The sequence below is a fragment of the Ovis aries genome, chromosome 7 (assembly GCF_016772045.2).
Source record: "Ovis aries strain OAR_USU_Benz2616 breed Rambouillet chromosome 7, ARS-UI_Ramb_v3.0, whole genome shotgun sequence".
NCBI lineage: Eukaryota > Metazoa > Chordata > Mammalia > Artiodactyla > Bovidae > Ovis > Ovis aries.
This window is the reverse complement of record NC_056060.1, coordinates 3,961,000-4,031,761: the sequence shown is the minus strand read 5'-3', so window position 1 is coordinate 4,031,761 and position 70,762 is coordinate 3,961,000. Positions and strand designations below refer to the sequence as shown.

The following is a 70,762-nucleotide window of genomic DNA, read 5'->3' as shown; positions in this document are numbered from 1 at the left end:
ACATCCACAACTGGGTATTGTTTTTGCTTTGGCTCTGTCTCTTCATTCTTTCTGGAGTTATTTCTCCACTGATCTCCAGTAGCATATTGGGCACCTACCGACCTGGGGCGTTCATCTTTCAGTGTCCTATCTTTTGCCTTTTCATACTGTTCATGGGGTTCTCAAGGCAGGAATACTGAAGTGGTTTGCCATTCCCTTCTCCAGTGGACCACATTCTGTCAGACCTCTCCACCATGACCTGTCCATCTTGGGTAGCCCCACACGGCATGGCTTAGTTTCGTTGAGTTAGACAAGGCTGTGGTCCGTGTGATCAGATTGGCTAGTTTTCTATGATTGTGGTTTCAGTCTGTCTGCCCTCTGATGCCATCTCTCAGCGCCTACTGCCTTACTGGGGTTTCTCTTACCTTGGACATGGGATATCTCTTCACGGCTGCTCCAGCAAAGTGCAGCTGCTGCACCTTACCTTGGACGAGGGGTAGCTCCTCAGCCACTTGCAGCTCCAGCGCTGCGCAGCCACCGCTATGACCTTGGATGTAGGTCCAGACAGTAGAGCCTCCTGATTGATGCCCTGTGAGGTACTCTGTACTAGTAATAAAGCATCCTTGCCAAAGACGAGGCTGGATCTACTCAATCTGCTAGATCTGTACTAGTAATAAAGCATCCTTGCCAAAGATGAGGCTGGATCTACTCAGTCTGCTAGATCTGACACCTAGATCTCACCAGTGAAATGGGGAAAGTAAAATGGCACCATGAGGAAGCAGGCAGCCGTGTCAGAGGTACCACATCCTAAAGACGAACCTGGGTTCTTCAGGAAGCCAGTGGCATGAAGAAATGGAGGGGAAGTGCTAAGGTGGACCATTGAAAGACATGAGAGACATAACACATGGGCCTAATTTGAGTTTGGGTCCTGATTTGAAGAAACTAACTTTCAAAAGACATTTTTGAGAGGACTAGGAAAATTTGATATGAACTAGGTATTTAGTGATACTAAAGTTATTAATTTTGTTCATTGTGATATGGTTATGTTATACAATTTTTTTCTCATATTTTAGAGATTCACTGAGAATTTGGATTGATAAATTCAGAGCTGCACTTTTAAAGAACCAGAGTGAGGCTCACCTCCAAAGCTTTTTCATTCAGAAGGTTATGGTAGACAGGAATGTTTAAATACCACAGGTAATTCTGATGAGAAACCAGGTTTAGGAGTTTATATTAAGTGATTCAAAGGTCATTTTAACCTGGATTGTAGATGATGTTAAGGTGACTTCAGACTGATAAATGTATCTTAAAAGCTCCAAGCAGGGGTCTTTAAGAGGCAGTCAGAATGCGTGTGTGTACCTCTCCTGCGCCATCCCACACACCCATCCCCGAAAGTTCATCAGTATTGAGAAGCCAGAAGATTTGGAAGAGGGGGAAATACAGGTAAAGGATACTCGTAGCTCTTGATTTTCTATGTCAGACCTAGCTGTAGGAGGCTAATGTCTAACACTGGAGATGGAAGATGTTTTTATCGAAAAGACTGAGGAAGTGAGGTTTGGCTCAATGTTAGCTATTATATTAAAATACTTGAGCTCAGTCACTCACAGATGAAACCAAAAAATGCAGGAAGAATTTCTAAGTGGAGGACCTATTAATATGTAAGTAGACAAATGAGTTTTAGGAAGTACTGCCCGGCTAACATTTTTTAAAACATTGTGCTACCTCCTATAAGGAGAGGAAACACAGATTATAGAGCTTAGTGCTCCAGACTGAATTATCCCAGCTTTTATTTCTACAGCAGGCATGTACCAACTTTACTTTAGTGTCTAAATGGCTTCAGAGAGCTCACTCCAGTTCACTAAAAGGAGATTGCATTTAAGTCAGAGATTGCAAGCTGGGTTATTATAACTATTGCATGTTTAATACTCATAGTGTCTATGAATGTTTAATACTCATAGTGTCTATGGAAGTAGCTTCTTCTCTGCTTATAAATATATAATACCATACTGGAAATTATCCATTAAATTTTAACAGTGTAGCATCTACCTGGAATGTGCTTTGCCCCAGAGTTTTGTGATAGTATATGTGGGGGAGACAGGTGGTAGGAAGTGCATCAGTGATGAAGTTAGCCTGTGTTTTAAAAAGAAAACATGGCTTTCCCTCCAGCTCATTTTTATTTTGCAACCTTACGTCTCATTTTGATTTTGTTTCACTGTTGTCTGAAGAGAAGGCAGAAACTGTCAACCAAGGACACAGTTGGAAAAAATTCAGACTTAACAGAATTTATTTCAAAGATTTATTTCCTTAATAAATTACTCAGGCCCGGGTAACTTAGCTTCAGGAGACCTGACGACTTTCATTTTTTGCCCATGAAACACATAGAACAAGAAGAGCTTTAAGACAAGATGATTGTTACTGCCCAAACCAGCAGACTAAAGGGTGTGGCAAATGTCATCATGCTTTTCAACCATGGTGGCCTCTGTCTTCTCTACTCTTTGTTTAAAGGTAAGCGATCATATCAAAAAAATTTTAAGCAAGACCACAGTGACGCACTGACCCCCATCCTGCAGCAGCCGTCTGCAGAGGCAACACGTGTCCAACTGCTAGAAACGGACCTGCAGATACAGCCACATCCATGTGAATGTTTATACCCACACGCTTATATACGATGGTGACCTCAAGACCAATCTACTCAGCAGAAACCCAAGTTTTCTTTTATTTGATGTTTACTATATTGAAATATTGATATTTTGTAAGAAAAAATGGTCAGTTTTATCATCTATGTTATATTTTTAGAAAGGACTAAGGGATGACTTAAAATCACTTGTGAAAATAATTAACCAATAGTAACTGGGAGGTCGTAGAACAAGATCTTGAGTTTTTCATTTCCTCGGCTCCTGTGCCGCCTCTGCGTAGCGGCAACTTTGAGCTCAGTAAAGTGGGGCTGTTGCAGACACCACCACAGGCTGGATGACCTGTCTGCTGCAGAGGTGAACTGGAAGCAAAATGTCAATCTCCTGACACTTAATGCTTGAGGAGAGAAGGCCCTGGGGCCATGCCAACAACCAGTATCAGCCGCTGAGGGTAACGGGTTATTTGTTGCAACACTGTGGTTTCTCAGTAGAAAACCAGATTGCGGTTCTTACAGTGAGACCTGCTTGTTTGTGCCGGCTGCGTTTCTCCACCTTCCTCACAGCATAGAACACGTGAGATTTTGTTTGTAAGGCACTCAGTCAGCCCAGGAGGCAGCTTTTGGGTGGCATCCAACATCCTAGAGGCTCTATTGCCCCGTGCTGGTTGCTCAGTCGTGTGCGACTCTCTTCAACCCTGTGGACTGTAACCCACCAGGCTGTTGGCCCACGTCCTACCCTAGACCCTTGTTCTCAAAGGATTAACGGTAGCATATCTTAGCACACAGGGGATCCATTCCAGCTACTGGAATTGGTGATTATTTGCTACCCAAGTGAGGCCTGAAAAATACTGCAGCGGCAGCATCACCTGGTGCTTGTTGGAAAAGCTGACACTCAGACCCATCCAATCAGCCTGTGTTTCAGCGAGCTCCCCAGTAAGTCTTGTGAGCATTAAAGTCTGAGGGGTGGAGTCCCTGGGGTAACCATGTACCTCCTTAGCAAGCGGGATAAGGCCCTGGTGAGCTAAGCCCTGCCTCGCTTTGCAGCACTGCCTTTGGTCCTTCCCTTCTCTCCCCTCATACCAGAGGGCACTCTGCTCTCTCTGTTCTTTCCTTTGCATAGACCGCCTCTCAGCCTAGGACGCCCTTTATCTGCCCTTCTGAACTCTTCCTCTCCCTTCAACCGTCAACTTAAAAGTCAGGTTTCACCCGCCCAGCTAAATTGGGCAGAGCAAGATGCTGGCCTGTTTCAGACTTTTGCTTCCGCCCTGTTGCTCCCTAGTTCTGGTTATGTGCCTCTGCTAAAGAACTTCCCAGGTCGGACAGTAATTACCTGTTTACTCAAGCAGACTGCGAATGCTCAGTGTCAGCAGCTTTGTTTACTCATCCTTGGATAGTGGTAGGTGTGACAGTCATGCTCACTGGATAAATCAATCAGTGAATATTGTTGGCCATTTTTACAAGAAAGCTATTTCCCTAAAACAGTAATGTATATAATATTTATAAGTCATTTCAAAATAATTCTGTTTGTATTCCTCTGATTTGTGGCTGGTTTTCATGAAATGCAGGCTAGCACGTACCCCATTTCTTATCCTTCAGGCCAGATGTACAGTTATGCTCTTTTTATGATTTAATATATTTTAACTGTAACAAAGTTGTTACAAGAGAAATTAAATCATATCAAATAAGTTATGGATGAACACATCTTCTGATATGACTACTGTCTAGTAAACCACCATTCAGTGCTTATTTTTCAACAGTGTAACTCTAAATACTGATTACTATCTTTTCTTTAAAGATGCTAAAAAAAAATCCTGATTCCTAGCTGGTCTTCATTCACTTTAAAAATCACATTCTCAGATTGTAGCCTTTTTTTTCCCCTGGGTATTGTAAACTTATGTATATATCCCCACAGACATCCGTAGCCAGCCTTTTAAATGCACCATTTTTAAAATCCAGCTCTGGGTGTGAAAGAAATTTTACTGTTAGGAAGACTCACAAAAGGAAGATGTTATAAAAGACCAATTTCCCCCAAAGGCTGAACAATTATTGGGGTAATTTACCGAAGAAGTACAGCCCGTGAGACCACACCGGCGCCAGCGCCAGCAAATAGAGTCTCTTCCCTCTTCTGCGTTTAGGGAAATGAGCATGAAGGGAAGGGTATTAGCTCTCTCGGGGTAAGATGCGGCATTGTCTTTGAGAGCAGGAAATTCTAGGACACGCAAGAGGGGCTGGTGGTGGCAGAAGGCTCCAAGGAGGGATGGAAGAGGGGCCCACTTGCTGGCTGCTTGCCACGTTCAGAGAACGAGGAAAGGAGCAAATAATTTCAAAAATACATAGAATAAAACTAGCAGAGACAACTGATTTGAGACCTCCCATTTAGGGAACTGCTTCTTTAAATCAGAGACTCACAAAGAAAAAAAATCTCTCGCATTTGCAAAATGGGCTTTGTACAGTACCTCAGACCACGGCCAAGAGGAGCACAGAGTTACCATGACTTTGCATCTCCCACAGGGAGGAAATGGCCCAAGGAGAGGTTCACAGCCTATGAAGACCTGCCTGTGTCCTACTGGCAAAGGGTGTAAGAAAACGCATTAGTCTGTGTGGTCCTGACTAGCTAATCACTAAAGGCACAAACAGAAAATTCAGGCTGTCGACACTCTCCTAGGAGTGCCAACATGCCTCACAGTCCAGAAAATCCTGCACGATTCCCCTTTTCCGTTTATACTTCAGAGACACAGGAGGAAGCCAAGCAAATTGGACAGTAGCTTCTTTTGCTGTTTTGCTATTCGTGTCTGTCGGAGCCCTTCCATGCTCTCACGGGGTCTGGTTCACTGACTAAGATCACTGCCTTTCCAGAAAGCGGGCTTCAGTGCAGTCCCACCCCTGCCTCCACGTGACCCTAAGAGGAGCCCTGAAGAGGGCTGAGAGGCCAGACGCAGCAGGACCCCTAACGAACCGAGAAACACACTTCCCCCAGGCAGCCCTCACCTGCACTTCAGGCTGAGATTTTGTTTTCTAGGACTAAATAGCCACCTCCTTCCTGGGGGAGCCTTCCTCTCAACTCCCTCCATGCTCTTCGCTTCTCTGCCTTGGCACTTAGCTCTTGTGTTGAAAATAACTGTTGATATATTTCTCTTTCCCCACCTGCACCATGCAGCCTTTGAGCAGGGAGCACCTCATTCAGCTTAAGGCCAGTACTGGTGGGTGCTAGTTGACGTCAATCTCCCCGCCTAGCCTGCAGGGGTACCAGGAGAGGTTAGCAGTCAGGGCTCCACACCCAGCTCGGCTCCCATCCCGGTGACCTTTAGCAAGCCATGCCTGTGCAAGATCTCATGATTGCATAACACGGGGATCATAAAATGTGCCTCATGGATAGCTCCAAATAATGAAAACGAAGGTGCCTCTCTTTATAAATTACCCACAGCTCTTCAGACCACAGGGGTGTTGAGTTCTGTAAATGAAAGAACAGTATGTCAGCCAGCCCAGCAGATTCTCACATGTGTGCTAGGACTTGACGATATTGCCCATGTTTGCTCCAAGTTAACAAGCTTTCCATTTTTAGACGTTTTAGATTTACAGAAAAATGCAAAGATGGTCCAGAGAGTCCCCAGACACTCCTCACGCAGTTTTCCATATTATTAACCCCTTACATTAGCAGGGTATATTGGCTACAATTACTTAACCAATATTAATGCATTCTTCTTCTTATTAACTCTATTCAGATTTTCCTTGGGTTTTGCTTGGTGTTCCTTTTTTGTCTCAGGATCCCATTCAAGACACCACATTACATTTAGTTATCACGTCTTCTCTTGACTGTAACAGTTTTTCAGACTTTTCTTCATAACCCGGACAGTTCCGAGTACTGGTCAGGTATTTTGTAGAATGTATTCAGTTGGGATTTGTCTGATGTTTTTCTCATTGTTAGATGGGGTTATGGGGTTTGGGGGGCTTCTCTGGTGGCTCACTGGTTAAGAATCTTCCTGCCAGTGCAGGAGACACGAGTTTAATCCTCAGGTTGGGAGGATCCTTTGGAGAAGGAAACGGCAACCCACTCCAGTATTCTTGCCTGGAGAATCCCCATGGACAGAGGAGCCTGGTGGGCTACAGTCTGTGGGGTCGCAAAAGAGTCGGACATGACTCAGCAACTAAACAACAACAACAATGAGTTTGGGGAGGAAGATCACAGAAGTGAAATGCATTTTTATAGCTTTCTGCTTTTTAAAAGCTTTTACTTCCTGTCTCCCCCTGCCTCTGCCAGAACGCTGTAAATACATTGATAATGGCAGTCAGTATCAAGGAAATAGGCCATATTCTTGCACGTGTTACAAGACACCATTCTCCTCAGTCGGCTATCACTAGCAGGAATGGACTCTCAGAAAAAGTGTCCCCAGAGAAGTGGCCTTGGAGCCACAGACCAGAAGTTCCTGTGGGCTTTTGATAGTGAACTCAGATAAAGGGGGCTTTTGATAGTGAACTCAGATAAAGGAGGCTTTTGATAGTGAACTCAGATAAAGGACCAACCGAAGACAACAAGCCCCCAGCACAAAAAAACAGTACGGTCCTGGTATTTGATCTTGCCTGAAAGATTTTATCATCCTTTGTGAGTAAAGGAAGAGTGGAATAACAAGTCATAAAAACACGACTACAATTAAAGGCACTAGGTCAAAGAATCACACCTCCACCCACCTGAGGCTTGAAGAGTCGAGGCAGCAGTAGAGAGTTCATGACTAAGACAGATGCCGTGTGCAGGCTGAGAGCGTGGGCTCTCTCCTTGCTCTGCCGCTGCTCCTCCCAGGGATGCTGGGCAAGTCACCCCACTGTTTGTGGCTTAGGGCAGCCTTCTCTGGATATAGTGGATATGGTAATAACTGCCTTGCAGAGTTCTGTGGGGATCAAATGGGATGATATGAGTTAGCACTTAAATGGTGCTGACTCAGAGTGAGTGCCTCAGTACATATCGACTGTCATCATTTTTATATTAAAATTGGAGTGAAGCTAATCTGAGAGGCACTCTAAAGTTAAAACCCGAAGGCTCAGAAGCCTTCTAAATAAGCCAGATGGGAAAAAAGTCAGATTTCTGAAAAAGATTCCGGAAATCACTTAAAAAAAAAAACAAAGCCTGTTACAACCCACGTGCACCTGCTTGCAGGTGGAGAAGGCAGACAGCTTCTCCAGCATGGCTGAGTTACACGCCCACGTGTCTTCTCCCACACGACTGAAGCTTGGAATCCTGTTCAGAGGGCAATTAACCAGGGTTAAGTACACTGCACACTCTAAGGCCATGGAATGGAACCAGCCAGCTGGCTCTCACTGGAACGGCGAACTGGGGCTCCAGCTACTGGGCCTGTCAGCTCGTGATCTGCCAACACAAACGAGCCTCAGCATTCACCTTCATCTCAGCACTCTGGTAAGGCCTAGAGGAATGTGGTTATCTGAAGGTGTTTGCAAATCTCTAAAGTGATTTTAATGGAGAAGCATGCATTATTGTATTATCAGGGTTCTGTTAGGCCCTTTGCCCAGGTCTCTGACTCTGAAGGATGCAGCAAGAAACAAATTCCTTGTGTGTGTGAGTTTGCCTCTTCACACACACTCTCCTTTCACATTTAAACTCCAAGTATGCTATTACGGATGGTACAAGTGCAGAATAGTGACAGACAGGATTCATTGAGCATTCAGCCTGCTCTGGTCACAGTTCTAATCACTGTACATGTATTAGTTCATTTAATCCTTATAACAATTCTCTGAACCAGTACTGTTATTGTGCCCATTTTTACAGATGAGTAAACTGAGATACAGAAAAGTTAAATGAACAACTAAAGGCCAAATAGCTATGATGTGGTTCTATCAGTTGGGACTGTATTTCGTTGCATGTGACAGAAAACTCAAAAAGAAAAGAAAGAAAGTGAAGTTGCTCAGTCCTGTCTGACTCTTTGCAACCCCATGGACTGTAACCCACCAGGCTCCTCTGTCCATGGAATTTTCCAGGCAAGAGTACTGAGGTGGGTTGCCATTTCCTTCTCCAAAAAACATAGTTTAAACAAGTTAGAGTTTAATTTTCTCTTCAGTAAAAGAAGGCGGGGGTGGGGGTGGTGGGGTAGGTTGTCTAAGGCTAGAACGGAAGCTCCAGGGTTCCTAGAGAACGGGACTCATCTCTTTTTCTTCTCTAGTCGTCCTAATACATGACTTCTATCCTCAGGGTGTCCTCGGGAGTCCGAGGTGGAGGTTGGAGTGCCAGGCATCAGAACTGTGTTTCAGTTAGGAGAGAAGAAAGGAGAGGGCAGAGGGCTTCCCTGGAAGCCGAACCTAACAACTTCCGGTGACATCTCGTTGACTACCTCTAGCTGTAAAGACCACTGGGGTTTTGTTTTTATTTCTCTATGCTGGGCGTATTGATCAAGGTTCTATAACAAAGAAGGAGGAAAAAATAAATTTGAGACTTAAGTGCCCAAAAATGCGGGCTTCGCAGGTGGCACAGTGGTAAGTCTGCCAAGCAGGAGACGCAGGTTCCATTCCTGGGTTTGGAAGATCCCCTGGAGAATAGCAGCCCACTCCAGTATTCTTGCCTGGAAAATCCCATGGAAGAGGAGCCTGGCAGGCAACAGTCCATGGGATCTCAGAAGAGTCAGACATGACTTAGCAACTAAACAGCAAAACAGCCATAAAATACAGCTTTTCAGATTAGAACTGTGGGGCTGATAGCAGGTAAATATATGGCTATATTTCTGGTTTTATTTCCCACTTGCAATAGTCATTTGGAAAATACGAACAAGATGGTGTATACAAGTTTTTAAAAAGTTATAACTTTACTAAGGTTTCCAGCTTTTTCTTATCCACAATTTCAAGTTATAATTGATGAGACTCTGTAAATTCATAGTATTTAAACTATTTTTTCAGACTTTTATAATTAAAAGAAACACAGAAGTGGTATTTTAGATCAAATAATTTTCTTATTTTTATTCTGAGATTTTAATCTGAGGCTTTTTATCTGCAAAACATTACTCCCAGGTTTCCCTTTCAAAGAGGAAATGTCCATTATTAGAACTTTCTTTATCTTTTAAGGAAATATAGGAAAAGAATATTTGAATCATATTTTCAGAGAATTTCCTGAGTTATACATAATTATAGCTAAAAACCTTTCTTTTGACCTCAGTTTCTCCAGAGATAAAGTAGATATAGTCATTCATTCATTGAATATATACTTGTGGGCTTATTAGGTGTTGGATACTTTATATATGATAGTCATTTTTATCTCAGTGTTAACAAAATAATGGGGTAATTATTAATTATGGAGTTTGTTACTCAATCAGTACTTTTACAGTTAAATTTCTTTTCATACAAGTCAACCAAATTTGATATATTGAAAAAAGAAACAAAACTCCTTCTGGAATGAGATGCAAATATTTCAACTAGGTACACATTCAGTTCAGTTCAGTTGCTCAGTCGTGTCCGACTCTTTGTGACCCCATGAATTGCAGCACGCCAGGCCTCCCTGTCCATCACCAACTCCCGGAGTTCACTCAGACTCATGTCCATCGAGTCGGTGATGCCATCCAGACATCTCATCCTCTGTCATCCCCTTCTCCTCCTGCCCCCAGTCCCTCCCAGCATCAGAGTCTTTTCCAATGAGTCAACTCTTCGCATGAGGTGGCCAAATTATTGGAGTTTTAGCTTTAGCATCAGTCCTTCCAAAGAACACTCAGGACTGATCTCCTTTAGAATGGACTGGTTGGATCTCCTTGCAGTCCAAGGGACTCTCAAGAGTCTTCTCCAACACCACAGTTCAAAAGCAACAATTCTTCGGCCCTCAGCTTTCTTCACAGTCCCAACTCTCATATCCATACATGACCACTGGAAAAACCATAGCCTGACTAGAGGGACCTTTGTTGGCAAAGTAATGTCTCTGCTTTTGAATACGCTATCTAGGTTGGTCATAACTTTCCTTCTAAGGAGTAAGTGTCTTTTAATTTCATGGCTGCAGTCACCATCTGCAGTGATTTTGGAGCCCCAAAAAATAAAGTCTGACACTGTTTCGACTGTTTTCCCATCTATTTCCCATGAAGTGATGGGACCAGATGCCATGATCTTCGTTTTCTGAATGTTGAGCTTTAAGCCAACTTTTTCACTCTCCTCTTTTACTTTCATCAAGAGGCTTTTTAGTTCTTCTTCACTTTCTGCCATAAGGGTGGTGTCATCTGCGTATCTGAGGTTATTGATATTTCTCCCGGCAATCTTGATGCCAGCTTTTGCTTCCTCCAGCCCAGTGTTTCTCATGATGTACTCTGCATAGAAGTTAAATAAGCAGGGTGACAGTATACAGCCTTGACGTACTCCTTTTCCTGTTTGGAACCAGTCTGTTGTTCCATGTCCAATTCTAACTGATGTGCTGCAAATGTTATCTATTTTTTCAGAGTTCCCTCAGCTTGCTAGGGGGAAGTGTTATATTTCACAAAGCCGTTTCATATTATATTGTTTACTCTTAAATAGGAAAATTGTTAATATTTATCTTCTAGTACCCTTATATGTAATGATTCACAATGCATGTTTTGCTATATGGCAAAGAAGATGAATATTGTGCTAGATAAGTGCTAGACGATAAATATTAACAATTTTCCTATTCAACAGTAAATAGAATATGAAATGGCTTTGTGAAATACAACACTTCCCTCTAGCAAGCTGAGGGCACTCTAAAATGGATAACATTTGCAGCACATGTATATATTTTAAAATTTATATTAATGTAGTTGTATTGCTGCATCTCTAAGGAAATACTTTTAGTGTCACTGTGTTCCAGAAACATGTTACAAAGAAGATCATAGTAGAATCCTTTGTAACGGGAAATGTCATAATAATGTTTCCCCTGATAGAATTCAAAATTGTGCACGGCTCGGTCAATGAAGAGAGAGTTCGGAGTCACAGCCCGAGGTTGGGGTACTGTGGTTTACTCTCAGTTTGTTACTAATTGTAATTACCTTCTGACACTGGCCAAACCAGCCAAACTGGACGTCCTCGCTTTCCTCTGCCAGAGTACAGGAGGCGGCAGCGGTCAGGGAGGAACCTTGGCGCTCCTGGGAGCTTCGGAGCAGCTGACGACCTGCGAGCGTTAGGAGAGGGGAGTCCTTAAAAGAGAGCGTATCTATTTCACATCACAGAAGACACAGGTCCCTGCATTTCAATTCTGGATTCAGATAAGAAGCAGATGAAGTAGAGTCAGTGAGGAGAGGTGAGGCGGCGAGGACAGCCAAACTCGGAAGGAGAGTGTTCCCTGCTGCTAAGTCGCTTCAGTCGTGGCTGACTCTGTGCGACCCCATAGACGGCAGCCCACCAGGCTCCCCCGTCCCTGGGATTCTCCAGGCAAGAACACTGGAGTGGGGTGCCGTTTCCTTCCCCGAGTGTTCCCTGAGAAGGGAGTAAATGCGGGAGCTACCAAAGAGCAGCAAGTAGGTTAATAAATAGAAGTTTCATGCCTTTTCCCATGTGCCCTTAATCTTATTCAGACAAAGGTGCTATTTTTAAAATTTTGAACATAGTCCATAGCTCACCTCTGCCTTGACTGGCTAATTGTAAGTGAAAATGTGCCTGCTTCTTGACCAAAAGCTTGTCCTTCCTACTGCTCAAAGTCAATGTTGGTTTTATAGTATGATGTTTAGAGTCTCTTTTGTACCATGTTTTTTTCTCTGTAAATCTCTCCCCAGGTGTTTCTCCCCTCTACAATAGAACACCACTACTTGAAGCCCTATCAAATATCAGTACTTGGATTAGCCAGCAAATTGGTGGCCGACATTGATGTTGACATTTTTAACTTCAAATTAATGGAGATATGATCTGTGTTCTTTGTTGAGGAACAGTAGCACAAGAAGGAGATTTTTAAAATATGTTACAGTGGCACAAGAAGAAAAAAACATAGTTTTAAAAATATGTTTTGTCGCAAAATAAAACAATAGACGCACGTATCGCTTTTACCAAAGCCAATGAATTCTGCTATGTGATAATCTTACACTAATTTCTTCCTTTGAATACAACCCCATCTCCTCACTCACTGCTACTAAAACCGATACCAGATCTGAATCCTGAAAATGACCCCTTTTCCTTCCTCCCATGTCTTCCCTCCCATGATTCTCACAAAAGAAACAACCCTCTACAATAAACAAGGAATTAGAGGAGAATGGTCTAGAGCCAGCCCATTTATTACAGCACTAAGTAATTTCCTTTATCCCTGGCTTGTAACATCTCAAAGCATCAATGGACTCAAGATTCTTCAGGATGGTTAAAAAACACTGATGCTAACCTGTGAGGCAGAAGAAATAATACAAAGTGGACCTTTGCCCCTAGAGAATGACTGAGGTCCTGTGGGAAGATTCTTCAGCCTTGCGAAGAGCAAACTTATGTGGCAGTAACACAAGCAGGCATGATGAGAAGGGCAAAGAAACCAAAGACGGAGTATGTGGTTAAATTATTTATGATGATGCCGCAGCAGTATTGATCAGAGGCAGCTTCCGCTCTTAACCCTACCTTCCCGGTACTTATAGAAGGTGTCATCCATCCCCCAAAGAATCATGTCCCAGTGTGAATGGGCTGGGGACAGGGTGTGGGGTTAGTTTTCAGGACCTTAGTTGCAAGAAGCCTGGTTATCTAATATAGTTCTACCATATCTAATGACAAGCCAGTGGCCTCTTTGCATATCCCATTTCCTAGGAAAGAAACAGCGTATCATCTCACAGTGTACCTTGCAGGAAAAAAAAAGTTCTGCCCTCCCCGCCAGATCATATTACCTTCAGCATCAAAAAGTCTAATACAAAATTGAAGTTTCTAAAGCACAGCATGGTATTGAAAGGGCGTTTATATTTTAAGAGTCTTGCTTATCTTGTTCACTGCTGAATCTGCACTGCCAGAACACTGCTGGTCGCACAGTAGGTGGTCAGTCATATCTGATGAATGAATGAATGCTGTTGGTATACTTATCGGGACTCAGGGAATGGACACGGAATGCAGGCATTCAAGTCTCTCTGCTCGGCAGCTTGGCTGACGGGACCTCAGGCTCCTAAGATAGCTGGCACTGGCCATTCCAGGCTTCCTTATGGGCCCAGTCTTACTTGCTTGAGAAACAACTGTGTCCTCCGAGACTGAGGATCAATTTAGGATATGTGCACACCGTTCCAACTTTGTAGTCTGGGAAACTCTGAGACAAGAATTGATCCTCTGTCTTTCACCAAACAACCCCAAAGCAGTTTGCTACCCAATTTGGGCCAAAGATTATCTGTGATAGACTTCTGAAGAAAAGAAACTGTTAGAAAAGACAATATCCTTTTCACCTCAAGGGAAAGGGGACTTAAAAAGAAAGCTCTTCTTAATGTTGCTGAGGTAACTAACATTTCATTTGGGGGAAAAAAAAAATCCTTATTCTGATGCAGAAGGGAAAAAAGACTGGTAGCTGATCAAGCCGGTTCATTCTAAGGAAGTCTAAGAATTTGTCCCAACTGAGTGTAGAAAAGTCATCCGGGGAAGGCAAATTGTGACTTATCTCTGTAACAGACAACTTCGGCTAATGTATGACTACCTTCATTCCTAACAGCTAACATTTTATGGAATTTAACCAAAAACCACATTAGAAAGAGAAGAAAATGTTTCTAGGTAGATGTGTTTAGCTTCTGGTGATAGTTAAACTGATCAGAGAATACTAGAAATTATTAGATTCCAGCAAGAGTCTAAAATGGCATCAACCTTGGATTTTGAGGAAGATGGAAAATAGAGCCATGCAAAGACCTCTGTTCCTTCCATTTCAGGTTCCTGGAAACGACAGATCTGCTTTGCTTTTTAAAAAATTCATAGCAGTACTAGGAAACAGGAATTGATACACTGGGCCGGCCAGAAATTATTATAAGGGATCCTGAGACATATGCAAAGCAGATGGAATAATGTTAACAGAGAAAAGCTACTAAGCTAAAAATGGAAATGACTTCAAATGTGCTACTGACTCAGGGCGCATACAAGGAACAGGAAGAATCCTACGCCCCCAGAAAGTGATCAAATGAGACAAATATGGACACTGAAGCAAAAATGCTGAAGAACATGTTGGTACATCAGTAATGTATTGATAGAGTTATGTATCATAACCAAGCAGGACTTATCCCAGAAGAGATTCGACACCAGAAAAAAATTAACATAATTCACTCTATTACTAGATTAAAAATGGAAATCCTACAGTCATGTAAACAGATGCCTCATGAAAGAATTCAATTAATTTCAACATGTATATCTAATGAAAAATTCTTTTTAGCATAGTAGGAATAGGAAAAACTTTCTTACCCCAATCAAGGATATTATTAACCTCTAATGCTTAACCCCCCAAATCCTCAACTACAAAGATGAACTATTTGGAAGGTTTCCATTAAAATCAGAAATAAGTCCAGAATGACTTAAATTTCTGCTAGCCAACATTATAATGAAAAGTGTAACAAAATGGGTAAAAAATTCTCTATTGGCAAAGAATAGGAAAAGTGAGCTATGGGTATTCAGATAATATAATGTTTTGTTTTTTTTTTTTAAATTCCAGGAGACCCAACTAGCAAACTATCAGAAATAATAACAGAGCTCAACAGTGTGACCAGAAACGAGACAGACAGACAGCCTTCAGCCTTAGACCGAATGTGAGTGTTCCCTCCAGAGTGCTTATGTGGAAATCCCAACCCCTATTGTGATGGTATTAGAAGGTAAGATCTTTGGGAGGTGATTCAGTTCAGTCCAGTCGCTCAGTCGTGTCCAATTCTTCGCAACCCCATGAACCGCAGCACGTCAGGCCTCCCTGTCCATCACCAGCTCCTGGAGTCCACCCAAACCCATGTCCATTGAGTCGATGATGCCTTCCAACCATCTCATCCTCTGTGGTCCCCTTCTCCTCCTGCCTTCAATCTTTCCCAGCTTCAGGGTCTTTTCAAATGAGTCAGCTCTTTGCATCAGGTGGCCAAAGTATTGGAGTTTCAGTTTCAACATCAGTCCCTCCAATGAACACCCAGGACTGATCTCCTTGGGAGGTGATTAGGTCATAAGAATGGAGCCCTCTAGAATGAGATCAGTGGCTTCTACTAAAGAGATATTTTTCCTTCACGAAAAATGTACCTCAGTTAACATTGATATTACTAATTCTTTGAATTCCTTGCCTGGTAAATTGTTTATTTCATTTTTTTCCCAAGGGGTTTTCTTTTTCTCTTTCAATTGGGAGGGACAGATTCCTCTGTCTTCTCATTTTGTTTGACTTTGTCTCTCTGAAATTATGTGAGACGGTTACCCATTGTGGTCTTGAAGGAGTGTCCTTATATGGGAGCATCCTCATTCGGTGAGTGCCCAGTGGCTTTGGCAAGAGAGCTGAATCTGCTGTGGTCCTGAGTCGCATCTTCCCCAGGGTGCGCTGGCAGCTATCGGCTTGGTAGGAGGTGCGCTTGAGTTGGAGGGGTTCGGGCTGGAGCCTGGTGTGAGCTAGGTCTTCCTGTCTTTCCCGTGGCCATCGTCACCCAATCAGGGGCCGGCTTGGGTCCCAGGTTGCTGGAGCTGAAGCCTTGAGGATTGGGTCTGAGCTGGTTTCACCCCTGTTAGTGTGTTCTCCCGCCCATCCCGGCACCATTCGCCTCACCCTATGGGGAGGCAGTGCCGGACAAGGAGGGCTGGTGTGGGCCCTTAGCGTGAGTTGGGGCATGGCCTGTAGCAGTCTGGCTGGGGTCAGAGACCCAGGCTGCTTTCCGACGTGCCGCCTATGGAAGAACCAGTGACGGCTGCCCCTGCCCTGTTCGGATGTCACATCAGGCCTGAGTCACATGTGGTCTCTCTGCTGAGCCTTCTCCCTGAGCCTTGGCAGCCCCCAGCCCAGTGTAGAGCTGGTTGTGATGCAAGCCGCTGAAGCTCTCACCTGTCTCAGGCTGGGGCAGGCTGGGGGGCAGCGGTGCGCCGTCTCGATCCACCATCTCTGCCTTGCTTCGGGAGCAGGCTGGTGGCCATGTCCTCCTCACGAGTGGGGTCCTGGCTTTCTGCAGGCCTCCTGTTAGCCCCACCAGCACGGGGGCTTGTCCTCCCCATGTTGGACCCCAGGGCTAGGGTGCCAGTTTGTGCCTGAATGACTCTCTTCCAGGGCGAATCTCCACCCATGCAATCCCTGTTTGCCTCTGACACTCTCCCAGGACCGCAGGTCCCAACCTGACTGTTTCCCTTCCTTTCCCACCTGATTGTGCTGCATGTCTCTTTCGTACCGCCTTGGTTGTATGGCCGTCTTCTTGCCAGTCTCCAGTTAGTTTCAGTGTGAATTGTTCCACATGTAACTGTATTTTTGATGTGTCCACAGGGCAGGTGAGTTCTGCATCCTCCTGTTCCATCACCTTGCTCTCCACCCTTTCATCACTGATTTGAAGTATCACCTGTACTTAGAAAATAAATATAAATCATGTAAAATCTAATCACAAATTTTAATCTAGATTTTTCTATTCTGTCTTATTGATCTACTTACTATTCTTACACCAGTTGTTCTAATTATTATGGCTTCGTTTTTGTATTTGCTACAACATTGTTCCTTTATAAATTGTCTTGACTAAAATCTTGTGTGTTTCTCTTTTGAATTAATTTCATAATTAACTTGGCAAATTCCTGGAAAATCCTGAGAGTACTTTTATTGTGATTATTTTGGATTTACAGATTAAATGATTGAAGAAATTCATTGCTATCACACTGTCTTGCAAATATACTAAAGGAGTTTTTCAGAATGAAAGGAAATGACTACAGATAGCAGAAAATGATGAGTACCAGAAATGATAAATCGTGAGGAAACAAATTGTGTGCATATGTTTTTAAACTCAATTTCTTTTGCAATCTTAGACTGCAATGTTAGACTGTGTAAAGTGCTAATTATAAGAATGTATTCTTGGGTTTATAACATACATAGGTGTTATACATACATAATATATATGGCAGTTGAGGGGGGAGAATTGGAACTACCTTCTTAAGCTGCTATATTTTACTGGTATTAAGTCACTGTTAACCTAAAGTAGATTGTGACAGGTAATGTTTATATCATAACTCTTAAAGTAACTATTAAGAAATAGGAATCGTTAAAAATCAACAGAAGAATGAAATAGGTTCATTAAAAAAATATTAACCACAAAAGAATACAGTAAAGGAGGAAGAGAGGAAGAACAAAGATCTGAGACATGGAATTCTCTACCCAACAGTGGAATGCACTTGCCTTTTAAGCATAAATGGAATATTACCCAAAACATAATATTTTAGGAGACAGTAAACTACAACCCAAGGGCCAGGCACCTAATTTTTCAATCTACTTTCTGTTCCTATGAATGTTTATTGTAGACATTTTGTATAAGTGAAATTACACAGTATTTGTCCTTCTGTGTCGAGCTTATTTCACTTAGCCTAATGTCTTTAAGGTCTGTCCATATTGTAAACATATATCAGAAGTTCCTTCCATATTATAGACAAATAATATTTCATTATATGTATCTACTATACTATGTTTTGTTTATCCAGTCATATGTTGATCAACATTTGGGTTGTTTATATCATTTGGTTACTGTAAAAAATGCAGCAGTGAGTACTTGTGTGCAAACAAGTATCTCCTGAGTCCTGCTTTCAGTTCTTCTGAGAGGTGGAATTGCTGGTAATTTTATGTTTAACTTTTCGAGGGACCACTGAACTGTTTCTCACTGCATCATTTTCTACTCCCGCCAGCTATATACTAGGCTTCCAATTTCTCCACAGCCTTAATATATTTAAAAAACACTGAAATCATTTTTTAAATGATTTTTGTTCAAATTAGATGAGAAATCAACAGAAAGAAATATGGGAAATCTAAATTATTTAGAAGTTTGGACTAATTTGGAAATTAAGCAATATATTTCTAAATAGCCTGTGAAAAGGGGAAATTAAAAAACATTTCTCTAAAAACATGTATGTATTTTTACTTTTGCCTGAGATGGGTGCTCGTTACTGTGCACAGGCTTTCTCTAGTCTTGGTGACGGGCAACCCTTTGCTGCGGTGCCCGGGCCTCTCAGCGGGGTGCTCCCTCTTCTTGGGGAGCCGGGCTCTAGGGCGAGGGGGCTTCAGCGGTTGTGGCACACAGGCTTAGTGCTCATGGCATGTGGGATCTTCCAGACCAGGGATCAAACCCATGTCCCCTGCCTTGGCAAGCGAATTCTTAACCACTGACCACCAGGGAAATCCAAGATTGTTTCTAAATGAGTAAAACAAACCCACAGTATACTAAAATTTATGGAATGTAGCTAAACCAATATTTATGGTTAAGATAGAGGGCTTCTCCCCTACCATTAGGAATTGGCAGGGGTGTCAATTCTTGCCACTTTTATTCAGTATTATAACAGAGGTTCTAACTAGAGTGATAAGGCAAGAAAAATCAAGGTATAAAAACTGGAAAGGAAAACGTAAAACTTTTTCTAATTATGAATTAATGAATTTTACAGTATTGCAAAATACAGTCTACCATGCAATTATTAGTTGCATTTCTATGTACAAACAATAAATGACCCCAAATGAAATTAAGAAATCAATTTCTTTCACAATAATAAGATACTTTGCAATGCATTTAACAAAAGCAGTGCAATATATCTGAACACTAACAGCTATAGAGCACAGCTAGAGAAATTAGAGAAAATTTCAATAAATGGAGAGCTATTCCTATGTTTTAGAAATAGACGATGAGATACCTGAATAACTCCATAATTTAATAAAAATGACTAAATTATACCCTTATAATTGGTGGGTTTTATGGTATGTAAATTATACCTCCATAAAGCTGTTAAAAATTGTTTTTTAAATGACCTTTCTGGGTATAGGTGCTTGATGCATTTGTGTCAGAAAGCTATATTTTATAATATGTTTGTACTCAAAGACTGCTGAAGTAAATATGCAAGTTTATTAAAGCCAAGGTATTTTTACATCCCTAATTCCAGTCTCTAAGTCTTAAACTGCTAAACATTCATCATCATAGATTTCAACTTCTAAACTTGTACAATTATTTATTTGTGTCCACAGCCATAAAAAAATTGGAATGGGTATTTTTTGTATTATTTGTTAAAACTATTGTATTATGTTGTGTACTACAAGGAAAATAAAATAGGGTGTCTTGGGTGAAAACGAAGCCAAAAGTTGTGGCTCTCTACACGTGCTAAGTTGCTTCAGGATTCTCCAGGCAAGAATACTGGAGTGGGTTACCATGCCTGGCTCCACGGGATCTTCCCAACCCAAGGACCAAACCCGTGTCTCTTATGTCTCCTGAACTGGCAGGCAGGTTCTTTACTACTAGTGCCACCTGGGAAGCCCGTGGCTCTCTATAGGTTACAATTATTTCAGTAATCCACATGGCAGTCAAGCCGTTATAGTGAAAAGTTATGTCCATTAGATGGAAACTGGCAATTAGATTTCCCACAGCGAGGGACTCCTCGATATTGCCAGACTTCTCAATGTGAAAAATTCACACATCATGGAATCCCTCTATTAAATACCTTCCTTTTAGGTGAAGCAGCATCTGCCTTGTTACCTTTATTATTTTCTAGAAATGTGAATTCAATTTTTTCTTAATTTTGGTTTCTCTGGGGAATGAAGTTAGATATTACTTTGTATACTAATCTTACTGTCTCCTTAGAAGTAAGAGAAATAATAAAGCAAGTTTTGTTGGGTGCCTGACCCTGTGTCTTAGAAGTCCGTACAGAGGACTTCGGGAAGTGTTAATGCTGTTTTCACTTTGTATGCCCCTCATCTTTGAAAGGGCTTCCCTGGTGGCTCAGATGGTAACGAATCTGCCTGCAATGCAGGAGACCTGGGTTCAGTCCCTGGGTTGGGAAGATCCCCTGGAGGAGGGCATGGCAACCCACTCCAGTATTCTTGCCTGGAGAATCCCCAAGGACAGAGGAGCCTGGTGGGCTACAGTCCACGGGGTCACACAGAGTCAGACACGACTGAGCGACTAAGCACACAGCACATCTTTGAAAAGTTCTTACTGCTCCATAGTGCTGTTCTCACACTGACTAAATAAAGAGTGGTAAATACCACCAGGCATCTGAATACATAAGTGCTCAGTGCTCAACTTGTGGACACCTATCTAGACTCTCATGGGCAGTCTCACTCCCTGCCTCTACAGCAGCTGATTCTAAGACCCTTGCCCCCAGCCCCATCTTAGTCTTACAGGCGGAATTCAGGCAGCTGTTAAGCATATTGTGCCTGAAGTATTTCCTAGTAGCAAGTGATTGGGTGGACAGATCTTTTATAATAGCAGTCTTTTTCGGGGAAAAGAGGAGCAGCTAGTGCTGCCAGGTGGCAAAGGGATCCTTAAATGGGAGATATTATTAGCACTAAGACCACGAAGATGTAGGTTAGAGACCGTTTAGTACAACATCAGTCATTTTACAAAAGAGAAAGTTGAAACTCAGGAAACTGAGTGGATTTACCCCAGGGGTAGCCAAAGCTGACAGTTTCCTACTCAGTATTTGTTCTTCTTCCTCACTAATGAACCCTGGATTTTGTTTAGAGTGGCAGTATTCCCAGAGTAAAAGAATCACCTTCTCAGCCTTCCTTGTGGCTAGGGATAAAGACATATGTCCCAGTCCTCACAAGGGAGATGTAAGCAGAGGCCATTGGATGGGGTTTTGGAGAGCTTTCTAAAGGGAGGCATCAGACTTCTTTTTGTCTCTTCCTTCCTCCTTCCTGTGTGCCATGCAGACACAAGACTAGTTGTTTCTGATTTTTATTATTTCTGGGTGTGAAAAAACTTTCTCTTTTAAAGCAATACCTCTTTCTGGCAATCTATCAAATGTTGGTGTAGAAGGAAATGGCAACCCACTCCAGTATTCTTGTTCGGAAAATCCCATGGACAGAGGAGCCTGGCAGGCTACCGTCCATAGGGTTGCAAAGAGTCTGACATGACTGAAGCAACTTAGCATCAAGTATTGGAGGAATCCATTCATGAATGCTACAGCTGCTGCTGCTGCTGCTGCTGCTGCGTCGCTTCAGTGGTGTCCGACTCTGTGAGGTCTCATAGATGGCAGCCCACCAGGCTCGCCGTCCCTGGGATTCTCCAGGCAAGAACATTGGAGTGGGTTGCCATTTCCTTCTCCAATGCGTGAAAATGGAGTTGCTCAGTCATGTCTGATTCTTAGTGACCCCATGGACTGCAGCCTACCAGGCTCCTCCATCCATGGGATTTTCCAGGCAAGAGTACTGGAGTGGGGTGCCATTGCCTTCTCCATGAATGCTACAGATCTTACTTGAATTCTGTACCTAGCTTTTCTTATGGAAGCAAAGGACATACCAAGGTTCTATAGAACCTGAGAAGGACAAGAAGCTTATCTGCAAGACATATACTTGTTTCTCAGTTTCTACTGAGCCCTCACTGTGAACCCCCAGCATATTAACTTTTGCTGCTCACTGTAAGAGGGGATCAGCAGCAACTCAGAGAGGACAGTAACACCACCAACAAAAAGGCAGAGAGGGAAGTAACTCACTGAAGAAGGAGCAACGTTCTGGTGGAAGAAAGGGGCAACGTTGTTAGAGCTTTATGGAGAAGTATGTATGGAAAAGAGAAATCATTATATACTTTTGGATTTCTGGGCCAGAGAAGAAAGGGGTTTTCTTTTTTTTTTTTTAAAGAGAAAAGTTCATGCCCTTATCACTTTTCTCCTTTTCAAGAAAGATAAAGAGACTGCATAGAGTGCAGGAAGAGAGTAGGCCTGACTTTGTTCCGCCGAGTTTTCTTCTCAAGAGAAGCAAAGATTGTCAGGTTTGAGTGAAGCAGAGAGAAGCCTAAGAGGCCGGTTTCAGCTGCAGCCTGCTAGGGGAGCTGCTATTTTAAGAGAGAAGTATAAAACGTGAGAAGCACAGCACTTAATGTTTAACTCCATGAAATGAAAATAATTGGCAAGTGCGTTAGTAGTAGCTACAGGGTGAGAATGTTTATCCAGGAAGCGCACCTTGATGGCCAGAATCGTCTCTTTTTTTTTTTTTTTAATTAAAGGAAAGTTGAGTATCAAGAGGATATAGAGATATAATCGACCTTCACACACTTTGAGTGTTTAAAACACAACCCCTGGTGTGTGTTCTCATCTCAGGAGCGCTGGCTTGGTCTTTGTCACCTATCGGATTTCAGGAAGGCTGACTTGAGACGCGGCGTTGCCATTTCCTGGGCCCTCACTTAGTCTTTTTCTCCCGGCGCTGTCAGCCAGATCCTTTGTTGTGCCTGCTCTGCGTTCATTCTCTCTGCCCTCACACCTCCAGACAGTGGGATGGGGATTTTTCCCGGGCCTTGCAGGAAGAGCTCCGGACGGCCACCGTCTCAGGCATCAGATAGAGGACAGCTTTAACCAGCCAGTGGGTGTCGGGGCTGGGTCGGCGCCGCGCCGGGAGCAGACACGCTTTTGTGTCGGTGTTTGTCTCCGCGGCCGGCTGACCCCCTGGCGGGAGGCGCGGGCGCGACCCCCGAGGAGGCGGGGCCTCCGAGCCGGGCTCCGCCTGGTGTGGATTTCACGGTCGCCGCCGCCGCCCTCGTTTGTTCCCGTTACATCGCCCCGTCCTGAGCAAACAGTCGTGGCTGCCCAGGAGCCCTCCATGGCCTTCCTCCCACCCAACTCCGCGTTTTGCTTTTCCCCCTCGCTTTCTCATTTTTCCTCGTTAACAGCATCCTGGCGGGGCGCTTGGCAAAACTCAGGCTAAAAACAGAGAAAAGAGAGAAAAAGGACACATTCGATGCGCCTGCCTCCTTCCTCCAGAGTTTGCGAAGGATCTTAACCATGTCTGAGTCGGGGGAGATTAGTGAATTTGGCTACATCATGGAATTATTAGCCAGAGGCAAGGTAAGTGCCGGGGGCGCGGAGCTGCGGCCTGGGTTCCGCCCCCGACCTCACCCCCGCCCCCGACTCCGGGCGCTACTTGGCCTGTGGCTGCAGGTGTCCTGGGCCTGGCAGCCCCCGCGGAGGGCGGGACTGGAGTCCCAGGTCCGTGTTCTCAGCCGCTGCTGAAAGCAAAGCAGACATCTGGCCTCCCACCCTCTCCACCCCCATTAATAGCGCGGCATCTCTGAAATGAGCCGAAAAGGAATTGGCCAGCTGGGTGACGGCGGGGCTCTGGGGACCGAGAGGGGCAAGGGCTCAGCCTGCGAAGATGGGGAGGAGGGCCGGGCGTTGGCCAGGGGGCGCTCCTCGACGCGCCCAGGGCTCCTAAGCGTGGTTGACATCGTGTGGTTGACCTGGTCTGTCCAGGCGCAGAGCGCGGAGGGAAGGCTGGACCAGACGGTGGATAGGCTATGAGGGTGGGATCGGGTTCACGCAGTCCGACCTTACGGCGGATAAGTAGGGGCAGAACCCCGGTTCGCCCAGCCCTGGTGTTTTCAGGTCCTCGGCCGTTGTCCCAGGCCCGGAACATTTCAGGCACCCTTCCTTTGGAGGGGAGAGGGAGATGCGAAGGCGCCGGGTTTCAGCCAGGCACCTGTTCCTTTCGGAGTCCTTTGGAAACCCAGGCTGGCGCTGTCGGTGGCGCCTGGTGACCCCGCCCTCAGCCGGGCGGAGTGGCGCCTCGCTGAAGCAGAAAGCCTTGCCGGAGTCTGCCTTCCGAGCTACATCTGAGAAAGCGCCTGTAGAGGCTCCTATGTGGTTCACAGGCGGGAAGAACTGGGAAATGTGAAAGTCCCGGGATTCGTCTGTGCCTAGAAAGCGAGACACGGTCTTCTGCAGCTGGAGTTTCGAGAAAAGGTTATGGCACAGATGAGAAAAGGATGCCCTGCGCAAGGTCATCTTGAAAATGAAGGATGATCTGCAGCTGTGCTGTGAGCCCCTGGAGCATGAGTCTCATATCTCACCAACCCCAGCAACGCGGATGCTTCAGGCCAGACAGTCCCACGGCTGGGGAGCAGGTTAACGTCCCCCACCCCACCTCCCGCGACCGAAGGGTCCTGGGCTAACTGTGGGCCTCCTGAATTCCCTCTCTTGTTGTGCAAACAGGGAATACACTCACCCAAAACAGAATGCTTATTCACTTTTCTTTAGTAGAGTCAGTGTTTCAGGCCACCCCTGCCATTTACACCTCGGACCAGAAGCAGGAACGGAGGACACCGGTTCGACTTTCTTTCGTGTCCCGAGGCTCCATCCTACACTTCGAGGAGCCTCCAGCACACGCATAGGGACATTCTGGCCAGCATCTCCAAGCTCTTTATCGCCCCAAACAGCTTCCCCTTGGCCACGAGCACCTCCCTTCCCCAACCCCGGTCTGGAGTGCCTACCACAACCTTCTCCACCCTCTGGAGGATTGACCCTGGGGAGAGAAGTTCCGAAGGAAGTGCTGAGCGAGGAGGCTGGCTTCCAGGGGGCGAGCCTGGCCTGTCTAAAGAACACAGCAGGACCCTGGTTGCCCAGGAACCAACCAAAAGGGGCAGGAGGATGCCTTCAGTTGGTTACAAAATCAATGGCCCACCCTAGGTGGGATCAGGAGCAGAATGACTGAGGAGTCAGTTCAGGCCCCTGGTGCTCAGGTATTCTTCAGAGTTAGCTGGAATTGTATTCCTTGGCTAATACTGTCCTTCAGTAAGCGGGCAACACTTGATATTAGGAGAGAATAGTTTTGAGGTAGGATCCAGGGATCTGCAAGTTGACATCCCAGGTGATTATGAAGCAGGCAGGTGAACTTCTCATGAACACTAAATGGGCAAGGAGGGTGGAATCATTAATGAACCTGTAAAACGTCTTATAATAAAGTCAGGTGAAGAAAACTAACCTCTTGCAATTAGCATTGTGTGTCAGAGTACGCTCACTGTAGTGAAAAAACACAACTCAGAACCTTCTGGCTTCATCCACTGAATTTCTCTGCCTCACTCTCCACTAGGTGGACACTCTTCAGTAATGGGCCTGCAGCTGCAGTGGAGACGTGAGCTCAGCTGACTTTGAGAGTCAGAGGGGCAAGTGTGCCTGTGAAATCTCTGGAGTGGGAGAGTGGGCTCTCACAGTAGGGTCTCTACCTTTTATCTGGTGGAGTGAGGGGTCAGGAGTAGCCTCTTAACCATTACAACTCAAGCTTCTTCTTTGCCCTCTTTCCTTATAACTCTGCTCCTCCCAGTTACCCTCCTCATATATGTGATTATACAGACTTTGAACACTGAATACCTTACTGAGCATTAGCCATGGACTAACAGACCTTTGAGGTTTGACTTGCTTTCTTTTCCTCTGAGAAGTTAGGTTCCACCTTGTAGCTCAAGTTGGTAATGTAAAGAATAATATGAAATGGATCTAATTACACCAGGTTTGTGAAGTTTAAAACGAGAGTTGAGGCTCCTGTCTTCCTGCCCCCTCCCCTTTCCTCCCCTTCCTTCAAAGTTGGGACCAGTAGGTTGACCATCATCATAATTTCTTTCACTTTTCTCTGATGGCTTTAAAAATTTAAAACATTTAATATATGGTCATTGCAAAATATTCAAACTTTACCAAAAACTTTACAAAGTCGAAGGTGGATCTTCACTCCCACCTCCAATCTACTGCGTTTCTTTGTGTCTACTTCAAATTAAATTAGGCTGCTGCTGTGTTCTCTGAATGTGGGAGGTGAGCCTTTCATCTCAGAGTAACATAAAACCCACATGATGAGCTTGATCAGCTTACTGACTCTACTGTGACGATTACTTTAATATTTAAAGTACACAGTGATCTCTACCACCATGGTCTTTCAGTTCATCCAACAATACTCTATGAGTATGGGTGATACCTATGATTATTCTCAAAATCAATGTAAATGGACTCCTTATATTTCACTATCACAGAAATTTGTACCATTTCTGGAAGCCACTTTCTGAAGTTTGCGGGGTTTTTTTTCCCCCCCAAAAAAACCTTCCTATTTTGTGTTGGGGCCTAGCCGATTAACAACGTTGTCAGTTTCAGGTGAACAGCACAGGGACTGTCATACATACACTTGAGCTTTTCTCCCCCAGACTCCCTTCCCTTCCAGGCTGCCAATGACATTGAGCAGAGTTCCAGGTGCTGTACAGTAGGACTTTGTTGGTTATCCATTTTAAATATAGCAGTGTGTAGATGCGGAGAAGGCAATGGCAGCCCACTCCAGTACTCTTGCCTGGAAAATCCCATGGACGGAGGAGCCTGGTAGGCTGCAGTCCATGGGGTCGCTAAGAGTCGGACACAACTGAGCAACTTCACTTTCACTTTTCACTTTCATACATTGGAGCAGGAAATGGCAACCCACTCCAGTGTTCTTGCCTGGAGAATCCCAGGGACGGGGGAGCCTGGTGGGCTGCCGTCTATGGGGTCGCACAGAGTCGGACACGACTGAAGCGACTTAGCAGCAGCAGCAGCAATGTGTAGATGTCCATCCCAAATGCCTTAACTATCCCTTCCCCCCATCCTTCCCCTGTACAGCCCGCTGGCCTGCCTCACCCAGAAGCCACAAGTTCCTTCTCTGAGTCTGTGAGTCTCTTTCTGTTTTGTAAGTTCACTTCTGTCGTATCTTTTTAGATTCCACAAATAAGGGATGTTATACGATATTCCTCCTTCTCTGTCTGACTTACTTCACTCAGTGTGACAGTCTCTAGGTCCATTCATGTTGCTGCAAATGGCATTATTTTATTCTTTTTAACGACTGGGTAATATTCCGTTGACACAGGTACCACGCCTTTCTTGTCCATTCCCCTGTCAGCCTGTGAACATCCAGGCTGCTTCCATGTCCTGGCCCTTGTAAACAGTGCTACGATGAACACTGGGGTGCAGGTATCCTTTCAGATCATGTTTTTCTCTGGATATATGCCCAGGAGTGGGTCATATGGTAGGTCTATTTTTAGTTTTTTAAGGAACCTCCATACAGTGTTCCATTGTGGCTGTACCAATTTACATTCCCACCAAGAGTAGAAATGAGTTCCCTTCTCTCCACACCCTCTCCAATCTTATTGTTTGCGGATTTTTTTTTAATAATAACCATTCTGGTTGATATGAAGTGATATCTCATTGTAGTTTTGATTTGCACTTCTCTAATAATGAGCAATGTTGAACACCTTTTCCTGGGCTTCTTGGCCGCATGTGTGTCTTCTTTGGAGAAATGTCTGTTTGGTCTTCTGCCCATTTGTTGACTGGGTTGTTTGTTTTGGTGCTGTTAAGTGTCATGAGCTATTTGTAAATTTTGGAGACTAATCCCTTGTTGGCCAGATCATTTGCAGATGTTTTCTCCCAACCTGTGGTTTTATCTCGTTTTTCTTCTGTAACTCATCTCTTTGGACGAAAAGAGAGCTTTCCAAATCTGTGATCAAAATCTAGCATTGCACAATGCAGTGTTTTCACACTGTTTTGGCCTTTAGAAAGATGTACCTTATTAATTTGCTATCATCTTCACACATTTATTTTTTCCACACCATTGCATCCTTTTCTAGAATCATATAATGAAACCTTGATGACAGGAAACCTAGAAGACTTTATATTTAGTGCGCGTCTTTATTTAGAGTTTAAATACATTTATATTTATGTATTCATAGCCAGAAAGCACTTATTTCCTACAGTTCAATAGTTACTGTTAGGGCACATCCAAAGAGTATGATAGTTTGAGCAAAATAGAGAGGCTTTGGAAAGCTTACATTTAATTTTAATAGAGAAACAGTGATGAATCCATTAGTTGGTGAATTATTACTTTTCACTTTGAATATCTTTGTCTCACAAAGAATTGAAGAACTTTTATAAACACAAAATTTGCTTTCAAACAAGATGCTTAGACATCAAAAGAAGTACGTTTAGAAAACCCTCAAATCTAGACTAATGTGAAGTCTTAAACGTCTCCTGGGACTAAAACAAAAATACCACCAAATGATCTGTTTCCGAAGACTCAATAGATGGTTGCTTACACAACTGAATCTAAACTGGGTGATAATGCTAAGGTTGTATCCACTGCAAAGTGTTCTTTAAAATATTTTCTTATATCTTGGGATTGGGTAAAGTGTGTGTTTGTGGGGAGAAGGGAACACAAAGAGAAGATTTAGGTGTTAGCAATATCACTTGAAAACGGCTAATTTTGTAAATATTAGAATTTTCCTCTGATGTTTTTACTATATTGCTCAAAGATAATTTGGGAGGGAAAAACTTTCTGTGAAATGACTTTGTCAAATAATGTTTAATCACATTTTCTATGAAATTGTAAATTATGTGTTAGTTGCTTACCTGTGGGCAGTGCTAAAGTAGGGAGGCTAGAGTGAGTCTCAGGTTTGAATCTTAGCTCTTGGTATGTAGGCATGTGTCCTTGACAGTATTACTTAATCTCTGGACAAAGCTGGAGAGAAGTTGTCATTGTTACATGTCCCCTCTGAAGGGAAGTATACCTATTTCACAGGGTTATTGCAAGGATTAAATGAATATTTTGTGCCAAGTTCCTAACGCTGTTATTAGCACCTAGTAGGCCTTCAATAAGTAAAGCTATTACATCTACTTACTTTGACAATAGGTTTTGGTCTTGAGACACCTTATATGCAAATTATGATCATTAACAATGGAAGGTAGAGGTGCCAGTTAAAATGCCAGATGTAGGGTTAAATTTGAATTTCAGGTAAACAACCAATTTTTGAATCTAAGTATATCCCATTCAATATTTGAGATATACTAAAAAAAGTTCATTATGTATGTGAAATTCAGATTTATCAGGGTGTTCTATGTTTTTATTTGCTAAAACTGGAAACCCTAAGTATAGGAATAGTGAGACGCAGTTATAGGGACCTGCTAACAGCTTCTAAAGTATTATTGATGTTCACCCTAAGTTGGCTAAAGGACCCGGTTGTCTACCAGTTACGCAGCCAATACACTCCTGTCATTAATGGGAATATACTCCTGTCATTAATGGGAACATGTCTACCAGGGCAGCGCTGTGTACCTCCTACCAACTCTGAAATTATTGGTCTGGTGCTACCAGTTAGCCAATGAATGCCTCCTGGATTTTCTTTTAAACAAACAAAAGCTTGAAATGGATGGGAAGATAACGTTTATAAAAACATCAAACATGAGTGTATGGAATAAGAGCATGTAATTGTGTAAAACTGAGTGGTAAGGGGTGCGCTCCAGCAGCTCAGAGTAAGGGGAACTGATCAGTGAGAACTAAACTCATGAGGATGGAGACTAGATCTGCAGCTTGAAAGGTGAGTGGGAGTTGGCCCACCAAGGGAAATCTGAACTTCCTGGCTGGCTGGACTCCTCTCCTCTGAGGTTGTTCCCATAGAAACTCTTTATGGCAGGTGAGCTTGGCCTGCCAGAGACTTAGGTCAATAACTGGTAAATGTCATTTATTGTCCCTTTACCTGTAACTTCCTGGTACCCAGCAGCACAGACCGTGCACGTGCCAATCTACTGGGATGCCCTGTGGCTGACTTCATTGCCACCTTCCTCACCACCTAAGTCCAGTGCTCTCTTAATTGAAAACCCAGATCGTTTGCAGACAGGGGGCAAGGTTTAGGAGCATGCTGGCCATGTCACCTGGTTGCTCATTCTTGCTCAGGATATACTCACAGAATGGTACTCTGACTGTTTGACCTCAGACTGAACAGATGATGAGCCAGTGGTGCCTCATGGCACTGACTGAGATACGCACGATAGCCATCAGGACCTGACTCAGCCTGGAATTTAGTCTCTTGTTGGGTATTAGGAATCAGTGTGGAAAGAGAGCTGGTTAATTTAATGAATACTGTATAGCCTAAAGGGTATCAGGTTTATATTTTTAAGTGTGAGCTCATGAACATTTTTTGGGCCTCTATTTTACCAGACCTGAATAATATGTGTGTGTGTGTGTGTTTCGGGAATGGTGGTTGTTAGCAGGTGAAGGAGGAGAAATTGTCCTTTTGGACTTCATGAAACAGATAGATTTGAAACAGCTCACGGCCGTGTGATAGAAGAGCAATTACACAATGCCAACAAGCATAAGATATCATAATGTAGGCAAGAGTATAAAGGTCAAGGGACTGAGTGGGTGACAGATGTGGAATAGGCTTCCTTGTGTTGAATTTTGACCCACGTTTTAAAAGAAACCTGGAAAAGAAGGTACTAGGATACTCCAAACTGAGGGGGAGGAGGCACCAAGGGATAGTATATGCAGGACAAATTGGGAGAATAATGATTTATAAAACAAAACAAAACACATCTTTTGTGTCATTCCTACTTAAACATCTTCAAAAGCTTCCCAGTACCTACTAAAACGCAGCATGGTAGTTCTAGGCCCTGCATACAATACTGGACTCTTGTGTTTCTGCAAGAGCATTTGAAGGCTGTCAGAGAGAGGTATGGGGAAGGCAGAGAGAAGGATTTTTAAAAATCCCCAAACCCACAGGATTTTCAGTTGAGCAACTGTGAAAGATCTTGGTTCTCTTGGATAACTGGGAGGCTGAGACGGATGGATGTTGGGAGAAAGTGATAAGATGACCCCGAGCATGGCAGCCATGGGAAGAGAAATGACTAGGTAGGTGGGAGACTGGTAAGTTTAGATTGGTGGTTTTCAAGTTTGCTGTCTTCTTACCAATATTCACCTGCTGCTGTTTTGCTTTTAAAAGTATATGGATGAGTTTACACAAGTATAAAAACGGTTATGGGTTAAATTACATTAAAGAGTTTCTATAACTAAAACAAGCACATATTGTAAAGTGCAAACCATACAGTGTGGATGGAAAGTGTCTTCCACACCTGCTTCATCCCCCAGCTTCTTCACAACACTGTTAGCATTTCTTGCGCTCTATTGCAGACATTTTTATTTGCTTATTTGTGTACATAAACAATATGCCTCTCTCTTTGGTTTGGCACTTTTTTTTTACACTATTTTAGACGTCCTTTCTCATCAGTGCATTCATTTTAACTGCTAGGTAGTATTCCATGATGTGAATGTACATTATGAATGGTAGATATTTAATTTCTACAAATAAAGTCTCTCAGAGATCTTTGTACGCATTTTTGTGCACACATGCAAGTTTTTCAGTGGGAAAATTATTAGAAGTGGAATTGCTTAAAAGTAGAAGCACTGAAATTTTTTGATAGGATTTGCAAAATTTCCCTTCAAATAAGCCAAACCAATCTGCACTATCACAAAAAGGTTTGAAGGTGCCTGTTTCCCCCATTCTCAACCAAGTGTATTGAGGTAACTTTTGAACTTGGAGAATAAGATGGAAAATAGCAACTCACTGGCATTTGATTTGCATAATGGAAGGACTTTCGAGTTGATTTTCAGCCAAATCTTGTCTCTACAGTTTTTTCCTTTAGTTCATGTTAACGAAACCTTCTAATCTCTTTTACTCTGTACTTTAACAGATTCGTTTTGGACTAACGCACTATTCAAGTTGGGTGGTTGTAAGATTAGAGCGACAGAGTAGTTATTGAACCCCCAAACCGTAATTAAAAACAGAAACTGATTTATGATGCTTATTAATGACTGAGCCTTTTAAAATCTATAGAGAACATGGTGTCAGACATCATACAGGTTACTGTTAGGCAGGCATCTGTTTTCCTCAGTTCCCCCGGATCAGGACGATTCAGACCCGGTGGGGAGGAAGCAGCCTCAACTCCAGCCCGTAAAGCCACGCAACCAGGCATTACTCGGGGAGGTGTCCATCCTCTCTGCACCTTATCTGTAAACAGGGCATTCCATTAAAGACCATTGCTATGGTCCGTTGCTGTTCTCAATTGTACCCTGCCTCACTGTCATTTAATTGTCGGCTGGAGAAGAGGCTACCTCTGCTGACAGTGCTGTGGGAAGACGGCGGAACTGGTCACAGCGAGAGGCTTGTCCCAAATAGGAAATAAAAGTGGGAAGCGGGTCAAAACCTAATCAGGATTCCGCGCTACAGCTCTGCGGTTCCCTCGCCCAGCTGTTTGTTTAGAGCGCCGGTTTTCTCAGTCTATACAGAAGAGAATGGAATTATTTAGCCCGCTGGAAGGGCAGGGGCGTGATCTAACAAGACGGCTTTCAACAGCCCCAGGTTCATTCGTTTTCGATTTGTCTTGAAGTCTGGAGGAAACACGCTTGGACTTCAGCAGGTGAATTTTGCGCAGCTAGTCTTCGAGCTGGAGAAGGCAATGGCACCCCACTCCAGTCCTCTTGCCTGGACAATCCCATGGACGGAGGAGCCCGGAAGGCTGCAGTCCATGGGGTCACTGAGGGTTGGACACAACTGAGCGACTTCACTTTCACGTTTCACTTTCATGCATTGGAGAAGGAAATGGCAACCCACTCCAGTGTTCTTGCCTGGAGAATCCCAGGGACGGAGGAGCCTGGTGGGCTGCCGTCTGTGGGGTCGCACAGAGTCGGACACGACTGAGGTGACTTAGCAGCAGCAGCAGTCTTCGAGCTGGAGAAGCTGGGCCTGAGCACTGGCTGGGCGCGCCCACCAGCGGGTGCGTGGGTGCGGGAGCAGTTCAGGACCAGCTGTCCCCATTTCCCCGCACCCTCCATGCCGGGGCTGGGTGGTAGGGACCCGCAGAGCAGCGGCGGCGTGGACGGGACGCACACCCTAGGTCGGGTAGGAAGGCTGCCGCCTCTAATTCCTGGCTAGTACCCAGGGAGAGGGACTCCTACCCTGCGGCGTGTCCAAGCGCCACTTGGCAAGAACGTACCGTGCGTGACGGCGCCGCGCCCTGGTGTGTAAAAGAAGAAGCAGAGCATGAGTGCCTGGCGAGCAGTTAGGGAACGTGCCGCTCGCCCTGCGCAGCGGGCAGGAGAGGAGGGGTGCGGGGCGGGGATAGGGACCCGCTCGGGGAAACCCCCGGCCCCGGGAGGGGCGGTGTGAGCCGGCTCTTTCCCTGGTCGCCTCCCCGCCGCACGCGGCTTCGGTGCGACAACACGGGGAGGGAGGCCTGGGCTCGGCCTCGCCCCGCCGCCCCGTCTAGAGTCAGGAAGTGGTGCTTGTCTGTGATGCTCCAGGCGCGCTTTACCGAAGGCGCGGACGTCCGGAGGCAGAGCCGAGGGATGGCGCGGAGAAGCGGCCCAGGATGCAGGCGGCTGCGGCGCCGCGGGACAGCTCCACCCCGGCCCCGCCCCGGCTCGGCCCTCCGCCTCCGCCGCCCCTTCCCCGCCTTCGCTTCCGCCCCTCAGAGGCTCCCGACCCCGTCAGGGTGTTTCGGCCGCGGCTCGGGCGGGCGCGCCGGGCGGCGGGGAGCGGGCCGAGGCGGCGGAAAGCGCGGGGATCCCGGCGCGGGCCACACCCGCCCGCCGCGCGACCGCAGGCTTCCCCGCCCCTTTGTGCGGTGGGCGCTGTCGCCCGGGCGACGCCGCCGCCCCGCCCCGCCCCGCCCTCCGCGGCCCGCGCCTGGGTCTCCGCGCGGCCGCCCGCCCCGCCGCAGTCCGCCGGAGCCGCCGCCGCAGCAGGTCGCGGGCCGCGATTCCCGGGGCCGTCGCAGGAGCAGAGTTCGGCTCTCCGCGCCTGTGCTGTAGTCCGCCCTGGCCTCCTCCTGCCCGCGTCGGTCCGCTGGCCGGGGCCGGCTGACCAGCTTGCCCTCCGGCTCCGAACCGAGGCTCGGCGGCCGCCGCAGGGACCCGCCCGCCAGAGCCTCCCCGGGGCCGCGCGTCTGCCTGCTGGGGCCCTGCCGTTGATGACACCTGGCGGGAGGCTGCCATGGAGGGGGACGGCTCAGACTCGCTGGTGGGTAGGGGCGCGGGCGGCTGCCTCAGCCCCGAGGGCGGCGCGCCGGGGTCCCGCGCGCTCGGTCCCCGCTGCCCTGAGCCGGGAGCGAGCCTCTCTTCCCGAGGAGCGGGGGCGGGCGTGCGGTGGCCCCGCTTCCTCTTCGCCTTCCGCGCCCCGGGCCGGTTCCGCAACCCCGGGCGCCCCCTGTCTGCCCCTGGGAGGGGAAGGTCGGATTCGGGGTCACCCGGGCCCGGAAGGGGGCGCCCCTCGGGCGCGGCGGTGGCCCACCTGAGAGCCTCGGGGAGTTGGGGCGGGGCTCTCCCGTGGCCTTCAGACTGCCCAATTCGTCTTAAGGAGTCGGGGGCCCGCCGCGGCCCCGGGCGCCGGCCGCGCCGCGCTTTGTCCCGGAGCGCGGCGGGGCTGGCTCTCTAGTCCTCGGATCCCCGCGAGCCCAGCCTGCGGTCGCCGCGAGCGCAGCCTCTTCCCCGGCTTTGCCTGTCCGCGCGGGGCGGGCTTGCTCCGGCAGCTGTCGGGGTTCAAGTGCTTTTGTTTCAGGGAGTCGGGTGTGCAGTGCAGTTCTTCTCAACTTGTTGGTGTTCTGTCGAATCTCATTTATTTGGAAATGGCTTAATTGGGGGAGCCATCACACCACGTTTCTCGTAATCAGATTGCTTCCCTTCAATGTATGTAAAATGAACACTCGTTTTTCTTTTGCGTAAGAATTGCTTTATATCCATCGTGATTAGAAAGCTTATACACTGCTTTGTGTACAAGAAAAGTGGAAATAGTTTTAGATCTTCCAGTGAGAGGTAAACCTCCCATAAAATGGGGCGTGAGAATCTGTTTTGGATTTTGAAGACAATATTTCCCTTTGAATTAGATGTCAAATTCTTTATGAAATGAGATAGGATGTAAAGATTCTGTATTCTTGGGTGTGATTCTGAAGTGTGGCTATCTTCCAGATTTTTTAAAACTGACGTGATGCGGGCTTTTACTAAATAATTTATTGAGTGATGCAGCAAGAATCGCTGCATTGCACGACCCACGGATAAAGACCGTTGGCTGAAGTACTGTCGTCAGGGATTATTAGCTAGCTCGGTGTCATTTTAAGGGGAATAGACTTGCATACATATTTATTTAACTAAAAGAAGTGAATTGATTCAGTTTTAATTTTCTGTGTGTTTCCAGTAGTTGAAATGGTTGACTAATGTTGTACCATTATTACAATTGCAAGGATGCTAAATACAGATTCATAGCACCTGAAGCTTGGGATCCGTGGAGGGAAAACTGCCCAGGCAAAGGATGGGAAAGCTGGTATGAGGTCGTTAGACCTTTATAGTTCTGATGAGTCCTAAGTGTTTCTCATTGAAAATATTGCAAGCTTGTACCATGGAGAGCACTTATAGTGGTTCTTTGTAATCCTCCCTACCCTTTTAGTATTCCTAAAGTGCTTTCAAGATAACTGCTTTGGTATTCAGCCTGAGAACCTCAAGTATTTTACATACATTACAGTTTCTGCATGTGGAAAATGGCCACATTTAATGTAGAAAATTGCTGATAATTCAGCTTGTATGTAGACTTCAAATAGGGTCCAGGAACATAATGGCTAGTCCAGTTTTTACCAGCTCCTGTTACTTGTCAGTTACAGAGCTAATGTGCTAAATAGGAATAATCCTGTTCTTAGTGCTGTATCCTTTTTTTCTTGGTGCTATATTCTTAATTTTTATTAAAGTAATCTACTTTCAGAATTTCACTGAAGGTGAAATGTTATGGATGCCAAATATTTTATGCTAATTTTTCCCATATTTCAAATATATATATATATATTTACCATCTCATGTCCGTTCACTTCTAGGCCATGCAACGATGAGGGGTGGATAAATAATGGCATAGACTTTCATAGCCCGAAAAGAAACTTCAGATTTTAAAAAATCTTTAATTCTTTTCGGTAGTAATTATACATGTATTTGTGCACGGGGTATAAGCAAGTTAACGTATTTACACACTAAAAGCCTTTTATTCTGATTTCTGCTTCTCATTAAGGTGACCATTAAGAATATCGAAAGAGAGCTCATTTGCCCGGCATGCAAGGAGCTGTTCACCCACCCGCTGATTCTCCCTTGTCAGCATAGCATCTGTCATAAATGCGTGAAGGAGCTCTTACTGATGCTTGATGATTCATTCAATGACGTGGGGTCTGACAACTCCAATCAGAGCAGTCCCCGACTTCGGCTTCCCTCCCCTAGCGTGGATAAAATTGACCGAATTAGCAGACCAGGTATGTGGCAGAACCGGGTGATGGAGCTTGTTTGTATGTTCAGAGATAATTGTAGAAGGGAAATTTCATCATTTTGGGGGTTAATCTTTCCAGGTGAATAACTTAAAACTTATAAAAGAATCTCTGTCTCTCTTAAAATGAACTTTTAAAACGTCAGAATGAACTTTTAATTGTCTTCTGATATTCATTTAAAGTGGATATTGGATGTTGAACACCAGCTTTGTGTTAAACCCATTGTTAACTGTGTCTGTATTTTAGGGCGTGTTCTATAACTCTGTGATGTCCTTTATAGGAGGGTTGAAATAATGGTCCACTGAAGTACTTAATAGGGACTCTTCTGTGTTTGGTAATAGGTAAATACATATGCAAAGTTAAAGGATGAGGCTGCGTAATGCCTAGTCCTGGAAGCCTTTTAGAATAATGTTATTTGGCATCATTCTAATACATTTTATTCTTCAGCCATTTTTTGGATCCAGATTTTAAAATAACGATTTTGAACATCAGCTAAACAGTGGAATTCTGTAGTAGTTTATAGAAGTAGATCTCAGTTCAGTTCAGTTGCTCATTCGTTTCCGACTCTTTGGGACACCATGGACTGCAGCATGCCAGGCTTCCCTGTCCATCACCAACCCCGGGAGTTTACTCAAACTCATGTCCGTTGAGTTTGTGATGCCATCCAACCGTCTCATCCTCTGTCATCCCCTTCTCCTTCCACCTTCAGTCTTTCCCAGCATCAGGATCGTTTCCAAGGGGTCAGTTCTTCGCATCAGGTGGCTGAAATATTGGAGTTTCAGTTTCAGCATCAGTCCTTCCAGTGAATATTCAGGACTGATATTCTTTAGGGTGGACTGGTTTGATCTCCTTGCAGTCCATGGGACTCTTAAGTCTTATCCAGCACTATTGGGATGGTGGTTGTTTCTTCTGAACATCTATTGCAGGATTAATGTAGATCAAAATGAATTTGAAATCACTGGGAACAAGGCCATTGGAAAATTAAGGGCCAGAACGAGCAGTGAGAATCAAGGCAGGCAAAGGTTTGGACAGAAATGTCACAGCCTTACGTTCAGCACTTCCTTCCTGTTGAGGAGAGTCCTCTAGTGGCCATGAGCACCAGATCCCAGGGCTTCAGCTCTGCCCAGTTTGGGCTTTGAAGTTTCCAGTTTCATCCTTTGTCCACTCTATTTCTCTCTCTTTCGTTTAGGAGTAACTTTCTAATATTGTTAAAAAAAAAAAACAAACCCAAAAACAAAACACTTTTTTTTTGAATCAGAAAAGGATCTTTCTCTCATTTGCGTGTTAGAGAATGCCGTCACTTTCGATCGTGCTGTGATACGGAATCTCCTTGGGCAGTATTTGTGTCTGTGTGTCCATTAGAGAATGGATGAGAGGAGATTTGTTCTAAGAGTGGTACTATGGTATTTTAAATCCATGAGTTTTTCTTTAAATGGTAATCACTAGTTGCTTGGAGGATATTTTCCGCACATAAGAGTTGTATGTGTGTACATAAAAGGGAGCATTGGGTAACTGGGAGGTGCAGGGTGCATGAGGGTGGAGAGGGTTTTGCTCTTTGTGAAGTCATCACTTTTATGTTTTCCTCCTGGGAGGAGACTGGTGTACTGAGGAGGGTCGGAAAGACGGTGATAGCTTGAAACCATTCTGCCAGATAAAAGTTCATCTATGAGTAGATTCTTAGAGAATAATTAGGCACTCTGGCTTGATTGATGAACAAGATCCACTTTTTGTATGTTAATGTTCAGCACAGTCCATTAAATGAGATTCTAGTTAAATACTAGTAGTTTTACTGATCTTTAGATTGAGCTCACGTGTTTATTTCATGAAATTCTTTATTATATTTAGGCTTTTAATCTTAAGACTTGGTTAGTTTTTATAGAATCAATATGAAATAGGAATGAAAAGTAGTTAACTGTTTCTGTTTCCAGGAACTTACCTAGCTCAGCAGCTGGTAGCCATTCAGTAAATATTTGTGGCATGGATGTTGAGTGGCAAACGTCTGCTATGAGATCTGTATAGAGCATGCCATAATGGCTTATCTTCATTGATAATGGCATTTTTTTCCAGGACAAGAGATCAAAAATAGATTTACTAGATATGTTCTTTCCTCTTCTTTAGGAAGAGCCCTTTTAAGCTGAACTGTGTCCTGACAGGGGACAAGTTAGAAAGCTGCTCTGGGGAGAGTGATTAAAGGAAATAAGAATGTTTAGCTGGGAGAAGGGTGTGACTCCAGAATATGAGGGCTCTCTCATGAAAGAGCAGTAGTGCTCTGGGTGTCTTCGCAGCAGGCATTCCAGATCGTCCAGTGTACTGGCCACGTACAGCTCTTGAGCATGCGAAACGCAGTAGTCTGAATGGAGGGATACACTTGGAACTCTTGGAAAAATGAACACAAATATCTCTAATAATTTTAGATTGATTACATTTTGAAATGATAGTTTTTGAATATATTGTATTACTAAGTGTGTGTTTCTAAAATTAGCTTCAGTTGTTTATTTTTACTTTTTTAATGTGGCGATTGGAAAATGGAGGAGGAAATGGCAACCCACTCCAGTATCCTTGCCTGGAAAATCCCGTGGACAGAGGAGCCTGGCGGCGTACAGTCCGTGGGGTCGCAGAGAGTCGGACGTGACTGAGTGCACACACATTGGAAAATGTAAAATGATGTGTGGCTTGCACTTTCACATGTATTTCTTCCACATGTTTCATTTGACACATTTTAAAATAAAAGGATGCCTTGAAAGGAGAGCAAGATTTGTGTATATAACATTAGCATATTAAGTTGTAAAATCTAAAAGAGCCGTATAACTGTTCGTTTTGGGTCATATATGTGTGTGTGTGTGTGTATATATATATATACACACGCAAGATTTTTCTCCCATTTTGTTGTCATGTCCCATTTGTCTGTTGTCATTAAGATACAATCAGTGTTACTAATATTTATTTACTGTGCTAATTTTGGTCACTTAAAACAAGCAAAGATACTTTATTTTGACTTTGTATTTTCAACAGTTACCGTGAGTAATTGTTTGAAAACACAAATGTGTGATTGTTTGAAAACACAGATCCACAGGACGAGGTATAGGCTCTTAATTGCTGCACCAACATTGTTGAATTCTGAACTGTGATAAAATAACCTTGATGAATGCTTTACATTGGTGGCTTTATATAAATACCATGTGTACCAGGAGGACCGCATTTTTTACTGTCAATTCAATAATTGTGTTATGTGTAGGACACAGTTACTGCTTTATCTTTTGTTAACATGTTGTGAATCTTCTCTTTGAAATTAAATTCTAAATCCAGCTTTCTGTTCATTGTTCACAGCATCACAACGGAGATCTTTGGGGTGGAGAGGTAGAAAATGCTTTATTGCTTGTGTGGCCGCAGGCAGTATAGTGTTGGATTTAAATTAAATAACTTTATAGAGATAAATTTAAAAAAGTCATCATCAGTGGTCAAGTCTTCAAAATCATGTAGAAAGTGAACAAATTGGGCTGACATGACTTAAAGGTCAACAGGACTAAATTTTCAAGCAAGTTCTGATGTTTTAAAGGGGGTTCTGATCATTAGTGCTTGCATTCTGTCGTATATACACACACATGTGTATGTATCCATGATGGGATATTTTTAAAGAAAAAGACATCCCCTTGTTACCGTTTTTTTAAATGTTACCTTAAAAATGCTTTACATTTACTTAATGGAGCAAAGCTTAAATTAACAGCCATATTGCTCCCTTGGGGAGGGTAAATAAGTCAGTACCTTAATTTGCTTAAATGTCTTGATAATTTCCTTGGTGGCTCAGATGGTAAAGCATCTGCCTACAATGTGGGAGACCTGGGTTTGATCCCTGGGTTGGGAAGATCCCCTGGAGAAGGAAATGGCAACCCACTCTAGTATGCTTGCCTGGAAAATCCCAAGGACAGAAGAGCCTGGTAGACTATGTCCATGGGGTTGCACGGAGTCGGACATGACTGAGCGACTTCACTTTGTTTCACTTTATTGATAATTTTGGTAGTTAATACCATAAATCTTTGCTTGTTTATGCATATGGTGTATTTTTGTTAATTTTAAATTATTTGGGATCTAAGTTTTAACATTTGGGTCTTTCTCATTTGTGAATAATGTACATTGCTTTTGTGTGAAAGGTGGGCCAACTCATCATATTAAAATAATTTCTTTCTTTATTCCAGTTGACCTTTAAAGTAAAATTGGCTACTTTTTTTTTTGAGGGAAAATGCTGGTGATACCTTAAATTTTGGTGGAGAAAATAAACATCTGAAATATTACCCTTTTCTGTTTTCCTCACCTTCTTCTACATGCCTCAATTTAAAAATCTTAAGCCACCTCGAGAAGCCACACGTAATCCATTCTCTTATAGGTTTTAGTGAGCCCCTGAGAATATGAAGTGTTGAAACTTAATAATTAGGAGGAGAGGTAGGAACAGTTTGCTTAAAAAAATAATTGCTCATTACCCACTTTTGGTTCAGAGGGTAGTCGAGAAAAAGTTTTTGCAGTTTGAAAATCTAATACTCAAAGGGATAATGTAACTCATAGGCATCAGATGGTCAGAATGTGGCTGCATTAAGGTGGTGCATAGGCGGCCGCCGTTGCACAACGCCAGGGAGCCAATGTGATGTCAGCTGAGGAGATACCGTCTACTACGTGGCCAGGTAGCAACTGTGGGGAGGTTGTTTGCAGCCAGAATATGGCAGAAGATGATGCAGTTGGAATAGGTCTGGAATTTGTGATGAATTCTTGTTTTGAAATACTCTATTACTATTTCTTACCATTTAAATGGGAAAATGTGATGGAAAGATGACTTTTGAGGGAGGATTTGCTATAAACCAGTTTGAAATAATTTTGGAGTCTTCATTTTTACGATTGTGTCATGGTTTATGCTTAACTGGTTTAATCTGTCTTTGAAGTTAAAGGTATAGGGGGAAAGTGTTGATTCTGTGAAATGACCGTGTTCAGATAATTAGCAGGTGTCATTAACCCCATGAATGGAGTTTGACTTGGAAAATTGTCTCGCTTGGCCTATTTTGCTGCTTTACCTTTCTAAGATGTCATTACTTACCCACTATTATACCATGCGTTTGGGTAAGTACTGTCCATAGACCTTTGTATGATCATAGAAACGCTTGACCCTGTGCCATACAAGATGGTAACCAAAAATGGCTTTTGACAGTTTTAAATGTGAGTACTACCAAGGAATTGACTTTTTATATTAAATTTTAAGAATTTAAATAGCCGCACTTGGCTAATAGTTACTATATTAGCAGAGTTATAGAGAAATACTGATTCTGTTAGATTTCATTCTTAGTTCTACTGACTTGATTTTTTTTTCCATCTGGCTTACTTCTCAGAATATCTTTAGATTTGTCTTGTTTTCTTTATTGCCCTGAAGTATATTTTATTGTTTATTTTTATGAAAACGATGGTAGAAGATAAGACAGACAAAAGTTCTTTAGTATTCATGAAAAAATTTTGAGAGCTTTTAAGATCTGTTTTGAAAAATAGCTAAGGTAGACTGAATTAATGGTTTGTCTGGTTTAAGAAGTTCAGTGTGATGCCTTACACCTTGTTTTTTATTGTAAAAACAAATTAAAAGAGGTTTACAGAAAAGGGATAAAACTTGTTTTTGAAACTTCTGAACATGAGGGTCAAAATCCGGGTGTCACCAGTGTACATGTTAAAGCATGATTTTACTGGCATAATTTACTTTTGTTTCTTCCCCATTACTTAATTGAGCACAACCTTCAATTCATGAAACCAATAATTCATTTTTTTAAAACGTTGACTGTTAAGATTAGTTATCCGTTTTAATTTTTATCACCTAGTTCATGTGTCGAAGCATGTAACTAAGTATGAATTTCCATTTGTTTAAACTTGACCACTGCACTGTATCACTTCCAGAATTATTTGGCTTGTTTTTTCACTAAATGAAATTTTCATTGGCATGTGTTTTAAAAATAGTTCTGCTGCTTATTTTATTATGTGCCTGCTGTGGGGTGAAATATCTCATACTCTATTGCATGTTTTTAGAATTATTACAAGAATATATTTTACATAGGATTTTCACATTTTTATGTGACTGCTTTCTTGGTTATATTTTTAAATGTAAAAGTTTAAAAATGTCTTTAACTTTTCTGAAGATATTTAAAATTTAAAATAATGCAGCTGCATGCTTGTTGCATAAGTAGCTTTGGGGGCCGAATGCTGTATTGCATGTTGTAAAGCCACTTCAAATGTCTCATACCGTGGACTGATCACTAAATTTGACCTGTAGTGATTTATGTAGTGATATGTCAGACATCGTTTAAGACAGTCTTCAGTGATGATAGTAATGTTGCCTAGGCAATATTAATACAGCTGTTTAAAGACATTTTCTAAATGTGATTCACTAAATTTAACCACTCACTTTTGGTATTGGATAGTAGTATGAAAGAAGGCTATAGCCAAAACAGTTTGTGTTTATACTTAGGGAGTTATTTTGTGGGCAACCAAGACTACCTGCTTGGACTAGACTTATACAGGAGAGGAGGAAGCAGGGATAGGCATGCCCCTGTGTTAAACAGACCACCCCAGACTCCTGCGAACCTGTGGGTAAGGACTGTCATGCCTTGGTTTCTTGATTTGGTAAAATCAGGACACTACTGAGGAAAGGTGTGATGTTTAAGGTCATTCAGTGTGTTGTAAAGTTACTTGTAGTATTTTTGGTGTATCTTTTGGATTACTGAATTAAACAATCTTAATGATTCTTTTTTTCAGGTCATAAGAAGATATTAAATGGTTGGTTCCTCTTAAAGTCACTAGACTCTAGGTTTATGAATAAGCTTCTCACTCTTTCATAGACTGCACTGAATTAACTAATGCTTTTGCCTACTGACTTTTCTAGATAAAACAATACTGCAGTGGGATACCCTCTATTGTGGTGCTTCTTAACGATTTTGTTGTCATGTATTTTTCTGAGAATCTGAGCTATGGATTTGATTGTTTTTAAAAATTTTTTAATTTCTTTTTATTTTTTTGTGCTATGGATTGTTTAACCAGAAACTATGTATGGATACATAGACACAAAATTTTGCATGCAATTTCAAATAGTTTACTAAACTATTTGAATCTTCCTGGAGTCAATCCATGGTCCCTGCCTGGGTGAAGGGCTCCTGCCCTTTTATGTGTAAACTCAGTTCCTATCAATCAGCTAAGGACATTTTCATTTAAATGCAAGCCACATTCAAGCCATCATTGGGTATGATGTATAAAAATAACCATTTTTATATAATTGTGTACTTTCAAAAGGTCTTGACCCTCTGTAGTATTGTATGCTTTGTCCACATACCTGATTTAATATGGGATTTACTATAGAATAATTTCTTTCATCTTTGATTTGATAATTTGGTAGCTTGGGCTTATCTTTTGTATACCAAGGACAAACCATTTAAAAAAAAGGATTTTCAGTATACGAACTGATTCATATGCAGCCACTTTCAGTATTATGTTTTTGGAATATATATGTAGATATATATCTTTGCAAAACATGACTCCTTTTTTTTTTTCATTCTATTCTATTCATTTTCCTACCTATGTAACTAAACAAGAACTTATTAATTACACAGGCTGGAAGCGCAATTCACTGACCCCTAGGACAACCACTTTTCCTTGTCCTGGCTGTGAGCATGATGTGGATCTTGGAGAGCGGGGAATCAATGGTCTGTTTCGAAATTTCACTTTGGAAACTATTGTTGAAAGATACCGGCAGGCAGCCAGGGCAGCCACAGCCATTATGTGTGACCTTTGTAAGCCACCACCTCAAGAATCCACAAAAAGTTGCATGGACTGCAGTGCAAGCTACTGCAATGAATGCTTCAAAATTTACCATCCTTGGGGCACTGTAAAAGCGCAGCATGAGTATGTGGGTCCAACTACGAACTTCAGACCCAAGGTAAGTGAAGTTGCTGTGAGGTTAGTGTATTAAACTTTATATGGTGAGATAAGTTATACCAAGTCTAGAACCTGACAGAAAGAAACTAATTTTAAAAGCTGAGAGGAGAAATTAAGGCCTTATAGTTGGATTGCTGCTGCTGCTGCTAAGTCGCTTCAGTCGTGTCCGACTCTGTGTGACCCCATAAATGGCAGCCCACCAGGCTCCGTCGTCTCTGGGATTCTCCAGGCAAGAACACTGGAGTGGGTTGCCATTTCCTTGTCCAATGCATAAAAGTGAAAAGTGAAAGTGAAGTTGCTCAGTCATGTCCGACTCTTAGTGACTCCATGGACTGCAGCCTACCAGGCTCCTCCGTCCATGGGATTTTCCGGGCAAGAGTTAGTGTGTTGCTAAACATCCCCAGAGCTTAGAAGGCAGTAGTATTGTTCACTCTATTAAAACACAGTGATGTAGAATACCTGAATATTTGTAGTGATTACTGAGAAATAGAGGAATAGTTATGTCAGATATAGTCGATACTCTTAAGACTGAGATAGTTAAAGTTAAAAAGCTTTTGTCCTTTAATATAACAAGCCTGCCGTTGTCTAAAAGGTGTGGTTGGGCAACATTCTGACATTTTTAGTTACCTAAATTGTACCATGAATAAATAAGAGTAATTACAGCCTAATAGAAGCTTATGACATAATGGTTATATAGTATTGGAAGTGGAATTTGCCTTTTTAAATATTTGGGTAGTTTCTGTAATAATGTACAAAGGAACTTCATGAATGAAGTTATAGATGAAACAGAGTTGTCTCTGAATGGATATTTGTTGAAGCTAGATAAGGATACATTGTGATGTATTTTATTATTCTTCCAGGTAAATAAATAAATAAATAAATAAATATTACTCTTTTTTTTTTTGAAAAAGGATTCTATGCATTGTGGTTTGCCCTACTATGTGATTCAAAAGCAGAATGTGTTTTTGATATCTTTACTTAATACTGCTTTCTGATTTATATAGATTTAAAACATGTAATTGATTCTTTTGATTGATGTTCTCATTCGCCTAAACCTAGTAACTTGTGTGAGTATGAATTCTATTTATGTTCTTAAACGTAAGACACTGCACATAAGACATTTCCATAGAAAAATGGAAAAAAGAAGCAATCTTCAAAGTTATCTTGAAACTGTGAGCTGAATACTTCTCATTTCATATTAAATGGGGTAGGACTGGTGGATTAAAACAAGAGCAGTCTGTGTTTGTGCTTTTGGAAATGACTTCTTTCTCAAATTATGCCAGTGTAGCAATAGACTTATTAAATACTTTAAAATTCGCTATTATATTCCTTAGCTCAGCTTAAATGCTCAACCTACTGTTTGATGTGTCTTTTAAAGTATTAATCAAATTGATTAGTACTATTCTATCATGAAGGAACCTACAATTATTATGTTTTTGGGAGTTAATTTCATGAAGTTGACCATTTTTGAGTATAAATTACAGTCTTGTTCTGTTTACAAATGTAAGATTGATAAGAGAATGAAATATGAATAAGTTATATCAAGAAGTTTTTTCCCTCCAAGTTTTATTCACTGTAGAAAAATTCTAAAAAGGTGTCTCTTATCCTATAGAATATTTACTTGTAATTTTGAGTTCTTGCATTCTTTCCATGAAGCCAAGCTTTATATTCTATTGTAATGGCTTTGAGAATGCAGGAACCTGGATATGCCTAAAAATTTGAAATCTTTTCCATTATTTTTTCTGGAGCTACAGATTAGTATTAGGACTTTTTGTATTAGAATTAAAAAAAAAAATATTTCTAAGCTATCAGACCAGTTGTAGCTGCTTAAAATATTATCTTTTGAAATAATGAACAGCTTTTTGATTAAAACAATCCTTTTCTTCCAAATGAAAACAGCTATATTATATAAAATTCAATTTAACTATGATGATAGTTTATGGAATAAATAAAAAGGTAGAAACTAAAATCAGGAAAGCACAGTTCTAAATTTGTTCAGTGTGTGGGTAACCAATATGCAAAAGCAAACATTTGGAACCTTATATGATGAGTGTTCCAAGTTCCTTAGTAACAGATTTCTTGTGAGGATAATGAAGCGATAGGTTCTCATAGTTGTTTGTTTTAATACTTTATAAACATTGATCATAATCATGAATAATTGCCTAGTCTTTGTGGTCAGAGGACCTTTCTAGATTTGTTTAGGCATTTTACTGAAGTCTGATAGGAAAGGAATTTTCAACTTCTCAGCACTAAGTTTAGTGGAAATAACATTTACATAATTGAGCATTTGAACCCTTAAATTAAAAAACAATAATTCTAATGTAGACAATTTTCATACAATGGACCAAATGCTTTTATTTCTTTTTACACTTTTATTACTTTAAATGGCTTTAGTTAGTGATTTTATAATGCAAATCCTTGTGTTTTGGTACTTTATCCAATTACCTGATGTCTTTTGAGTGTCTCGTAAGCTATGAGGACCCTTAATCCCACTTTTATCCTTTATTCAATAGATTTTGATGTGCCCAGAGCATGAAACAGAGAGGATAAACATGTACTGTGAATTGTGCAGGAGGCCAGTCTGTCATCTCTGTAAGTTGGGTGGGAATCATTCCAATCACCGCGTAACCACCATGAGCAGTGCCTACAAAACCTTAAAGGTAGAGCTTATTTTAGAACTAAAATTTAATTCTTTATAACTTTAGACCTTTAACTTTTTTTCTGTATAAAATCATGGCAGACTGTGTGATCTGTTTTACTGAAATGAGTTAACAGTCTGAAGCATTACTTAATGATCTGCTGATGTTAGGTTGTTAGTATATGTGACCAGGCAGCTCTTTGTCCTTGTAATGTGCTAGTTCTAAAGTCTGAGTGCTGAGAGGGACAGAGGACTCTTCATTATGATCCATCCCTGTGTGAGCCCAGCTCCATGGCCTTGAGTGTGGTTAGTAGCTTTTTAAAAACGCTTGATTCTTGTTGCTTGCCAGTAGAATAAGTATAAACTTTCTTGTCTATTCTGTGGATACTAGCTAAACCTGAGTTACTTGCTGTCTGTTAACATTATACATGGCCCTCTTAATACTTTTAAATTTGTTTTTTTTTTTTTTTGTTTCATTCATTCCACCACCCATTTAAATTGTTGTCTCCTTTAACAATATATGTATGTGTGTTTTGGCCTGTATCTAGTTTGCATATCTACCTACAGTTTCGGGTTTTGTGTTTAATGGATCTGCCATGCTCAGCCTGGCCTCTTGAACACGTGGGTTACAGGTTTTGTTTATTGTCCACCTTTGTTTACCTAATTCTGTCAGCCTGTGTCATTTGTAGGTCAATTGTGACTGATTTTCCTCATCATTTTGAGTTGGATTCCCCTCCTGCCTTGCACGCCTGGCAACTTTTGATTGGCTGCCAGGTGTTGCAAAGCTTACCTTGTTGAGCACTGGTTGTTTTTGTATTCCTACAGTTCTTTGAGGGTTTTCTTCTAGTGTATGATTCATTTACTTGGGAACAGTTTGCTCCTTTTGGGTCTTAGTGTTAAGCTTTGTTAGGCAGGACAGAACAGAGCTTCGGTCTGGGACTAATTTTATCTGACTATTAAAGTAAAGTTGTTTGTTTACTCTTCCCAATACCCTGTGAATTTTGAGGGTTTTAATGTTTTTTTTTTTTAGTCTGGCTGATGGGGAATAGGCGCTGTTCTCAATTTGAATGAGCTCTGAAATTGTTTGTTTCAATTCTTCTGGGCGATATTTTCCCCAGCCTGTGGCAATTTCCTTACACACATGAATTGACCAAAGCTCTTGTGAATAAAGAAGAGAGGCCCTTGGTAAATCTCTGGAGTTCTTTTTTTTGTGGCCATCTGTTCTTAGGCATTACAGTCTATAACCTCTGGCTTTCCCAGACTCTCAGCTCCATCTCCTCTTCTCACAGGAGATCCTGAGCCTAGTTTGAATTCTCTGCGTGTCTGCATCAGGTCTGGGAAGTCTTCTCCAGACAATAAGCTGGGGCCACCATATTCCCTTCTGGCTCTGATGGTAAAGAATCCTCTTGCAATGCAGGAGACCCCGGTTCCATCCCTGGGTCAGGAAGGATCCCCTGGAGAAGGGAATGGCAACCCACTCCAGTATTCTTGCCTGCAGAATCCTATGGACAGAGGAGCCTGGTGGGCTCCAGTCCATGGGGTCGCAAAGTCTCGGACTCAACTGAGCGACTAACACTTTCACCACTGGCTCATCTTGTTTCCCATCCCTCAAGGTCACTGCTTTTTGTTTCTTGACGTCCAGTGTCTTGAGAGCTGTTCCTTTGTTCTGTTAGTTGTTTCAGGTGAGGGAGTAAACCCTGTCTTGGTTTCTCTCTTGTGCCTCACAGTGGCAGTACCACTGTTTGCTAATTTTAACTTTGGCTTCGTTTTGTTTCTTACTGGTTGAATATTACACAAGTTGTCCAAAAAAGTTTTTTTTTCTGTTACCTGAAATTAATCTTTGGCAATAATATACACCTGAGTTAACCTTTGCATTCTGTTGTTAATTTCTCTCATTTATGTTTCAGACTTTAGAAAAAATAGACTCTCTGTGGAGTTTTTAGTTTATTCACTTTTTAGTAAGGATAAAATGATTTAAGTTGGCTAAAAATAGCAAGATCTCCAAAGATCGTCCTTCTTACTTGGTTTTAGGTTTTACGTCAGAGGGCTTCATGATCTAGGTGACAGGTTTATGACATCATTTCAGTTTTGCTCGCTGGAGTGTTGCAGGGGGCGATTACACACTCTGGTGGGCCTTAGAGTCTCCTGGGACACTTGGTAAAGTTACAGAGGCCAGTGCTGACCTCCTTCAAGGAGCTTGGGCGTCTGTGTTCTCATGGGTTCTCAGGAGATTGGTACTCACCAGCATTTGAGAACCAAGCTATCTTTGAGCAGCTTTGGGGTCCTTGAGAATTTACCCTCTCATCAGTTCCTGGAGAGCTGGGGTCTTAGTAGAACTAAGGGGTTTAAACCTGCTCCCCAGATGAGATGAGCTTCCCGGGTAGAGTGTCTAGTATCAGTGTCTGCTGCATATACTTTTTGGAGGCTTATGAATAAATGGGCCACTGATTCTTGGTTACAACAGATCTCGTCTTGGCATAGACTGCCCAGGTTTAAGGGGACTCAGAGGACTGGAGCTGTCTCAGGTAAAGGCTGCTGTGGGCTGTGGACTTGCTCTCAGCGTCACAGCTCACTGGAACCACTCAGACCGCGGGAGCTCACTGGAACCACTCAGACCGCGGACCGTGTTTCTGAATTCTGTCCTCTCTCCTCTAGCCTGTTTAGCCCTGCTAACACCATCTGTTGACTTAGAACTAAGTCCAGTTCAGTTTAATTGTCCAAATTCCTTTCTTTGCTGCTGTAGCTAAAAAGAGTGCCAGCACTGACACCCAGTGGGTTTGGTCCTAACGTGAGCCAGACAAGGGTGGGGTCCTGGAGGAACTGTGGTCTTCCTCACGGCTTGGTGCGGAGGCAGTGCCTCTGCCTGTGGCAGCGTGGTTAGTGTGCATGAGGAAGTTTCTAGTTCAGCTTCTTATGGTGTCAGGTTTGTGTTCAGCTTTGGTTTCCTCATCTGGGAAATGCTGTATTAAGACACGAGATTTTAATGTCTCTTCTGATCCTTAACACCTGCAGTTTCCTTCTTGGTCCCATCCTGCCCTGATTCCTCAGAAGTCTTGTTCCTCCACCTAACAGGCCTTTCCTCTGTCCCGCTATTGAGTCATGAGGGGAACTCCCTGGGCCTGATCCTGGGCGTCCCAGGGAGTTGTAAAGGTGGGTCCTGCCAGAGAGACCTGTTACTTTGATTTCTGTGTTAGACCTTGTAACATGGTCTAAGTGAAAAAAAAAAAAAAAAAGATAATACAGGAAGGAGACTCATTCCTAAAGCTTTGATTCTCTGCCCTGCTTCTTAATAACCCTTCTCAGCCCTTGGTCACCAGTTGTGACCAGAAATGCCCAGATCTTCTGTCAGGGCTGCAGCTTGCGAGGTGTTTTCTGGATTTTCCTAGTCTTGCTTAGACTCAGAATACGTTGTCTGTCGCGATTTTTTAGCCCATCATGCTTCAGGGTATGATTGTTTTAAAATGTATTTTAGGCATACTGTGTTTTGTGGGCTGTGCTAGTGATCTCCCCAAAACCTGTGACTGTCTCTATGGTAAACTATGCCGGTGCCAAGGTGACTGCTTTATAAGCAAGTTATTCAGTAAGCTCTGAAAGTTGCCTGTCATTTAGACATCTGTATTTTCATCATCGTATATCGTGTGACTGTTTAATGACTATCTAGGCTGGGATGGACCATGAAGGTTACTTTGAAAGGGTCTCTGTTGCTTTTCTTGGTGTGTGTGTGGGGTGCCAGTGTTTCTGAGTGTGTTGTGAAATCTAATGGAAGAAAGCACTGTTTGGATTGCTGCTCTCCTGTTTACTTTGAAGCTTTGTGAGGAGTCATTCTGGGAGTAATGATGGGAGACAACAAAAATGTAGTCTGTAGACTCGGAATTCTTGAGTGACCTACCTTGCTCTTTTTGTTTGTGTGTTTTTAGGTAGCCTAGTTCTAATTGCTCATGTATCTTTGGGCCTGTGTGCTTAAAGCCAGTTAATAATAGTAATCACTGTAGCTGAGAGAGGAGGATGCTGTGTTAAGAAAATTCTGCAAGCCCTTTGTTACACTTCTCTTTCTACTTATTTGTGTTTCTAATATGTTCTAACAGGAGAAGCTTTCAAAGGATATTGATTACCTTATTGGCAAGGAGAGCCAGGTGAAGAGTCAAATTTCTGAGCTAAACTTGTTGATGAAAGAGACAGAGGTAAGTGATATTTTCCTTTTATATGTCAGAGGTGAGGTTTGCATATATTTTTCATTTATTCATCTAGATATTCATTTATTCATTCATAAAATCCTAAGGGTATTTTATGAGCTGGGAGTAGAGTTGTGTTAGATTTTCACCCCTGTTTTTCTGGAACTAGGAAAACAAAGGTAAGGAATGGAATGCTGTGTGATCAGTGCTGATAAGAGGTAGTGATTATCATGATACTGAAACACAGATGAAAACATTATTTTCCTTATGTTGCTACTTTTGAGACCTTTTTTTTTTGAGACATGTCTCAAAAGTAGCAACATAAGGAAAATAATGGCTTTCAAAATTATTTTTTTTTACAAAACTAACAAATTGCATTTGAAAGATGTATTGTATGTTAATAGGACTAAGTTTATTTAAATTTCCCAGATATTCTTAAATATATACCTATCATATGTTCACCAAAAGACATGTATTAGAATGTTCTTAGCTGCAAAAAAAAAGAAGAAAAGGATGTTTGTAGCTGGATTATTTGTAATAGCCGCAAAATGGAAAGCGCTCAAAAGCCCGTCAATAGTGGAATATAAAGAGCGATGATGCATGAGCATCTACAACTGTGGGCAACAGTGTAGAGAAATCCTGCACTAACATTGAAGGGAAGAGGGCAGACACAAAGGAGTACTTGCTGTGGGAGGCTAAGAAAGGCAAAACCAGGCTGTGGTGCTCAGGATAGGAGCTGTTGAAGAGGTGGAGGGTTAGTGCCTGGAAAGGTAATCTGGGATACTGGTAGTATTCCTTAATCTGAATGCTGGTCACATGGGTGTGTTCACAAAGACTCTGTGATCCTTACACTTATGTGTACATTTTTCTCTTTGCATATTATTTTTCAGTAAAAAATTGGAAAGATTGATAGCATTTTAAAAATATAGCAAAAGAGGATAGAATTAGGCTATTTTAAAATTCTAAATATTCTTCATTGACTTTGATCCCTGTTTCTTTTCTTTATTTGAAATAAATTGAAGGTCGTTTACTCTTGATCCCTTTAAAAGTTTTTCTTTTTAAATGTTTATTTTTTATTTATTTATTTGGCTGCACAGGGTCTTTTGTGGCATGTGGGATCTAGTTCCCCCACCAGGGATCAAACCAAGGGCCTCAGCATTGAGAGCTCAGAGTCTTAGCCACTGGACCACCATGGGAGCCCCTAAACGTTTTAATTAAATATAAAAATATTCTGACTAGCTTGAGACTTATGTCTTAAAACAAATTCTTTCTAAAAGTGGGTTAAATTATTGAAAAATTGGGTGAATTAGCATGTTACCAGTATTGCTTTAGTTTTTAATATTTTACTGATTGCTTTCACCATCCTAAGTAAGTTGGTTTTATGTGTGATTTAAAAGGTAGGGTTTTGCTTTTCATATTGGTGTCTGATTGACAAACTCTTCACAGTTTACTGTAATCCCCTAACACGGGGAGAATTATCACCCAGACAGTAGGTCTTCAGAGATTATCTTTCGTAGTGTTCTCAGTCATCTGCCTTTACTTTTTAAAGCGTGTTTTTGGCTGTGCTGGGTCCTGATTGCTGTGCAGACTCTGTCGAGCTGCGGCGAGCGGGGGCTCCTCTTGGGTGCAGTGTAGGGGCTGCTCATCGCAGGGGCTCCTCTCGCTGTGGAGCACAGGCTCTGGGGCCTGCAGGCTTCAGTACTTGTGGCGCACGAGCTTAGTTCCCCCACGGCATACGGACTCTTCCTCGACCAGGGATCAAACCGCGTCCCCTGCATTGCCAGGCGGACTCTTAATCTACTGTACCACCAGCGAAGTCCTGCCTTAACTTCTGAGATAAGGAAATCCAGTGTTTATTTTTGAGTTTGTCATTCAGGAGCTTGAAAACTGAGGAATTCAGGCATTAAGTATTCATGTAGGCACTGACTCCTTGAGACCCCAGAGAAATTATTTAACGTTTTTTGTACCTTTGACCTCAGCTGTATTTGTAGGTTTATCAGAAAGAGTCTTCTGTGCTAGAAAATTTGTCTCCGTTCTCGGTAAAGATTGCCATACTGTCTTTTTATCTATAATTATACTTTGCTGGAAACAGTCTCCTCTTTACCTGTGTATAATGATATTTCTGAATTTAATGTGATATGTCACTGAAAAACTACCAGAATGCCATCACCTTCTTTCTCTCCTCCCATCCCCCCTTTAAAAAATTGGCTGTTGGGGTTAGAAAACAAGAGAAGTAAATCTGGGAAAAATTTCCTTTCATTATGAATGTTGGCCAGAAGCCACTGAAAAATGTACAGCGCACTTGTGCCACATATTGTCAGCTTTTAAGAATGTTCTCGAAGACTCTGTACTGTTGGCTGCTGCTGTGAGTGTATTATGAGTGCTAGTCTTATTTCCAAAGTCAAGTCAATCTCTGATGTTGTGGACTTCCAAAATGTTCAATAGCATCTTACAGAGAGGATCATTTCACGGCAAAGTAGTGGAACAGCTGTGTATGTAGTGAAAATATGTGACATTGAGCTATGCAGTTATGTATTAATAATCTTTCTCAATCTTCAGAAAAGCCTGCGTGGTCTCTCTTATTCCTAGTTTTCAGAACAGAAAAATAAGACTAAAGAAGTTGATTTGTATAACATGTAATTAAATCAGTATTAATTAAATTACAATTTATTTATAGTTACTGGGTTGTCTGAAAAGTTCGTTTGGATTTTTGCATAAGATGTTACAGAAAAATCCAAATGAACTTGTTGGGCAACCCAATATATCACTAATACTAATTTGAAGAGAAAAGTTACAGTTTTGTATCTTAGTAATGTAACTTTTTTCGGTTTTATGTCTGTGGTTTACCTTTTTAAAAAATTGGAATATGGTAGAAAGAATAAAATTTCTTGAATTAGAAATGAATAAATAACTGCAGAATTTTTTTTTCCTGTGTCCTCAGTTAAATAAGATAATTTCTGCCTAAGTTCCTTCATATACAAATTGAACATTGCTTTTTATTTCATTGAATACACTGTTTATTGCTGGACTTTGGAGATTGAAAGCTTAAGGAAATAGTTATTATAAAATAAAAAACTATGTCTAAAAGTTGCTGATCATCCCTAATTAAGTGCAATTGATGTCAGGTTATTGTTCTGACAGCTTCAAGGCGTCAGACAAAATCTCCTTCCTTCCAGGACTTGGGTTTGTCGCGCTGAATTTTGACATGAAAAGACATTTGGATTTAGCAGATGAGCTAATGCTTTGCTTGTTTTACAATAGTGTAACGGAGAGCGGGCTAAAGAAGATGCAATTACACATTTTGAAAAGCTCTTTGAAATCCTAGAAGAGAGGAAATCATCTGTTTTGAAGGCAATTGATGCTTCTAAGAAACTAAGATTAGACAAATTTCAGACTCAAATGGAAGAGTACCAGGGGCTGCTGGAGAACAATGGGCTCGTGGGGTACGCTCAGGAGGTGCTGAAGGAGACGGATCAGTCTTGCTTTGTCCAGACGGCAAAGCAGCTCCACGTCAGGTATTTTGATTTGAAATGACAGTCTCTCTAGCAGCGTCATTAAACACTGCTCCGAGTTTCTTTTGTAGCTCTGATGGCTTCGGAATGCTGGGTCGTGTGCAGTACCTCTTGCTTCACTCTTAAACCGAGTGCTGAGTGAAGTTTTCTTTTGTTAATCTCATTGCAGATATTTAGTCTAATTTTTCTTCTCAAAGAATCATTTTTATATGAAACATTTTTTATCTGTCTATAGAATACAGAAAGCTACAGAGTCTTTGAAGAGCTTTAGACCTGCAGCTCAAACTTCTTTTGAAGACTATGTTGTTAACACATCTAAACAAACAGAACTTCTTGGAGAATTATCTTTTTTCTCAAGTGGTAAGTTTTAATCAGCATACCTTCGCCTTTTTGGTTGGAATTCGCACTGTGTGGACTACACGCGGGCTTTCCTGGTGGCTCAGCGCTAAAGAATCCACCTGCCGGTATAGGAGATGCAGGTTTGATCCCTGGGTCGGGAAGATCTCCTGGAGAAGGAAATGGCAACCTACTCCAGTATTCTTGCCTGGGAAATCCCAGGGACAGAGGAGCCTGGTGCGCTACAGTTCTGGGGGTTGCAACTAGTTGGACTTGACTGAGCGACTAAACAACAGAATCCACACAGATTCTCTTCAGCTTGACTTTATAAAGCAGCAGCTCAGTTGCCCAGACCTTCCTGTCCTAAAGTTGTATGCCATCTATGTTTTTATAATTATGTTTTTATGTCCAAAAGCTAGGTTCTGTTGGTTTGTATGTTTTTAAACATTGTGTGAATGGCATCACACTGTATGTGTCTTTTTTTGGTAAATTGCTTTTTTGAGAAATTAGGATAGATATTTGTTAATGTATGAAGGTCTGGTTTACAACTGTATTTTAGCTTTAATATTCCATTATATAAATAACTTTCCTACTGAGCGACAGTCTGTTCCTGTTTTTTTATCTGTTGTAAACAGCTCTATCAAACATCTTTGTCAGTGTTTCTCTGTGCCTGGGTACGAGTTTCCCTAGGGCAGAAGCCTGGAAATGGTATCTCCAGGTTAAAGGTGACTCTAAGATGTTTAAGCGTTTACAGTGCTGTATGAGTTTGCTAGGGCTGCTGAAAGGAAACACCACTGATTGGGTGGTTTAAACGCCAGAAATGTGTTTTCTCAGGCTCTGGAGCCTGGAAGGCTGGGACGAAGCTGCTGGGCAGCGTTGGTCTCTCCTGATGCCTCTCTCCTTGCAGAGCAGCTGCCGCCTCTGCTTGTGTCTTCACATGGTCTTGCCTCTATGCGTATCTGCATCCAGATTTCATCTTGTAAGGACTTCAGTCATATCAGTCACGTTGGACTAGGTCCACCTTAATGACCTGATTGTAACTGTGGTACTTCTTTAAAAGCCCTCTCTCCAAATAAAGACACATTCTGAGGTAGTAATACTAGGGGCTAGAACCTTGGCAGGTGAATTTCAGTCCCTGATGTTTGCTTGTGTTTGTGTTCTGCTGCTCACCAATAGGGAGGTAGTCCGTTCCTCTTTCTTCTCACCTGTTCATCTCCTTCAGATTTCTCTTCATGGAGAACAATTACAGTCTTTGGAAAAGTATGTGTGTGTGTCCTTAGTTGCTCAGTTGTGTCCGACTCTTTGCGACCCCATGGACTGTAGCCCGCCAGGCTCCTCTGTCCATGGGTATTCTCCAGGCAAGAATACCGGAGTGGGTTGCCATGCCCTCCTCCAGGGGATCTTCCCAACCCAGGTCTCCCGCATTGCAGGCGGATTCTTTACCATCTGAACCACCAGGGAAGCCCAAGAATACTGGAGTGGCTATCCCTTCTCCAGGGGACCTTCCTGACCCAGGAACTGAACCTGGGTCTCTTGCATGCAGGCAGATTCTTTACCAGCTAAGCTACAAGGGAAGCCCTTGGAAAAGTATAAGTTTAATTATTGTGTAGATATAGATGTGTAGATTTGTATTTAGTCAAAGGAAATATGTCTTGTTAAAAAGTTACATACTGAAAGATTATTACTATGACCATCTTTCTCTTCCAGTCAGTGCCTGAATCTCCTTTTGACTATATACTTTTCTTATCTATTCTCTTTTTCCAAAATGTATACTTGAACTGCTTTTATATGTATGTTATTGCTTGTTTACTTAGGAGTACAAGGTCCTTCCTCCTCTGGGTCGGCAGGGGTGGGGGTCCCAAAATTGTTTTTGGAAGGAGGAGATTGAGGTTGGGTAATCTCAGGCTATGCCAGTGCATAACGAAGAACCAGTAAAACCTGTGGGTCAGGATGTAAAATGGTCACCCGTCTTCCGCCTGCTGGGTGCTCTCCTCACTGTTCCCTGCATGACCATTTTTTTAGTAAACTGGTTTAAAAAAAAAAGAAAAGAAAGAGGTATAGGCTGAGGCACACCGGTCAGGATAGCTGCTTTTAACTTTAAAATGTAGTCGGGCTGACTTTTTAGATCCCTTGGCTGCACAGAGACATACAGACAGACTTACGCTCTCCATTGCTTGCATGCAGCTGGAGGATAACGGAGACGTCTGCTTTTCACTCCGCGTGTTTCTCTGTGATTTGGTAGACGTGTGTGTCTGTTTATGTGCGCGTGTGCACGTACAGCCCTTTCAGCTTATTTTTACCATATGACTAAAGTGGTCAAGCTGTTTGGAATTTATGGAAAAGATTATGAACACACACAAATATTTAGCTGTGAAATTTTGATCATTGTGTTTTTAGTGAAAAATTAGAAACATGTTTCTGAAAATAGTTAAGTGTTGCTACAGTGGAATACCACTGGGAGAAAAATACTGGCAGGAGCTATACAAAATTATTGTACTGATAATCTTTGAGTTACTTAATTTGTGTGTGTGTGTGTTATGTAGTTTCTGATTTTCTTACAAAAATATGTATCTTGTTAATGCCAAGAAAAAGTCATTTTAAATTGCTTTGCAATTCTGAGAAAGATAATATGAAAGGAAATTATATAAAATTTTGACATTTATTATTATACTAACCAAACTTAGATTTTAAAACACTTACTAAAATAACTTAAAAGAGGACAGAAATTAGAAATTTTATGTCCAGGGTTGTTATTTCAGTAGATGGGCACTGAAGGGTATATGGTTAAAAATTTTGATTTATGACATTTTAGAATTAATTTGGAAAGCTAAAATTGTTTTACTAAAATTGTCTTATTTTTCATTCTTCTTTCCCCTTTCAGTTTTAAACATAAATATACACCTTTAAAAATCTCTTTTTTTATTTGAAAATTTTATTGTGACAAAACTTATCCTGAGATCCACCCTCTTAAATTTTTGGTATAGAATGTGGTTTTGTTGTCTATAGTCACAGGGTGTACAGCAGATGTCTAGAGCTTATTCATCTTGCTTAGCTGAAACTTTATGCCTGTGTATTAATAAGTACATATTTCTCCCTGCCCCCCAACCCCTGGTAACCACCATCCCACTCTTTGATTTTGTGAATCTGGCTATTGTAGATCCCTCACATAAGTGGAATCATGACATCGGCATTGGTCTTTCTGTGTCCTGCTCGCTTCATTGAGCCTGTCCTCAGAGTCCATCCATGTTGTATTTGCAGGAATTATTCTTTTACTTATACACTTTATTCTAAATATAGAAAGGTCTTGGGCAACAGAGAAATCCTTTAGTTTTTGTCAATAAATCATTTTTACTGAGGAAAAAATAAAGGTTCTGAAATAATAGTTGAATGTTGTTTTCTGTTTTATAATTCTTTCAGGTGTAGATGTGCCAGAGATCAATGAGGAACAGAGCAAAGTTTATAACAATGCTTTGATAAATTGGCACCATCCAGAAAAGGATAAAGCTGATAGCTATGTCCTTGAATATCGCAAGATTAATCGAGATGAAGAAATGTTGTCTTGGAATGAGATAGAAGTTTGTGGCACAAGTAAAGTTATTTCTGATCTTGAGAGTAATTGTAACTATGCTTTCAGAGTAAGAGCCTACAAGGGCTCCATCTGCAGTCCTTGCAGCAGAGAACTGATTCTTCATACTCCTCCAGCTCCAGGTAGTGTGAATATTGGGGATAAGAAAAGCGTACAGTTGGAAGACACCATGATAAAAAATAAACCTGCTGATATGTCTGTGCAGACCTACATTAAAGCCACCTCTCATTTGTAAAAGATTCTAGAAAAGTAGGTTCTATATCCAGCTAGGATTTAGAAATAGAATGAATACTTGAATTTCACCATGTAAGCTGAGAATAGGCTCAGACTTCTGACTGATGACAGGTACAGAATAACATGACATTTGAATGTTTAGGGTTATTAATTTAGAATTAAAATAATGTAAATGCTGCCTTACAAATTTTAGACAGTATAATTCTATTTTTTTGATCAGTTTATAGAGATCTCTATTAGCATAGGATCTGGGTAGGTATTTTAGACATTTATTGGTGTAATAACATGAAGTATAATTTTAGTTAACCTAATTCTGACTTGTCTGGCTTTTCTAACCCAGTGATTACCAGCCCATGGGGATGGAAGGCGCGTATTAAAGCCACATGGATGGCCCTCCTTCCCCTTCCCCCACAGGGAGAGCGCCTTCTACCCAGCACTGCCTCTCCTTTCCAGCTTGGTAACCCCCGGTACTACTTAAGCAAGGCCTGTACATGTTTATAGAATGAGAATGACTTACGGGTTGGCTGATGTTCGCTGACAGTGTTCCCATGGGTAAGGGACGTATAGAGGCAGAGTTACGCTCGTGCTGGTGAACGGGTAATCACTTTGCCCTGAGATGCTCCTTCACTTGGCTCTTAGAGCCCGTCGCTCCTGTCCATTTTTTGTGGCTTATGTACCCAAATTTTGTGCACTCTGCCCTTCCTTGCCATTTTGTCCAGGTGTGCTATTCACTCTTTGTTTTTCATGTATATTGTAGCTAATTAAGAAAAAACAACCACCACCACCAAATGCATAAGGTTGGCTAAAATTATTTTTCTTGAATTTTAATAATATCCAAAAGAGAGTTTTAGGGTGCATTTACAAGTATTAAGTAAACATTTTATGGTTTATGCAGTTTCCACTTTGTTTTCTAGTCTGACTGAAAGTGGAAGGAAAAATAAGCCTGAAAGTAGCTGCTGTTTTCAGCGAAGTGGAGAGGGATGGGGGAGGGGAAACATGGAAGACTGTCTTCCTTTTCTCCGGGAGAAGCCATATGAATAGGGTGACCATCTAAATTTATTTTGCAAACTGGGAGACATTTGAGATTGAAAGCAAGTGTGAATTGTCATCCCAGGACAATAGGCATTACCGGGAAGACTGGTCAGATCTCATTCATGGAAAATGGTTTTAGCTTGTTGGCAACATAGCAACCCACTCCAGTTTCCTTGCCTGGAGAATCCCCATGGACAGAGGAGCCTGGCGGACTACTGCAGTCCATGGGGTCGCAAAGAGTCAGACATGACTGAATGTTAAGATTTGTCATTTCAGCTGTTTTTAACTGGATGCATCAGTGGCATTAAGTACATTCTGTGCACCCATCATTATAGCCTCTGGAACTTTTTCATTTTTCCAAATCAATACTGCATCCATTATACAGTAACCCCTCGACCCACCCTTCCTCCAGAGCCTGGCAACCTCTATGCTGCCTCTGCCTCTGTGAATCTGCCTATTCTAAGTACCTCGTGTGGGAATGGATTTGCACAATCCTTTTGTGACTGGCTTATTTTCAAGGTTCCTCCATGTTGTGACATGTGTTAGAATTTCCTAACTTTTTTAGGTTGAATGGTATTCCATTGTATGTATATCCCACTGTCAACTTGAAAAAAAAACCCCAATGGGAGAGTGTTATTGGGGGCAAAATGAGGACTGCAGTCTGGGAAAGCAGCCGCTCAGATAGCTCTGAGAAACTGCTCCAAAGAGGCAGAGGGGAAGGTCAATACATGTGTGATTTTGGTGAAGGGAGAGTCCTTGCAATCAAGCACATTTTTTTTTTTTTTTCCTTCAGAAGGTTTCTGCTAGTCACAAGGAGCAATCGTCACCGTGAAGGATTTTAGTGCTTTTTTAGATAGGAGGCGATAACAAGAACTGGGCTCATAAACTAGGCTCCTGAAAATAGAGGGGTCCTACAGTCCACCCTCCCCGCCTGCCCCCCCACACAGAGGGCCTCATTTCTGCTCTCCACTCTGAACTCGCTTCAGGGGTGTTGAAAACCAGCAGCTGCAGCAGCACATGATTTAATCCTTGCAGAGATGGATGGCAAGTGCCGGTGGCAAGTGCCAATTTGAAGTTGACACCACATTTTCTTCGTGCATTCATCTGTTGACCGGCATTTGGGATGTTTCCACTTTCTGGGCTAGCCGCCAATGAATGTTAGGCTTAATGGGTTTAAGTTGAGAGGCTTAGGAGAGTAGTGTTGTCTCCATTCCGCAGTTGAGGAAATTAAAGTTTAGGTTAAGCTCCAGTTAAATGTTTGAGCTAGGAATTCAAACTCAAGTGTCTCTGAACCCAAAACCTGTGCTTTTTTTTTAAAGCAAAACACTGTTTCTCGTGCCTGCCATCTTGATTGGTAAGGAGAAGACCTTATTAAAATTGCTAATATTTTCCGTATTTATAAAATTTGGGCTTCCCTAGTCGCTTGGTTGAGAAAGAATCTGCCTGCAAGGCAGGAGACCTGGGTTTGATCCCCAGGTCAGGAAGATCCCCTGAAGAAGGAAATGGCAACCCACTCCAGTGTTCTTGCCTGGAGAATTCTGTGGACAGAGGGGCGGGAAAGGCCACAGTCCATGGAATTGCAAAGAGTCGGACACGACTATGCTAACTTAGAGATAAAATTTGGAATAAATTTTAAGAAAACATGCAGATATCTTTGAAAATACACAACCCCTTATTTTAGGATAGAAGAAGAACAGGTTCAGTAGTATAAGGTGTTTGGGGGTTTAGGTTTGCTGTGTCTGTTCCAAGGAGCTACAGACATAAATTTCTCCTACACCGAAAATGTTTCTTCCACTTTGAAATTTCTGAAAATTTTCAGGTGTAGAGAATTATTGGAAATCATTTCTAAGTTGGGGTTTTGATTTGTGAGTAGGGTAGAATAATATTCTTCCTCCTATCTCTTTTTAGTAATTTCTATTTGAAAACCTGTTAAATTTTACCATAGAGTGCAGAAATGCTAGTAAATAATTTGCAGGCTAATTTTAAGCTCTGTTTGCAGTTTTCAGTTTCCTCTTTGATGAAAAATGTGGCTATAATAATGAACACCTCCTGCTGAACTTGAAGAGAGACCGTGTGGAGAGCAGAGCTGGATTTAACCTCCTGCTTGCTGCGGAGCGGATCCAAGTGGGTTATTACACCAGCTTAGACTACATCATTGGAGATGTTGGGATTACTAAAGGGAAGCACTTTTGGGCCTTCCGTGTGGAGCCATATTCGTACCTGGTGAAAGCGGGCGTCGCTTCCAGTGACAAACTGCAAGAATGGCTCCGGTCTCCCCGGGACGCAGTTAGTCCAAGGTAGATTCTTTTATTGATCTAGATGTTGATAATTCTTTAATTCTGTAAAATGTAAATATCCTGGTTTAGCAAGGCAAGCCTGAAAGTGGACTTGGATTTACTTTCTGCATTTAGAGTATTTAGTATTTAGAGTATGCCTTTCTTAGATTCAGATGTTTTGGCTGTGCTTATGTGGCTGGCTAAGAAAAGATGTCATGTTATCTTGTATCACACCATGACTAATGAGCTTTAGCAGTTAAATTCTAATGCTGTGAGGAAACAAGTCTTTTTTGGGTACAGCTCTTGATTATGGTATATTTTCACAATTTAGAATACTCAAAGGCTTTCATATCAGTTGTCTTAATTATAAGTAAAATTGCATAAATAATGTTTTTTATTTATTTTAGTCGCTCAGTCGTGTCCGACTCTTTGCAACCCCATGGGCTGTAGCCCTCCAGCCTCCTCATTCCATGGGATTCTCCAGGCAAGAATACTGGAGTTGGTTGCCTTTCCCTTTGCCTCTAAATGCCATATTTCACAATTGGTGCTAAATGGATACAATTTCTTTAAACTGTCCTATAAGTACTTTAAAAATTTGGTCACGGAAAACATATTCCCATGGCAAAGAATTTCAATTTCTTGAGAGCGACTATTTAATGTTCTGTACAGTTTAGTTTTGTTACATGATGTGGTGTGAACTCGTCCAGACAGATAATTTCTGATCACTTAGGTCTGCAGAAATCCCAGAGTAACAATCTAAGTGACAGGAAAAACTTGTTGCCCTAAAATGAGAAATTGAAATAACAGCGGAAATTGAAATACGGAAATAGTTACGTAAACATAGTGGCATGTCTACTTGGTAAATTACTAACAATGTTAAAAAGTTTATAACGTGAGAAATGCTGGAAGTGAAAAGACCTGATTGAAATGGCTGATGTGCTGTGCTCACAAATGTACTGATAGGAGGAGCACACTGCCTAGGGAGAAAAATGGAGGAACTTTGCATCAAAATTTTCTTTAAGGTGTTACTGTTTTGTAATCAAAGGAGAATAAAACTGTTCATGATGCTTGCTTGCATCACAGAGCCATGTAGAAAATCCCAACCAGGAAACGACAGTTCTTGGCAGGAGAATGAAACATGCTTTTCTCTCCTGCTTTATTTTGTAGCGCCCATTTATTTTATATAGTCTGATAAAGTCTTTGGATTAGGGGGTCTGTGTTGGTTGCTGTTTTCTTATATATGATTTTATGCTATAAATATTCAATATTTGTCAAGTCTCTTCCATTTCATCCCCCTCCCGCTTTATTTTTGATAGGCCAAAATTACTACTAATTTTTAACTTCTCATCTGTTTGTTTATATATAGGTAAAAATGGATGATACTTTATGACAGAATTTGGGTCTGAGTCTGTGGTGTAATTCTGAGTGACATTGTGTAGTCCTTATGTTTCTAACTGATTATGGTTTAACAGAAAGGTTTTGATGTAAAAGCAGTTACAGTTGATTTTAATTTAACTCAGTGTATATTATCTGGTGAAAATGTTCTGAAACGACTTGCAGGCCTTTGGATGAGGATGCAGATGGATTCTGCTCTGTCTGTGCTGTGTTTTAGGTACGAGCAGGACAGCGGGCACGACAGCGGCAGCGAGGACGCCTGTGTTGATTCTTCTCAGCCCTTTACGTTGGTTACTATAGGTATGAAGAAAGTCTTTATTCCCAAGTCACCTACTTCCAACGAACCTGAAAATAGAGTCCTTCCCATGCCAACAAGCATAGGCGTTTTCCTCGACTGTGATAAAGGCAAAGTGGCTTTCTACGACATGGACCACATGAAATGCCTCTACGAGCGCCAGGTGGACTGCTCCCATATGATGTATCCAGCGTTTGCCTTGATGGGCAGCGGAGGAGTCCAGCTCGAAGAATCCATCTCAGCAAAGTACCTAGAATACCAGGAGAACATGTAGTCTACGCATTTGGTGTGATTTAGGATGGAGAATGAGCAGAATGCTGCCTCGGTGTTGCCTTCGTAACTAATTATATATCATCTGAGTGTCGTGTCACCACACTTATTTTTTGTGTATGTTTCTTCTTCAAACACAGAAAACCTAAGCAGCCTTTCTGCCTTTCACAAATGCTGGGGAGAGACGTTCTTTCCTAGTTAACACTGAGATGGGTGACTGGACTTTCTTTTTTATGCACAGGAAATCTAATTTATTTGTATCAGCTTGTGTTGCTGTTACTTAGACATTCCTTGTTTTGGGCTGGGGGGAAGGGATCCAAAAGTATTTATTACTCTTCTTTTGGGTTTGGTTTTTCATTTTTGTATCATGTTTACGTCCTCAGAGGAGATATTTTTTAAATGCCTTATGGATAGGAAGTGTAGTACTGAGCATGGTGTTGTGCATTTGTTTTTAATAGGAAAACAAAGGTATAGATAGATAAAATGAAAAAGGCCATAGAAATAGTAGTATATTTAAATGGAAAATTATGTATTTAAGAATATATTGCCTAGAAAATGAATACTACTGTTTGTTCTTTTCTGAGACCACAGACTGTAAGGACATTTTAAAGAGTTTTCTTGGCTGGTAATGCCCGTACTTGCATGTGTAAGAAATATGGTTTATCGCAGGAAACACAGAATTCTTGGCTAACACATGCAGCTTTTCACTTTGTATGATTTTTTGGGAAATTTTTTTCTTCAATTTTTTTTTTTAGTTACTCTGTGAGCATATTTGAGCTTATATCAAATACTTATTTTTCATAAATACTAGTGACAATAATGATGCCATTCTTTTGCTTTTTGTGTCTTGTAATTTTCATTTTGGGACACAAACATTACATATCAGATTGTCTTGGTTTATGTTTACATGTTTGAAAACTTCACAGTATATTTTCAGTGTCATTAAATATATTATAAAATGTGAAGTAACTATCTGGTCAGTTGTATGGCATTTTCTATGGCTCATTGGTAATAAGCATTTATTCTATAAGGAAATAAAAGTATAGATTTGTTTAGAAATAATAACTGAAATCATAATGACTGTGTATACCCTTCTTAAAAGTCGAACGTTCTTTGAAGAATTACATTTTATCTAAATTTTATCCTCATTTTTGAAGGATACTCTTTTTTGGGTGGTTTTATTTAAACTGGTTAGTTTTTTTTAAAGTTAGAGTATTCAGGAACTAGACTGTTAAGTATATTTAGCGTTAATCATTTCAGAATTCTTTTGATACATTTTAATTGACTAACCAAAACTCTTAGCTCTGGCTTTTTTGTTGTTGTTATGTACATATATTAATGGAAATCTGTTATTCAGGTTGGTAGCACTAAATTCGTACCTTTTCCCCCAGACCCAGGAAGGAAATATCATGGAGAGTTTCAGTGTTGAGTAAGCTTTGTTCCTTTCCCGCCTGTGAATAGCACTTTATGACATAGGCCGAACTAAACAAATATGCAGTGTTACGTGTGCAATAAAGCTGCTAACGTCACGTATATGGTGATGTCTGATGGCCTCAAGCCTGTGAAGCGCATGTCATGTAGACATTTTAAATATAAAGCTTTAATAGGGATAGGAAAGCTGCTTAAAACATTGTATGCTGCTGCTGCTGCTGCTAAGTCGCTTTAGTCGTGTCCGACTCTGTGTGACCCTATAGACGGCAGCCCGCCAGGCTCCCCCATCCCTGGGATTCTCTAGGCAAGAACACTGGAGTGGGTTGCCATTTCCTTCTCCAATGCATGAAAGTGAAAAGTGAAAGTGAAGTCGCTCAGTCGTGTCCAACTCCTACAGATCCCATGGACTGCAGCCCACCAGGCTCCTCCGCCCATGGGATTCTCCAGGCAAGAGCACTGGAGTGGGGTGCCCTTGCCATAGCTGCATATAAATTGTTCTCTTGAACTTCTTTCATTTTTAATAAAAATTAAAAGTAAGTCACATGTCATTATTGAAGTTTGCATTCCAGGAGTTCTCAGTATGTTTATATGGAAAATAGAAGCAGTGTATGAAAAGATGTTTGACTGAATATATTAACCTAGAGGTAAAGTTCTATTTAAAATTACTTGAGGCATTTGCTAGCTTCAATTCTTGTGGAAGGAAGGGATCATTAGAAAAGCTTAACATCAACAGGGACTCTTGAATAATGCGGAATTAGGGGGGGGTCCCCTCTGTATGCAGTTGGAAATCCCAGTGTAACTTTATGATTGGCCTTTTGCATCCTCAGTTCTACATTTAAGGACCCAACCGACCGGTGATTGTGTAGTACCATAGAATGTGTTCATTATAAGTGGACCCGTGCAGTTTAAACCTGTGTTGTTGAAGGATCAACTGTCTAAACTGATCAGTTTGTCTAATATTTCTTTTTAAAAAGTTATCTATTGTTTCTGACTGCTCTGGTTCTTCAGGGTGGCACGTGGGCGCTTCTCCTGATGTGGCTCATGGGCCCTGGAGCACACAGGCTTCGGTAGCCGTGCCACGTGGGCTTAAGGTCCCTGGCATGTGGGGTCTCAGTTCCCCGACCTGGAAGCAAACCCGAGTTCCTGGCACTGGAAGGCACTTTCCTAACCACTGAACCACCGGAGAAGTCCCATCATATTTCTTCTTTGATCTATAGTAGGTCAGATATTTTTCAGATGAGTAGCCCCTCCTTTCACATTTATACTCTTGGGTTATGAGGCTCTGGTAGTTAAGTCTGAATCGCAGTGAATTGTTACTCATGGTTGATGGGTCTTAATTTTAAAATAAATAAGAATATATTCACAAATATCCCTATAATAGTGTGTAATAACTTCATTCTCATATTCACAACTGCTTTCTTGAAAGTAGTAGAAATCAGACTACTTCTGGGGGATTGAACACCATCTGAACCTGTTACTTTTCTAATAGCCCCCGTCATCTGATAGCCCCTGACAAGGCACACTGTGTGGGAATGGAATCAATCATTGGATTGTTACAGGAAGCAGTTGTGAACTAGTGTTGTGGGTAGGAATACTCTTAAGAAATGATGTTCCACCAGACAGATGTGCATTCATTTTAAATGAGTTTTACCTGCTTATGGGAATAATATCATATAAGAATTGGAGGGTGTCTTGGGACTTGAATTAAACTTGAAGGACTCTTTTTCCAAGTTTGACTTGGAACTATGTCATTTCACAGAAGTCTTGGACTCCTGCTCTTATTAGATGCTGTGCTGTGTAATGGGTAAAAAGTGAACGAGACAGTCTGGTTAGGTTCCTGCCTTTAGGAGCTTTCTAGGAAGGAGAGATGATAAAAATGAAAGGGACCAAGGGGGTGCTGGAGGTGGGAGCTAATACTCGATTTGCGGTCAGGGGAGCCCCTCTGAGGAGGGTGATAGGAGTCTGACACTTTATCTCCAGGAGCTGGTCGGTGTACGAAGGGCTGAGTGCTGAGCATGGTAGGTATAGTGAACATGAAGTGCAAAAAGGCTTTGAGATAATAGAGTTCTGGCTGGTAATAGAATTGCCCTAGCTGGTTCAGTTGAAAAGAAGTTAATAGAAGAGTTGCTTAGAGATACGGGCAGCCTTTAGTCGTGAGATGGCTGGCATGAGCTAGCCACAGCTTAAAGCCATTACCGCATCTAGAGCGAGGAGGACAAGGGGAAATAGTGTTACTAGATCCCAGGGAGAGGGAGAACGGGAAGGGGGGGTTGCCATGGAGGCAGCTGTCGCCACGGGTGGGTGCCAGGCGGGGAGGGGAGGAAGACATACCGTCCTCCGGACCTGCTGGGCTGCCTACTGACCAGGCCCGACTGGCTGCTGCCAGTGCCCTCTGGAGATGCTCACCGCCGGAGTCTTCCTGGGGCAGAGGTGGGGTGACGGGTCTGTGGTGGTTGTGGTGGGGGTGGTGTAGGGGGAGAGCAATGAGCAGAGTGGGAAGGAGTTCATGGTCTTCGAGGGAGAAGAGGGGAAGCTATAGGCCACTGTCCTGGCTGCTTAAGTGAGGGCATTTATAATCTGAAATGTAAATGAAAGGAGGCGTTTTGATTCCTAAAGACTTAGACAGCTAACGCACTTTCCCCTTTTAGCTTCCTGGTACTTCTCTTCTTGGCTGCCTGTTCTTTACTGAGATCTGAGTCTAATGATGTTGCTTTTTTCCCCTGAGTTTGCTGTCTCTTGTCTGAAATACCTTTGAATAGGGAAGAATAATTAAGTGTGATGGTTAAGGAAAAAAAACGTTTCCTTGAAGTTCTGGGCTAGACTGATGCCTGCACGTAGAAGTAAGTTTGTAACATACTGTCAAAATAAAATTGCAATGTCCCGTAAGTGAATTTTAGACTATAGACTACCCATGGATACTAAAAATATTTTTAATAAAATCATTTCCCTTTTTTTAAAGGTGCATTTATTTATCTTATCTGAACACAATGGTTTATTAGTTTTTCAAATGTCCTATTGCATATTTTTAGAAGACCTAAAAAAGTTCCTTGGCTTTGTTTATGTTGGGATGTAGTTCAGTTGAGTTTGAATCTCTGCTCACTGGCCAGATTATGACTGTTTCTGAAGATCTGCTTGCTTTTCTTCCAAGTCTTGGTCTCATTAAAAGACTATAAATCTTTTAAGTGCAGAGGTAATGTCCTTTGGAATAGTGTACCTGTCATGTGATACTAAAACCGTTGGAGCAACACTGATTTTCTTTTCTTGGTACAGTGGTGAGTACTCTTAGCTGCTGTAGAAATGTTTTTTCTCTCTTAAGTAATATCTGTATGTCTCCAAAATAATAAGTGCAGGGTGTATAAAGTTAAATAATAGTAAAAAAATGCTTAACCAAACCCAGCGACCTCCCGAGCCCCGACCTGTACCCCTTCTAGCTCCCTAGAGTCAGTGGCATTGGCTCTCATTTGTTTCTTCTGTATTTATAGTAATGTTCCTTTCCTCCTAATACGAGAGATTCCTTACTTCCCAGCATCCTGTAATACTGAATGAAGGTTTTAGCTCTCTCAGTAAACATTGCTCCATACTCAGCTAGGTAGGTCTGCTACGTCTGTCTTTCTTGTACAACTTCTGTTTCTCTCTTGGAATTAATAATTGCCTGTTTTGTTGACTGAATTTTCTTTTGCTGTCTGTCTCGCTAAATTGTCCTACCTCTTTCAAAGATTTGTAAAATGCCTCTAATATGGCAATTCCAGAGGTTAAACATATTTCTGTGTTTTTATTTTTCCTGAGGAATCTGCTAGAGCTGTGTCCTCCTGCTCCAATGTGGACTGCTTGGTTCCTGGGCCTGTTATGAATACATAGCTCTTTTGGGGCTTCTCTTTGCCTTTATGCTAGGAATAACCCATCCTTCTAAGTTGAACCCCATTTCCTGGATCCCATATTTTTCTTGTAATTGATTTATGCCCTCATTTTATAAGTAAGTATAAGTAAGTATCTTGAGAGATGGTTCAGGGAAGGTAGAATTTTTGGAAATCTTGCATTCTAAAATTTCTTTATTCTAACCTCCCAGTTAACTATTCGAAATAATTCTCCTGTTTTTCAAGGAACTTGTATCTGGTGAGTAGATTCAGTATTTGATAAAATTGGGGCATTTTAAGACACTGTATGACACCTTAATTTGTTTTACCTATTTGAAATCTTTGTACCCAAATGCTCCCTCCATTTTTAAGCACATCTGACTTAAGTGGAAATATTTGTATTATAGAAGTTATTTTGCTGGTAAAATTTCTTGGGTTACCAGTTCTGCCCATAACTTTGACATGTAAGCATTTGAATTCCTTCTTGGAGAGTCCCTAATACTGAGCAACTTTCATTTTCACTTAATACACCCTAAAACTGCTGAGTGACAGAGAACATTTAAAAATATTGTGAACGTCAGTATATCACGGTATCTAAAGGGTGATATGTCTAAGAGCAGTTTATAGGTATGGAGGAAAGGGGAGGACTCCATGAGCAAATAAGTTTGGCTGATACTCCATAAATTTAAGTTGGATACTTGACGTGTTTCTGACTGCAGGAATTTTCACAGCGTCTACTGCCTGTTGATTTGGCTCAGTCTCACAGAGAATTCTGTGGATCACATGGACACAGTAGCAGTGGTTATTGTGAAGTTTTGGCTTGGACTTATATCTGAGATTTGTCATTTAATAACTGTATGACCTTGGACAAGTTCATAACCTGTAAGCTTTATCTTATCTGTAAGATAGTTCTAGTGCCATGTACTGAGGCTTGATAATGTACACGAAGTACTTAACACAGTGTCTTGTATACAGTAAGTACTTCTATATATATGGTGGCTTCACATACACATTCTGCTTTTAAATAGCGCTTCTGAAATAGTATTTAACTTTATAAAATATCTTTTACAAATGATAGAAATATATGCGAATACAGAATTGTACTAGGGAAGTCTTAGAGTTTTCAGCTGCTGTTATTTGCTTATAAAGTTCAAAACCAAACTGGAGAGGTACAGTGGTCCCCCCTATCCACATGGAATATGTTCCAAGCCCCTCTGGATGCCTAAAGCTGCAGATAGGGTTGAACCCTATATATATATATATATTTTTTTTTTCC

The 70,762-nt window shown here is 42.0% G+C and overlaps 1 protein-coding gene across 7 annotated transcripts; it reads left to right on the top strand.

Annotated features, from left to right (window-relative positions):
• Positions 1 to 23,159: 23,159 nt before the first annotated feature.
• Positions 23,160 to 66,169, top strand: TRIM36 (tripartite motif containing 36). Of its 7 annotated transcripts, none has more exons than XM_042251963.1 (11): positions 23,160 to 23,461; positions 36,262 to 36,496; positions 43,283 to 43,303; positions 44,131 to 44,456; positions 46,969 to 47,115; positions 51,179 to 51,274; positions 54,527 to 54,780; positions 55,013 to 55,137; positions 58,531 to 58,821; positions 61,965 to 62,262; positions 63,854 to 66,169. In XM_042251963.1, the coding sequence occupies exons 1-11, from the start codon at positions 23,399 to 23,401 to the stop codon at positions 64,203 to 64,205; spliced, it is 2,208 nt and encodes a 735-aa protein (XP_042107897.1). In that variant the 5' UTR covers positions 23,160 to 23,398; the 3' UTR covers positions 64,206 to 66,169. The 7 variants fall into 7 exon arrangements, with proteins under 7 accessions (XP_042107897.1, XP_042107898.1, XP_042107899.1 ...); XM_042251965.2 differs by lacking the exon at positions 23,160 to 23,461 and adding an exon at positions 33,936 to 34,236; XM_042251967.2 differs by lacking the exon at positions 23,160 to 23,461 and adding an exon at positions 34,663 to 34,901.
• The last annotated feature ends 4,593 nt before the right edge of the window (positions 66,170 to 70,762 follow it).

Coding starts and splice junctions, on each gene's coding strand:
- TRIM36 (XM_042251963.1), top strand. CDS start 23,399: ATGTCTGAGTCGGGGGAGATTAGTGAATTTGGCTACATCATGGAATTA. Junction 36,497..43,282: donor TGACCGAATTAGCAGACCAG/GTATGTGGCAGA, acceptor TCTTTTTTTCAG/GTCATAAGAAGATATTAAAT. Junction 58,822..61,964: donor TCATACTCCTCCAGCTCCAG/GTAGTGTGAATA, acceptor CTCTGTTTGCAG/TTTTCAGTTTCCTCTTTGAT.